The sequence below is a fragment of the Eschscholzia californica genome, unplaced genomic scaffold, assembly GCF_041429995.1.
Source record: "Eschscholzia californica isolate CP2 unplaced genomic scaffold, dmEscCali1.0.p SCAF_1, whole genome shotgun sequence".
NCBI classification, from domain to species: Eukaryota; Viridiplantae; Streptophyta; class Magnoliopsida; order Ranunculales; family Papaveraceae; genus Eschscholzia; species Eschscholzia californica.
The window spans coordinates 4,350,029-4,422,117 of record NW_028238198.1 but is presented as its reverse complement, the minus strand read 5'-3'; the positions used below and the strand labels follow the sequence as shown (position 1 = coordinate 4,422,117).

General features: G+C 34.5%; 6 protein-coding genes across 7 annotated transcripts in view; 3 read left to right on the top strand and 3 right to left on the bottom strand.

Moving 5' to 3' along the window:
- The window catches only part of LOC147563421 (cytochrome P450 71AU50-like), a 2,146-nt gene extending 1,929 nt beyond the window's left edge, over positions 1-217 (bottom strand). The window contains exon 1 of one of the 2 annotated variants that reach the window (XM_086637625.1): positions 1-217. This exon is cut by the window's left edge and continues 561 nt beyond it. In XM_086637625.1, coding sequence (XP_086493751.1) covers positions 1-150 — 150 coding nt within the window. In that variant the 5' untranslated portion in view covers positions 151-217. The other variant, XM_086637616.1, reaches the window with a different exon arrangement.
- Positions 218-36,200: 35,983 nt separating this feature from the next.
- LOC147563420 (peptidyl-tRNA hydrolase, mitochondrial-like) lies at positions 36,201-40,851 on the top strand. The gene is made up of 8 exons (XM_086637603.1): positions 36,201-36,582; positions 36,961-37,045; positions 39,585-39,652; positions 39,747-39,797; positions 39,882-39,955; positions 40,033-40,091; positions 40,230-40,306; positions 40,430-40,851. Exons 1-8 carry the CDS (start codon positions 36,319-36,321, stop codon positions 40,541-40,543), a joined length of 792 nt encoding a protein of 263 aa, XP_086493729.1. The 5' UTR covers positions 36,201-36,318; the 3' UTR covers positions 40,544-40,851.
- A 2,610-nt stretch (positions 40,852-43,461) lies between these two features.
- Positions 43,462-44,783, top strand: LOC147563419 (peptidyl-tRNA hydrolase, chloroplastic-like). The gene is made up of 6 exons (XM_086637573.1): positions 43,462-43,584; positions 43,679-43,729; positions 43,814-43,887; positions 43,965-44,023; positions 44,162-44,238; positions 44,362-44,783. Exons 1-6 carry the CDS (start codon positions 43,540-43,542, stop codon positions 44,473-44,475), a joined length of 420 nt encoding a protein of 139 aa, XP_086493699.1. The 5' UTR covers positions 43,462-43,539; the 3' UTR covers positions 44,476-44,783.
- A 2,610-nt stretch (positions 44,784-47,393) lies between these two features.
- On the top strand, positions 47,394-48,713 carry LOC147563418 (peptidyl-tRNA hydrolase, chloroplastic-like). Its single transcript, XM_086637561.1, has 6 exons — positions 47,394-47,516; positions 47,611-47,661; positions 47,746-47,819; positions 47,897-47,955; positions 48,092-48,168; positions 48,292-48,713. Exons 1-6 carry the CDS (start codon positions 47,472-47,474, stop codon positions 48,403-48,405), a joined length of 420 nt encoding a protein of 139 aa, XP_086493687.1. The 5' UTR covers positions 47,394-47,471; the 3' UTR covers positions 48,406-48,713.
- Positions 48,714-49,116: 403 nt separating this feature from the next.
- LOC147563417 (protein ASPARTIC PROTEASE IN GUARD CELL 1-like) lies at positions 49,117-51,732 on the bottom strand. Its single transcript, XM_086637580.1, has one exon. It carries the CDS (start codon positions 50,939-50,941, stop codon positions 49,448-49,450), a length of 1,494 nt encoding a protein of 497 aa, XP_086493706.1. The 5' UTR covers positions 50,942-51,732; the 3' UTR covers positions 49,117-49,447.
- A 2,928-nt stretch (positions 51,733-54,660) lies between these two features.
- LOC147563416 (Transmembrane amino acid transporter family protein) lies at positions 54,661-58,023 on the bottom strand. The gene is made up of 8 exons (XM_086637591.1): positions 57,870-58,023; positions 57,614-57,783; positions 56,795-57,181; positions 55,915-56,308; positions 55,673-55,778; positions 55,452-55,543; positions 55,289-55,357; positions 54,661-54,953 (listed from the first exon to the last, which is right to left on the bottom strand). Exons 1-8 carry the CDS (start codon positions 57,900-57,902, stop codon positions 54,855-54,857), a joined length of 1,350 nt encoding a protein of 449 aa, XP_086493717.1. The 5' UTR covers positions 57,903-58,023; the 3' UTR covers positions 54,661-54,854.
- Between the last annotated feature and the right edge of the window lie 14,066 nt (positions 58,024-72,089).

The following is a 72,089-nucleotide window of genomic DNA, read 5'->3' as shown; positions in this document are numbered from 1 at the left end:
TATGGGTAGCCCGGGTGGTCCGGGTGGTAGTCTGTTCCGAGAATAGTTGGGTTGGTTGTTCTTCCCATTGAAAGAAGTTAGGAGGTAAGAGAATGAGAGTACACATACAAGAAGTAAAAAGAAGAGAGTAGCAATCCAAGGAAGACTCATATTTTGAATAAAACTTGAGAGTTTGAGTTGATAATCATATGGTTTTATATGTTCACTAAATTTATGGTACATGCATTATTGGAATATTGGTAGGGCACTATTTGAAATATCATTGAATACCTTTACTTAATGATAAGAACTTTAATTGGTGGAGATTTGAAGTCTTGAAAATTAAGGAAGAAGCACTAAAAGGACCAGTCCTCTGAAATTGATGTAACATATACTGGAAAGAGGGAGAGAGAGAGAGCCGTGGCTCGTAGGGCACAACACGTAAAATGTCTTAAAAAAACATGAAAAATTTCTTCACTAACTACATAAATTACATAGGAGTTCCTTTTTCAACTCAAATTATTGAGGTAGAACACGTGTCTAGAAAAGTGAAACCTCAGTAGAACTTTACCAGAGAATAAGAGAGGCATTTTTCAAAAGAACTTATTACTCCAATAGTTTTATGATATCTTTTTTTTTTTTGACAATTTTGTGAACTTATTAGTCCTTTCTCTCTTGCCTACTGTTTGTGGCAAAGTATATAAAATCAGCTTGTGAAGTCGATAAAAAAACTCCATTATCGTGAAAAATTTGTAACACAAACCCTGGCTTCCTTCTAAAACTTTTTCCAAACTATTAAAGGAGGTGCTCATAGAATCCTTCTTTCTTTTCTCTTCTTTGGGCACTTGCCTTTGGGTTTCGGTTTTCATTTAAAAATCATGGGAGTGCCTCCATCCTTGTCTCTACATCTTCAATTTTCACAAAAGACTAGAATACCTCCGGACTTCTTTCTTTCATAAATTCTCCGTCCGAATTTCGATTCGTCTTCCCTTTTCACCGTCGGGCTCGTCATTGACTCCACTTGTCGTTTGATTCATTTGATATCCTTTTCTCCCGTTTTGGCCGCATGAGATAGAAGTGATAGTTTGTTCTTTTTATTCCGACTTACGTGACTACCTCCATGTAAGCCACCTAACACGAAAACACACATAAAATATTATAAATAACACCCGAAACGGACTAATTAGTCTAAGTTAGGCGCTCCAAATGTGATATTTTCATGTCACATCAATCGTGAAAAATTTATAACACTTATATGATAACATTGTACCTCCCATAGTTACAACTAACAAGTTTTCAGATTTTCAGATTTTAAGATCTAGTCTATGTTTCGTCTGGAAATCAGAGCTCTAGCGAAGAGGCTCCTCTCCAGAAAAGATGATGAGGTGGCTAGAGACATGAAGTGGAAGAGAGAGGCGATGAAATTGAGGAGAGAGAGAGAGTGACAGATGATGTGTCTTTAATATTCTTAAATTTTTTTAAATGAATTTCATTTTGGCCCTCAAGTTGTTTCTAAAAAATTGGAATTATTTTAGAATCAACCCATATTTCAAAAGGGGACCAATTTTGAATTTACAAAATGATTTTTTATAAGAAGGGTAACTGTGGCAATAAAAAAAATAACCATTAAAATTAATTGCGCAGAGTTAACAAACTCAATTTTGAATTTACGAAAAACAGTAGGCTAAAAAAAAAGTTGATCACAAACTCGAGGCCGAAAAAGAAATAACTCAAAAAGTATATTGGGTTCTAAGAAAACTACGAATACATGGGGACTTCCCGAGTATCTAGGGAAAAAACAGTATTTGATGGAAGGAAAGAGATATTTAATCCTGAACCTATACAAATAAGCAATAAATCTATTTTTTTGAGTTCTTTCTTTTCCTATGCAAATACATACTTAATGTGTCAATTGTGGTGGAAATTATGTTTTTATAATTTGCACCACAACCAATACATCTCTCTCTATCTCTTTCTCCCTCCTTAAGAATATTAAAGACACATCATCTGTCACTCTCTCTCCTCCATTTCATCGCCTCTCTCCTCTACTTCATTTTGGCCTTCAAGTTAGTTCTAAAAAATTGAAATTATTTCAAAAATAACCCATATTTCAAAAGGTGACCAATTTTGGATTTACAAAATGATTTTTTATAAGAAGAGTAATTGTGGCAATACAAAAAATTAACCATTAAAGTTAATTGCGCGGAGTTAACAAAACAAAGTTAATTTTGAATTTACGAAAAACAGGAGGCTAAAAAAAAGTTGATCACAAACTCGAGGCCAAAAAAGAAATAACTCAAAAAGTTTCCCGAGTATCTAGGGAAAAAACAGAATATTTGATAGAAGGAAGGAGATATTTAATCCTGAACTTAAACAAATAAGCAATCAATCGTTTTTTTGAGTTGTTTCTTTTCCCCATGCAAATACATACTTAATGTGTCAATTGTTCAGTGAAGGTGTAGATATGTGTAGGATTACGTTTGTTTTTTACGCAACTTAAATTAAGTTGCGTGAAGTTAAACAATAAAATGCAAAGGTTTATTTACGTTTTGTTTAATATAGTGAAAATGGTATTATGCAAGAAGATTTGTTTGGTGAATCCCAAATAACGGTGTCAAGCAAAAACTGATTTGTTTTGTAAATCTCTACAAAAAGTCTAAAAAATACCAAACTACACGAGTGTAGTAGACAATCAGACATGTCCACCATTGTTTGGTGCAGTGGTTAGAAGCTAACTTTGAAAATCTTGAGGTCAGAGGTTCGATTCTCATGAAGGTGAAAATTTGTAAGGATATTGAGAATCGAATCTATGACCTCAAGTTTGCATTGTGGTCCTCCAACCACTATAACAAAAGGTGATGGACTGTAGCGCCCCAAATCCCAAATCTGAAGCTAAGCACCTTGAAATCGAAAATTTGAGACCTTCAAACTGGATCCACGAGCAACGCTTACCAGAGTGTACAATCAATACCTGAAAAACAAAATAGCTGGGTTAAAACCCAACTGCAGTAGATTTTTTCAAACCTAAGTCTCGGGTAGGCAAGCTCAATCCCCAATCAAGGAAACATTGCATTCATATTCATTATTGACGTTATCTGAAATTTCACGTGACAACTAACATAATACAGCGAGATTTACCTCATACATGTAGAAACTAACAATTTATATTCTTGATTATTAGGCTTTCAATGTCCTCGCATTCTAATCCAATACTAACTCTCATAATACAACAATCTTTCTCCTTTTCAAAAGATATAAAGAGATCACGCTTTTAACCAAGATACACCTTTATAGAATCCAAACTTGACAATTTAGTCGACAAAACATTATGCCAAAAGACACAATCATCGAACCCTCGTCGAATGGTATGGCAAGTTGGTGTCCACGTTGTATAAGAGTGTGGTCCACAAGGCGTCCCTTGTGTTAGCGTCGACCCCATACGCTACATACCTAGATCGCATCCGGTAGAGAGGGTCGAACCAACCATCAAAACTCATACAATCCTCCACCAACACCATCACATCACACACACAATATCATCATACAACAAACATAGGTTGAATGAGAGTGTGGTCCACAAGGTCATCCATTGTGTTAGCGCCGACCCCATACGCTCCATACCTAGATCGCATTCGGTAGAGAGGACCGAACCAACCACATAAACTCATACAACCCTCCATCAACTCCATCACATCACACACATAATAGAATCATACAACAAGCATAAGTTGAATGAGAGTGTGGTCCACAAGGTCATCCATTGTGTTAGCGCCGATCCCATACGCTCCATACCTAGATCGCATCCGGTAGAGAGGGCCGAACCAACCACATAAACTCATACAACCCTCCATCAACTCCATCACATCACACACATAATAGAATCATACAATAAACATAAGTTGAATGAAAGTGTGGTCCACAAGGTCATCCATTGTGTTAACGCCGACCTCATACGCTCCAAACCTAGATCGCATCCAGTAGAGAGGGTCGAACCAACCACATAAACTCTCCATCAACCCCATCACATCGCACACCCATAATAGCATCACACCACAAATATTGGATCTAATAAAGAATTACAAACAAGTTCACCAAACCATTCAAGCCAACAACACATGACAAGTCAAAATGGATGATACTCATAATAGATCCTCGCATGGATCACAACCTCAAACAAACAAATAACAATAATAGTTAACAAAAATAGACTCACCAATATAAGGTATCATATACCTAAGAAGTACATTGCTTAAAGAATAGAAACCATGTGAATTATCTCAATAAATTTGCTCATTAGAGATTATCTCGACACCTAGTACGAAAGCTATTATAACTCCTCACTCGGAACTCCAATTAATGCACCGTTTGAACCACTAGAAAGTAGAAAAATAGACCTTTCCAACCATACAAGATACACACCGAGATTCATTATCAATCAATACCAGATTTAATTTTAATCTAGACCGAAATACAGTAGGGACTATTCTGCCACCTCGTACAAAAACTATTATAACTCTTCGCTCGGAACTCCAAGTAACTCACATTTTGAACCACTAGAAAGTAGACAAACAGAAATTTCCAACCATATAAGATACACACCGAGATTCATTATCAATCAATACCAGATTTAATTTTAATCTAGACCAAAAAAACAGTAGAAACTGTTCTGACACCTCGTACGAAAACTACTATAACTCCTAACTCGGAACTCCAATTAACTCACCGTTTGGACCACTAAAAAGTAGACAAACAGACCTTTCTAACCATATAAGATACACACCGAGATTCATTATCAATCAATACCAGATTTAATTTTAATCTACACCGAAATATTACCCTCTATAGATGTTTTATTGAATTCAAGATAGAACTAATATCTAAATCATTCAATCATTCTTTATAGAAGTTATGTGATTAATAGTACTAAACCTATCATGGAATAAATTGAAAAAGCCTACAAAAGAATTAGGAGATAGGAAATCTACCTTTTTTTGTCTTAGATGACATAAAGACCACAATCATGACTCTTTCTCTCTCTAAAGAATTCCATCTCTACCTCTTTTCTTCTTTATTCGTTCTTCCTTCATGATGTGACGCGAAAATGTCACATTTGGAGAGCCTAACTTAGACTAATTAGTCCTTTTCGAGTATTATCAATAATATTTTATGTGTTTTTCTTGTTAGGTATCATTTTTGGAGTTAAACATGTAATTTGGAATAAAGATAACGAATTATCACTATCATTTCATGTGCCGAAAACGAGAGAAAAAGATTTCAAGCAAATCAAATGTCAAGTGGAGTTAATGATGAGTCCGACGGTAAAAACGAAAGTTGAATCGGAGTTCGGACAGGGAAGTTATGAAAGAAAGAAGCCAATGTCTTTTCTTGACGGCACTCCCCTTGGTTCTAAATGTAGAGACAAGGGGAGGCACCTCTTGATTTCTAAACCAAGCCCAAAGCCCACAAAAACCAAAGAAGAAGAAAATATTAGAAAATATATGGGCACCCTTCTTTATGGTCCAAGTCAAAATAGTCAAGAGTCAAAGTCAAGATGGACCTAGGGTTTGAGTAGTAAAAGAAGTAGGCTACTATTCATCTTCTTCTTCATTCATTCAACAACCAAGCAAGAAGTTAGAGAGAGAAAAAAGAGGCTAGGGTTTGGGGGTTGGAAGTTCTTGGAGTTGGCAGCTTGATAGAGAGAGAAAAAGAAGAGAGAGGAGGAGCCGGCCAAGTCGCGGCAGCAAGGTGGAAGCTTCCACCGATGGCCATGGAGCTCGGGAGTTGCTGTGACGGGGAGAAGCTGCGCTCGGTACGTGTCCACAGAGTACGACAGCTGCTCGGGCATCAAAGGACGAGTGACAGCAGCTCGGCTGCACTCAACAGCAGTTCGGTTGTAAGAGTAGCTGCTCGGGTTCTCTCCTTCTTGCTCGGGATACGGCACAACAGCATCCAAGGGCACTGGATGGCAGCACGGGAGGAGCAACAACTCGGGCTGAAATGCTTGAGCTCGGGTGCATCTTCATTTGGCCGGATCTAGGGTTTTGGCCGGATTTTGTCACTTTCTTTGGCCGGAATTTTCTGAGTTTTCCGACAATCTTTTTGGTCCGAAATCTTGGGGCTTTTGTTCCCCTCATCCTTGGCTAGCTCCCCATGTGATTTGATTTGATTTTGGTTGAAGATTGCTAGAGAGAGAAAGCTAAGATTTAGCTTTGATGGAGTTTAAGTAAAAATGAAGAAAATGATGATGGTCGCTATGGGGAACCTAAAATTTGCTAAGGGGAGATCGGCTGCACCTTAAAGACTCATATTTTTCGACGATCTTAGCCTCGAACCACATCGAAAAAGGGGGATTCTCTCATCATCTTCTTTCTATTTCTTATTTAATCACCATGTTTAGCTAACTTTAGTGAGTCGATTATATGAGATGAAATCTGATGAATTCGTGATTATGTTTAATATGATTTGATGTTCATTTATTTCGATTCTCGTTTTGATCGTATTTTCATGTGTCTTGTCAAGCACTTCGCATAGTTAATAGACGAAACGAAGTATTCGATATCGATTGTAGTCTAAGTCACAATTTCATGTGTCTTGTCATGCACTTCACATAGTTAGGGGACTAGACAACACTTTCATTGACTCGGGATTAAACGATTATGACGTTTGTTTGACTAAGTATGATTCCTGATATACGTAGTGCTTATAGACATCACCTTAGGAGTCGAACATCGATTATACTTTGGAACATTAGATCGGACTATACATAGTTGTAGATTTATCATCATGGATTCTCGGACATCGACACATTACTCTTGTATTCAAATACTCTTGAAGCATGATTTGAATGTGATGAATGACTTATTATTTGTTTACATGTGAGTTTAATTGACTTCGTCTAGTTTTATAAACTAGAAACCTTGATCTTAATCGTCTATTGACACAAAGTTTGATAATGCGTACTTAGTTTGATAATCGATCCTTACTAACCTTTGATCGATTATACTTAGTTGACGTATTATACTTATTAGTGTCATACTTGTTCATTTTCAATTCATTAGATAGTGTGTGTGAGTTTGATAGTCGATGCTTAGTGACGTTTGATCGATTATGCTTAGTTAGACACATGATGCTTATGATTGTCAATGTGGGTGAAGTTAATTACATTTTCATGCATAGATACTTAGTATTCGTCATTATCGATCTTGTGGAATTATTTCAGAATCAACCTATATTTCAAAAGGGGACTAATTTTGAATTTACAAAATGATTTTTTATAAGAAGGGTATTTGTGGCAATAAAAAAATTAACAATTAAAGTTTATTGCGCGGAGTTAACAAAATAAAGTCAATTTTGAATTTACGAAAAACAAAAGGCTAAAAAAAGGATGATCACAAACTCGAGGCCGAAAAAGAAATAACTCAAGAGGTATATTGGGTTGTAAGCAAACTACGAATACATGGGCACTTCCCTAGTATATAGGAAAAAAGATAATATTTCATGGAAGGAAGGAGATATTTAATCCTGGACTTATAAAAATAAACAATAAATCAAATTTTTTAAGTTCTGTCTTTTCCCCACGCAAGTACATACTTAATGTGTCAATTGTTCAGTGAAGGTGTAGATATGTGTAGGACTACCTTTGTTTTTTACGCAACTTAGTTTAAGTTGCCTTAAGTTAAACAACAAAATGCAAAGATTTATTTACGTTTTGTTTAATGTAGTGAGAATTGTATTATGCAAAATGATTTGTTTGGTGAATCCGAAATAACGGTGTCATGCAAAAACAGACTTGTTCGGTAAATCTCTACAAAAAGTCCAAAAAAAAAATACAAAACTACACGAGAGTTGTAGACAAACAGACATGTCCACCATTGTTTGGTGCGGTGGTTAGAAGCTAACTCTGACAATCAGGAGGTCACGTGGTCGATTCTCATGAAAGTTAAAATTTGTAAGGATATTGAGAATTAAATCTGTGACCTCAAGTTTGCAGAGTGATCCTCCAACCACTATAACAAAAGGTGATTTGTCTTTTTAAAATATTAATTTACTAGTTTATTTGCTTTGGTTCAATGGATTATGTTTTTATAATTTTCACCACAACCAATATCATCTCTCTCTCTCTCTCCCTCTCACTCCTTAAGAATATTAAAGACGCATCTTCTGTCACTCTCTCTCTCCTCAATTTCATCGCCTCTTCCCTCTACTTCATTTTGGCCCTCAAGTTAGTTCTAAAAAACTGGAATTATTTCAAAATTAACCTATATTTCAAAAGGGGACTAATTTTGAATTTACAAAATGATTTTTTATAAGAAGGATAATTGTGGCAATAAAAAAAATTAACCATTAAAGTTAATTGCGCGGAGTTAACAAAACAGGTCAATTTAGAATTTACGAAAAACAGGAGGCTAAAAAAAAAGTTGATCACAAACTCGAGGCCAAAAAAGAATTAACTCAAAAAGTATATTGGGTTGTCAGCAAACACGAATACATGGACACTTCCCGAGTATCTAGGGAAAAAACATAATATTTGATTGAAGGAAGGAGATATTTAATCTTAGACTTATAAAAATAAGCAAAAAATCAATTTTTTTGAGTTCTCTCTTTTCCACATGCAAGTACATACTTAATGTGTCAATTGTTCAGTGAAGGTGTAGATATGTGTAGGACTACCTTTGTTTTTGACGCAACTTAGTTTAAGTTGCGTTAAGTTAAACAATAAAATGCAAAGATTTATTTAGGTTTTGTTTCAAGTAAGGAGAATGGTATTATGCAACAAGATTTCTTTGGTGAATCCCAAATAACGGTGTCATGCAAAAGCTGACTTGTTAAGTAAATCTCTACAAAAAGTCCAAAAAAATACAAAACTACACGAGAGTTGTAGACAATCAGATATGTCCACCATTGTTTGGTGCGGTGGTTAGAAGCTAACTTTGACAACCTGGAGGTCCCGGGTTCGATTCTGATGAAGGTGAAAATTTGTAAGGATATTAAGAATCGGATCTTTGACCTTAAGTTTGCAGAGTGATCCTCCAACCACTATAACAAATGGTGATGGACTTTTTAAAATTTTAATTTACTAGTTTATTTCTTCGGTTCAATGGATTATTTTTTTTATAATTTCCACCACAGCCAATATCATCTCTCTCTCTCTCTCCCTCTCCCTCCTTAAGAATATTAAAGACACATCATCTGTCACTCTCTCTCCTTAATCATCGCCTCTCCCCTCTACTTCATTTTGGCCCTCAAGTTAGTTCTAAAAAACTGGAATTACTTCAGAATCAACCTATATTTCAAAAGGGGACTAATTTTGAATTTACAAAATGATATTTTATAAGAAGGGTAATTGTGGCAATAAAAAAAATTAACCATTAAAGTTAATTGTGCGGAGTTAACAAAACAAAGTCAATTTAGAATTTACGAAAAACAGGAGGCTAAAAAAAAAGTTGATCACAAACTCGAGGCCAAAAAAGAATTAACTCAAAAAGTATATTTGGTTGTCCGCAAAACGCGAATACATGAGCACTTCCCGAGTATCTAGTGAAAAAACAGAATATTTGATTGAAGGAAGGAGATATGTAATCCTGGACTTATAAAAATAAGCAATAAATCAATTTTTTTGAGTTATGTCTTTTCCCCATGCAAGTACATACTTAATGTGTCAATTGTTCAGTGAAGGTGTAGCTATGTGTAGGACTGCCTTTGTTTTTTACGCAACTTAGTTTAAGTTGCGTTAAGTTAAACAATAAAATGCAAAGATTTATTTACGTTTTGTTTAATGTAGTGAGAATTGTATTATGCAAAAATAGTTGTTTGGTGAATCCGATATAACGGTGTCATGCAAAAACAGACTTGTTTGGTAAATCTCTACAAAAAGTCCAAAAAAATACAAAACTACACGAGAGTTGTAGACAATCAGACATGTCCACCATTGTTTGGTGCGGTGGTTAGAAGCTAACTTTGACAACCTGGAGGTCCCGGGTTCGATTCTGATGAAGGTGAAAATTTGTAAGGATATTAAGAATCGGATCTTTGACCTTAAGTTTGCAGAGTGATCCTCCAACCACTATAACAAATGGTGATGGACTTTTTAAAATTTTAATTTACTAGTTTATTTACTTTGGTTCAATGGATTATTTTTTTTATAATTTCCACCACAACCAATATCATCTCTCTCTCTCCCTCTCCCTCCTTAAGAATAATAAAGACACATCATCTGTCACTCTCTCTCCTCAATCATCGCCTCTCCCCTCTACTTCATTTTGGCCCTCAAGTTAGTTCTAGAAAACTGGAATTATTTTAGAATCAACTTATATTTCAAAAGGAGACTAATTTTGAATTTACAAAATGATTTTTTATAAGAAGGGTAATTGTGGCAATAAAAAAATTAACCATTAAAATTAATTGCGCGGAGTTAACAAAACAAAGTCAATTTAGAATTTACGAAAAATAGGAGGCTAAAAAGAAAGTTGATCACAAACTCGAGTCCTAAAATGAATAAACTCAAAAAGTATATTGGGTTGTCAGCAAACACGAATACATGGACACTTCCCGACTATCTAGGGAAAAAACATAATATTTGATTGAAGGAAGGAGATATTTAATCTTGGACTTATAATAATAAGCATTAAAACTACTCTTTTGAGTTCTCTCTTTTCCCCCATGCAAGTACATACTTAGTGTGTCAATTGTTCAGTGAAGGTGTAGATATGTGTAGGACTACCTTTGTTTTTGACGCAACTTAGTTTAAGTTACGTTAAGTTAAACAATAAAATGCAAAGATTTATTTAGGTTTTGTTTAAAGTAAGGAGAATGGTATTATGCAAAAAGATTTGTTTGGTGAATCCCAAATAACGGTGTCATGCAAAAGCTAACTTATTGGTAAATCTCTACAAAAAGTCCAGAAAAACACAAAACTACACGAGTGTAGTAGACAATCAGACATGTCCACCATTGTTTGGTGCGGTAGTTAGAAGCTAACTTTGACAAACTGGAGGTCACGGGTTCGATTCTCATGAAGGTGAAAATTTGTAAGGATATTGAGAATCAGATCTTTGACCTTAAGTTTGCAGAGTGATCCACCAACCACTATAACAAATGGTGATGGACTTTTTAAAATTTTAATTTACTAGTTTATTTCTTTGGTTCAATGGATTATTTTTTTTATAATTTCCACCACAACCAATATCATCTCTCTCTCTCCCTCTCCCTCCTTAAGAATAATAAAGACACATCATCTGTCACTCTCTCTCCTCAATCATCGCCTCTCCCCTCTACTTCATTTTGGCCCTCAAGTTAGTTCTAGAAAACTGGAATTATTTTAGAATCAACTTATATTTCAAAAGGAGACTAATTTTGAATTTACAAAATGATTTTTTATAAGAAGGGTAATTGTGGCAATAAAAAAATTAACCATTAAAATTAATTGCGCGGAGTTAACAAAACAAAGTCAATTTAGAATTTACGAAAAATAGGAGGCTAAAAAGAAAGTTGATCACAAACTCGAGTCCTAAAATGAATAAACTCAAAAAGTATATTGGGTTGTCAGCAAACACGAATACATGGACACTTCCCGACTATCTAGGGAAAAAACATAATATTTGATTGAAGGAAGGAGATATTTAATCTTGGACTTATAATAATAAGCATTAAAACTACTCTTTTGAGTTCTCTCTTTTCCCCCATGCAAGTACATACTTAGTGTGTCAATTGTTCAGTGAAGGTGTAGATATGTGTAGGACTACCTTTGTTTTTGACGCAACTTAGTTTAAGTTACGTTAAGTTAAACAATAAAATGCAAAGATTTATTTAGGTTTTGTTTAAAGTAAGGAGAATGGTATTATGCAAAAAGATTTGTTTGGTGAATCCCAAATAACGGTGTCATGCAAAAGCTAACTTATTGGTAAATCTCTACAAAAAGTCCAGAAAAACACAAAACTACACGAGTGTAGTAGACAATCAGACATGTCCACCATTGTTTGGTGCGGTAGTTAGAAGCTAACTTTGACAAACTGGAGGTCACGGGTTCGATTCTCATGAAGGTGAAAATTTGTAAGGATATTGAGAATCAGATCTTTGACCTTAAGTTTGCAGAGTGATCCACCAACCACTATAACAAATGGTGATGGACTTTTTAAAATTTTAATTTACTAGTTTATTTCTTTGGTTCAATGGATTATTTTTTTTATAATTTCCACCACAACCAATATCATCTCTCTCTCCCTCATCTGTCACTCTCTCTCCTCAATCATCGCCTCTCCCCTCTACTTCATTTTGGCCCTCAAGTAAGTTCTAAAAAACTGGAATTATTTCAGAATCAACTAATATTTCAAAAGGGGACTAATTTTGAATTTACAAAATGATTTTTTATAAGAAGGGTAATTGTGGCAATAAAAAAATTAACCATTAAAATTAATTGCGCGGAGTTAACAAAACAAAGTCAATTTAGAATTTACGAAAAACAGGAGGCCAAAAAAAAAGTTGATCACAAACTCGAGTCCAAAACTGAATTAACTCAAAAAGTATATTGGGTTGTCAGCAAACACGAATACATGGACTCTTCCCGAGTATCTAAGGAAAAAACATAATATTTGATTGAAGTAAGGAGATATTTAATCCTGGACTTATAAAAATAAGCAATAAAACTATTTTTTTGAGTTCTCTCTTTTCCCCATGCATGTACATACTTAATGTGTCAATTGTTCAGTGAAGGTGTAGATATGTGTAGGACTACCTTTGTTTTTGACGCAACTTAGTTTAAGTTACGTTAAAATAAACAATGAAATGCAAAGATTTATTTAGGTTTTGTTTAAAGTAAGGAGAATGATATTATGCAAAAAGATTTGTTTGGTGAATCCCAAATAACGGTGTCATGCAAAAGCTAACTTGTTTGGTAAATCTGTACAAAAAGTCCAAAAAAACACAAAACTACACGAGTGTAGTAGACAATCAGACATGTCCACCATTGTTTGGTGCGGTGGTTAGAAGCTAATATTCACAACCTGGAGGTCACGGGTTTGATTCTCATGAAGGTGAAAATTTGTAAGGATATTGAGAATCAGATCTTTGACCTTAAGTTTGCAGAGTGATCCTCCAACCACTATAACAAATGGTGATGGACTTTTTAAAATTTTAATCTACTAGTTTATTTCTTTGGTTCAATGGATTATTTTTTTTATAATTTCCACCACAACCAATATCATCTCTCTCTCTCCCTCATCTGTTACTCTCTCTCCTCAATCATCGCCTCTCTCCTCTACTTCATTTTGGCCCTCAAGTTAGTTCTAAAAAACTGGAATTAGTTCAGAATCAACCTATATTTCAAAAGGGGACTAATTTTGAATTTACAAAATGATTATTTATAAGAAGGGTAACCATTAAAGTTAATTGCGCGGAGTTAACAAAACAAAGTCAATTTAGAATTTACGAAAAACAGGAGGCTAAAAAAAAAGCTGATCACAAACTCGAGGCCAAAAAATAATTAACTCAAAAAGTATATTGGGTTGTCCGCAAACACGAATACATGGGCACTTCCCGAGTATCTAGAGAAAAAACAAAATATTTGATTGAAGGAAGGAGATATTTAATCCTGGACTTATAAAAATAAGCAATAAATCAAATTTTTTGAGTTATGTCTTTTCCCCATGCAAGTACATTCCTAATGTGTCAATTGTTCAGTGAAGGTGTAGATATGTGTAGGACTACCTTTGGTTTTTACGCAACTTAGTTTAAGTTCCGTTAAGTTAAACAATATAATGCAAAGATTTATTTACTTTTTGTTTAATGTAGTGAGAATTGTATTATGCAAAAACATTTGTTTGGTGAATCCCAAATAACGGTGTCATGCAAAAACAGACTTGTTTGGTAGATCTCTAGAAAAATTCAAAAAAAATACAAAACTACACGAGGGTTGTAGACAATCAAACATGTCCACCATTGTTTGGTGCGGTGGTTAGAAGCTAACTCTGACAATCTAGAGGTCACGGGTTCGATTCTCATGAAGGTTTAAATTTGTAAGGATATTGAGAATTGAATCTGTGACCTCAAGTTTGCAGAGTGATCCTCCAACCACTATAACAAATGGTGGTGGACTTTTTAAAATTTTAATTTACTAGTTATTTTCTTTGGTTCAATGGATTATGTTTTTATAATTTCCACCGCAACCAATATCATCTCGATCTCTCTCTCCCTCTCCCTCCTTAAGAATATTAAAGACACATCATCTGTCACTCTCTCTCTCCTCAATTTCATCGCCTCTCCATTCTACTTCATTTTGGCCCTCAAGTTAGTTCTAAAAACTGGAATTATTTCAGAATCAACCTATATTTCAAAAGGGGACAAATTCTGAATTTACAAAATGATTTTTTGTAAGAAGGATAATTGTGGCAATAAAAAAAATTAACCATTAAAGTTAATTGCGCGGAGTTAACAAAACAAAGTCAATTTAGAATTTACGAAAAACAGGAGGCTAAAAAAAGTTGATCACAAACTCGAGGCCAAAAAAGAATTAACTCAAAAAGTATATTGGGTTGTCAGCAAACACGAATACATGGGCACTTCCCGAGTACCTAGGGAAAAAACAGAATATTTGATTGAAGGAAGGAGATATTTAATCCTGCACTTATAAAAATAAGCAAAAGCTGACTTGTATGGTAAATCTCTACAAAAAGTCCAAAAATTACAAAACTACACGAGTGTAGTTGACAATCAGACATGTCCACCATTGTTTGGTGCGGTAGCTAGAAGCTAAATCTGACAATCTGGAGGTCACGGGTTCGATTCTCATGAAGGTTAAAATTTGTAAGGATACTGAGAATTGAATCTGTGACCTCAAGTTGCAGTGTGATCCTCCAACCACTATAACAAAAGGTGATGGTCTTTTTAAAATTTTAATTTACCAGTTTATTTGCTTTGGTTCAATGGATTATGTTTTTATAATTTCCACCACAACCAATATCGTCTCTCTCGCTCTCTCCCTCCTTAAGAATATTAAAGACACATCATCTATCACTCTCTCTCTCCTTCATTTCATCGCCTCTCTCCTCTACTTCATTTTGGCCATCAAGTTAGTTCTAAAAAATTTGAATTATTTTAGAATCAACCTATATTTCAAAAGGGGACTAGTTTTGAATTTACAAGATGATTTTTTTATAAGTAGGGTAATTGTGGCAATAAAAAAAATTAACCATTAAAGTTTATTGCGCGTAGTTAGCAAAACAAAGTCAATGTTGAACTTACGAAAACAGAAGGCTAAAAAAAAAAGATGATCACAAACTCGAGGCCGACAAAGATATAACTCAAAAAGTATATTAGGTTGTAAGCAAACTACGAATACATGGGCACTTCCCGAGTATATAGGAACAAAGATATTATTTGATGGAAGGAAGGAGATATTTCATCCTGAACTTGTACAAATAAGCAATAAATCCATTTTTTTGAGTTCTGTCTTTTCCCCATGCAAATACATCCTTAACATGTCAATTGTTCAGTGAAGGTGTAGATATGTATAGGACTACGTTTGTTTTTGACATAACTTAAACTAAATGGGGTAAAGTTAAACAATAAAATGCAAAGATTTATTAAGGTTTTGTTTAAAGTAAGGAGAATGGTATTATGCAAAATGATTTATTTGGTGAATCCCAAATAACGGTGTCATGCAAAAGCTGACTTGTTTGGTAAATCTCTACAAAAAGTCCAAAAATTACAAAACTACACGAGTGTAGTAGACAATCAGACATGTCCACCATTGTTTGGTGCGGTGGTTAGAAGCTAACTTTGACAACCTGGAGGTCACGGGTTCGATTCTCATGAAGGCAAAAATTTATAAGGATATTGCGAATCGGATCTCTGACCTCAAATTTGCAAAGTGATCCTCCTACCACTATAACAAATGGTGATGGACTTTTTAAAATTTTAACTTACTAGTTATTTTCTTTACTTCAATGGATTATGTTTTTATAATTTCCACCGCAACCAATATCATCTCTCTCTCTCCCTCTCCCTCCTTAAGAATATTAAAGACACATCATCTGTCACTCTCTCTCTCCTCAATTTCATCGCCTCTCCCCTCTACTTCATTTTGGCCCTCAAGTTATTTCTAAAAAACTGGAAGTATTTCAGAATCAACCTATATTTCAAAAGGGGACTAATTTTGAATTTACAAAATGATTTTTTATAAGAAGGGTAATTGTGGCAATAATAAAATTAACCATTAAAGTTTATTGCGCAAAATTAACAAAGCAAAGTCAATTATGACTTTACGAAAAACAGAAGGCTAACAAAAAGATCATCACAAACTCGAGGCCGAAAAAGAAATAACTCAAAGAGTAAATTGGGTTGTAAGCAAACTAGGAATACATGGGCATTTCCCGAGTATATAGGAACAAATATATTATTTGATGGAAGGAAAGAGATATTTCATCCTGAACTTGTACAAATAAGCAATAAATCCATTTTTTTGAGTTCTCTCTTTTTTCCCATGCAAATACATCCTTAACGTGTCAGTTGTTCAGTGAAGGATTAGATATGTATAGGGCTACGTTTGTTTTTGACATAACTTAAACTAAATGGCGTAAAGTTAAATAATAAAATGCAAAGTTTATTAAAGTTTTGTTTAAAGTAAGGAGAATGGTATTATGCAAAAAGATTTGTTTAGTGACCCAAATAACGGTGTCATGCAAAAGTTGACTTGTTTTGTAAATCTCTACAGAAAGTAAAAAAAAATTAGAAGCTACACGAGTGTGGTAGAGAATCAGACATGTCCACCATTGTTTGGTGCGGTGGTTAGAAGCTAACTTTGACAACCTGGAGGTCACGATTTCGATCCTCATGAAAGTGAAAATTTGTAAGGATATTGAGAATCGGATCTGTGACCTTAAGTTTGCAGAGTGATCCTCGAACCACTATAACAAATGGTGATGGACTTTTTAAAATTTTAATTTACTAGTTTATTTTCTTTGGTTCAATGGATTATGTTTTTATAATTTCCACCACAACCAATATCATCTCTCTCTTCCTCCTTAAGAATATTAAAGACATCTGTCACTCTCTCCCTCCTCTATTTCATCGCCTCTCCCCTCTACTTCAATTTGGCCCTCAAGTTAGTTCTAAAAAACTGGAATTATTTTAGAATCAACCTATATTTCAAAAGGGGACTAATTTTTAATTTACAAAATGATTTTTATAAGAAGGGTAATTGTGGCAATTAAAAAAATTAACCATTAAAGTTTATTGCGCGGAGTTAACAAAACAAAGTCAATTTTGATTTTACGAAAAACAGAAGGCTAAAAAAAAAGATGATCACAAACTCGAGGCCGAAAAAGAAATAACTCAAAAAGTATATTGGTTGTAAGTAAACTACGAATACATGGGCACTTCCCGAGTATATAGGAAAAAAGATAATATCAGATGGAAGGAAGGAGATATTTAATCCTGAGCTTGTACAAATAAGCAATAAATCCATTTTCTTGAGTTCTGTCTTTTCCCCATGCAAATACATCCTTAACGTGTCAATTGTTCACTGAAGGTGTAGATATGTATAGGACGACGTTTGTTTTTTACATAACTTGAACTAAATGGCATAAAGTTAAACAATAAAATGCAAAGTTTATTAAGGGTTTGTTTAAAGTAAGGAGAATGGTATTATGCAAAAAGATTTGTTTGGTGAATCCCAAATAACGTGTCATGCAAAAGCTGACTTGTTTGGTAAATCTCTACAAAAAGTCCAAAAAAATACAAAACTACACGAGTGTAGTACACAATCAGACATGTCCACCATTGTTTGGTGCGGTGGTTAGAAGCTAACTTTGACAACCTGGAGGTCACGGGTTCGATTCTCATGAAGGTAAAAATTTATAAGGATATTGAGAACCGGATCTGTGACCTTAAGTTTGCAAAGTGATCCTCCAACCACTATAACAATTGGTGATCGACTTTTTAAATTTTAATTTACTAGTTTATTTTCTTTGGTTCAATTGATTATGTTTTTATAATTTCCACCACAACCAATATCATCTCTCCCGTCAACAGTTGGTAGCCCAAGTGGTTCCAAGGTGTTGACATAAACTCCAGAAATCCCTGGAGGTCTCAGGTTCGAATCCCAGAGAATGTGGAATCTTTGGTTATTTGATTTGTGATTATTAGGGTGTAAATAATGTAGTTGGGCTTTAGGCCATTGTCATGTTGGGCTATAGGCCCGGTTCTTGTTTCAATTTGAGTTTATTGAGCGTATCACATCTTTGATGATACAATGCAAACAGTGGCGGACCCAGAAATATTTCCTTGTGGGGGCACTTTAGTTATAATAAGTTGTAAATTATTCAAAAATCTTGGTATGACGTTCAGGCGAGGAACTTATATCTTATAATTACATTCTCAACTAACTCGACTACGGCTAACTTGTGTGTTGTATTGATTGTAGTCTCGATATAAATAATTAGTCATATACACACTCGAATTATATAAAAATATTGTGTAAATTTTATTTCAAAAAAATGAGAGGCCTTTATATCTTGAAAAATGGTCGTCACAATTTACGTTCTTAAAGAAGTTAATGAAAGAGAAAGAAAAGATACTGGTTTTAGAAAACTTAGTCAGCAAAAAGAATATATAACTGACTTGAGACGAAGAGAAATGTGTTTCTAGGGAAACATAACTCTAACAAGGTTAATGGGGGTCAACATCAAATTTACAAAAAAAGTTAAAAAAAGAATTGATTTTAAAACAAAAGAAGAAATATAGGACTAATACGATAGTCAATTGAAAAGTAAGGGGCAGAAAGAAATTAACCCACAGACAATCTTTCAAAAAAAAAAGGAATTGATTGGTGGAGTGGAACCCAGGACCTGTGATGCGTACAACACCATCCCTCTCCACCAAGCCAATACTAAATACATCTTAATTATTGTGTTGTATTAATTTTATACAAGAACACTGACTTCTATTCGAAATAAACACATCTTGGGGCCTGTGGCGGCACGTGACCCCATAGGCCCCTGCGTGGGTCCGCCCCTGAATGCAAATGTAACGACATACGTAGATCGTAGTCGACTTCCAAAAAAAAAAAAATCATCTCTCCCTCTCCCTCTTTAACAATATTAAAGACACATCATTTGTCACTCTCTCTCTCCTCAATTTCATCGCCTCTCCCCTCTACTTCATTTTGGCCCTCAAGTTAGTTCTAAAAAACTAGAATTATTTCAGAATCAACCAATATTTCAAAAGGGGACTAATTTTGAATTTACAAAATGATTTTTTATAAGAAGGGTAATTGTGGCAATAAAAAAAGTTAACCATTAAAGTTAATTGCGCGGAGTTAACAGAACAAAGTCAATTTAGAATTTACGAAAAACAAGAGGCTGAAAAAAAAAGTTGATCACAAACTCGAGGCCAAAAAAGAATTAATTCAAAAAGTATATTGGGTTGTCAACAAACACGAATACAAGGGCATTTCCCGAGTATCTAGGGAAAAAACAGATTTGATTGAAGGAAGGAGATATTTAATCCTGGACTTATAAAAATAAGCAATAAATCAATTTTTTTGAGTTCAGTCTTTTTCCCATGCAAGTACATACTTAATGTGTCAATTGTTCAGTGATGGTGTAGATATGTATAGGACTACCTTTGTTTTTTACGCAACTTAGTTTGAGTTGCGTTAAGTTAAACAATAAAATGCAAAGATTTATTTACGTTTTGTTTAATGTAGTGAGGATTGTATTATGCAAAAAGATTTGTTTGGTGAATCCCAAATAACGGTGTCATGCAAAAAAAAACTTGTTTGGTAAATCTCTACAAAAAGTCCAAAAAAAAATACAAAACTACACGAGAGTTGTAGACAAACAGACATGTCCACCATTCTTTGGTGTGGTGGTTAGAAGCTAACTCTGACAATCTAGAGGTCACGAGTTCGATTCTCATGAAGGTTAAAGTTTGTAAGGATATTGAGAATTGAATCTGTGACCTCAAGTTTGCAGAGTGATCCTCCGACCACTATAACAAATTTAAAATTTTAATTTACTAGTTTATTTGCTTTGGTTCAATGGATTATGTTTTTATAATTTCCACCACAACCAATATCGTCTTTCTCTCTCCCTCTTTAAGAATATTAAAGACACATCATCTGTCACTCTCTTTCTCCTCCATTTCATCGCCTCTCTCCTCTACTTCATTTTGGCCCTCAAGTTAGTTCTAAAAAATTGGAATTATTTCAGAATCAACCTATATTTCAAAAGGGGACTAGTTTTGAATTTACAAAATGATTTTTTTATAAGTAGGGTAATTGTGGCAATAAAAAAAATTAACCATTAAAGTTTATTGCGCGGAGTTAGCAAAACAAAGTCAATTTTGAACTTACGAAAACAGAAGGCTAAAAAAAAAGATGATCACAAACTCGAGGCCGAAAAAGATATAACTCAAAAAGTATATTAGGTTGTAAGCAAACTACGAATACATGGGCACTTCCCGAGTATATTGGAACAAAGATATTATTTGATGGAAGGAAGGAGATATTTCATCCTGAACTTGTACAAATAAGCAATAAATCCATTTTTTTGAGTTCTGTCTTTTCCCCATGCAAATACATCCTTAACATGTCAATTGTTCAGTGAAGGTGTAGATATGTATAGGACTACGTTTGTTTTTCACATAACTTAAACTAAATGGGGTAAAGTTAAACAATAAAATGCAAAGATTTATTAAGGTTTTGTTTAAAGTAAGGAGAATGGTCTTATGCAAAAAGATTTGTTTCGTGAATCCCAAATAACGGTGTCATGCAAAAGCTGACTTGTTGGGTAAATCTCTACAAAAAGTCCAAAAATTACAAAACTACACGAGTGTAGTAGACAATCAGACATGTCCACCATTGTTTGGTGCGGTGGTTAGAAGCTAACTTTGACAACCTGGAGGTCACGGGTTCGATTCTCATGAAGGCAAAAATTTATAAGGATATTGAGAATCGGATCTCTGACCTCAAATTTGCAAAGTGATCCTCCTACCACTATAACAAATGGTGATGGACTTTTTAAAATTTTAATTTACTAGTTATTTTCTTTACTTCAATGGATTATGTTTTTATAATTTCCACCGCAACCAATATCATCTCTCTCTCCCTCTCCCTCCTTAAGAATATTAAAGACACATCATCTGTCACTCTCTCTCTCCTCAATTTCATCGCCTCTCCCCTCTACTTCATTTTGGCCCTCAAGTTATTTCTAAAAAACTGGAAGTATTTCAGAATCAACCTATATTTCAAAAGGGGACTAATTCTGAATCAAAATGATTTTTTTTATAAGAAGGGTAATTGTGGCAATAAAAAAATAACCATTAAAGTTAATTGCGAGGAGTTAACAAAACAAAGTCAATTTAGAATTTACGAAAAACAGGAGGCTAAAAAAAAAGTTGATCACAAACTCGAGGCCAAAAAAGAATTAACTCAAAAAGTATATTTGGTTGTAAGCAAACTACGAATACATGGACACTTCCCGAGTATCTAGGAAAGAAACAGAATATTTGATAGAAGGAAGGAGATATTTAATCCTGAACTTATACAAATTAGCAATAAATCCATTTTTTTTAGTCTGTCTTTTCTCCATGCAAATACATACAGTACTTAATGTGTCAATTGCTCATTGAAGGTGTAGATATTAGTAGGGCTACGTTTGTTTTTTACGCAACTTAAACTAAGTTGCGTGAAGTTAAACAATCAAATACAAAGATTTATTTACGTTTTGTTTAATATAGTGAGAATGGTATTATGCATATTTGGTGAATCCCAAATAACGGTTTCATGCAAAAACTGACTTGTTTGGTAAATCTTTAAAAAAAGTCCAAAAAAATACAAAACTACACGAGTGTAGTAGACAATCAGACATGTCCACCATTGTTTGGTGCGGTGGTTAGAAGCTAACTTTGACAACCTGGAGGTCACGATTTCGATCCTCATGAAAGTGAAAATTTGTAAGGATATTGAGAATCGGATCTGTGACCTTAAGTTTGCAGAGTGATCCTCGAACCACTATAACAAATGGTGATGGACTTTTTAAAATTTTAGTTTACTAGTTTATTTTCTTTGGTTCAATGGATTATGTTTTTATAATTTCCACCACAACCAATATCATCTCTCTCTCCCTCCTTAAGAATATTAAAGACATCTGTCACTCTCTCTCTCCTCAATTTCATCGCCTCTCCCCTCTACTTCATTTTGGCCCTCAAGTTAGTTCTAAAAAACTAGAATTATTTCAGAATCAACCAATATTTCAAAAGGGGACTAATTTTGAATTTACAAAATGATTTTTTATAAGAAGGGTAATTGTGGCAATAAAAAAAGTTAACCATTAAAGTTAATTGCGCGGAGTTAACAGAACAAAGTCAATTTAGAATTTACGAAAAACAAGAGGCTGAAAAAAAAAGTTGATCACAAACTCGAGGCCAAAAAAGAATTAATTCAAAAAGTATATTGGGTTGTCAACAAACACGAATACAAGGGCATTTCCCGAGTATCTAGGGAAAAAACAGATTTGATTGAAGGAAGGAGATATTTAATCCTGGACTTATAAAAATAAGCAATAAATCAATTTTTTTGAGTTCAGTCTTTTTCCCATGCAAGTACATACTTAATGTGTCAATTGTTCAGTGATGGTGTAGATATGTATAGGACTACCTTTGTTTTTTACGCAACTTAGTTTGAGTTGCGTTAAGTTAAACAATAAAATGCAAAGATTTATTTACGTTTTGTTTAATGTAGTGAGGATTGTATTATGCAAAAACATGTGTTTGGTGAATCCCAAATAACGGTGTCATGCAAAAAAAACTTGTTTGGTAAATCTCTACAAAAAGTCAAAAAAAAATACAAAACTACACGAGAGTTGTAGACAAACAGACATGTCCACCATTCTTTGGTGCGGTGGTTAGAAGCTAACTCTGACAATCTAGAGGTCACGAGTTCGATTCTCATGAAGGTTAAAGTTTGTAAGGATATTGAGAATTGAATCTGTGACCTCAAGTTTGCAGAGTGATCCTCCGACCACTATAACAAATTTAAAATTTTAATTTACTAGTTTATTTGCTTTGGTTCAATGGATTATGTTTTTATAATTTCCACCACAACCAATATCGTCTTTCTCTCTCCCTCTTTAAGAATATTAAAGACACATCATCTGTCACTCTCTTTCTCCTCCATTTCATCGCCTCTCTCCTCTACTTCATTTTGGCCCTCAAGTTAGTTCTAAAAAATTGGAATTATTTCAGAATCAACCTATATTTCAAAAGGGGACTAGTTTTGAATTTACAAAATGATTTTTTTATAAGTAGGGTAATTGTGGCAATAAAAAAAATTAACCATTAAAGTTTATTGCGCGGAGTTAGCAAAACAAAGTCAATTTTGAACTTACGAAAACAGAAGGCTAAAAAAAAAGATGATCACAAACTCGAGGCCGAAAAAGATATAACTCAAAAAGTATATTAGGTTGTAAGCAAACTACGAATACATGGGCACTTCCCGAGTATATTGGAACAAAGATATTATTTGATGGAAGGAAGGAGATATTTCATCCTGAACTTGTACAAATAAGCAATAAATCCATTTTTTTGAGTTCTGTCTTTTCCCCATGCAAATACATCCTTAACATGTCAATTGTTCAGTGAAGGTGTAGATATGTATAGGACTACGTTTGTTTTTCACATAACTTAAACTAAATGGGGTAAAGTTAAACAATAAAATGCAAAGATTTATTAAGGTTTTGTTTAAAGTAAGGAGAATGGTATTATGCAAAAAGATTTGTTTGGTGAATCCCAAATAACGGTGTCATGCAAAAGCTGACTTGTTGGGTAAATCTCTTCAAAAAGTCCAAAAATTACAAAACTACACGAGTGTAGTAGACAATCAGACATGTCCACCATTGTTTGGTGCGGTGGTTAGAAGCTAACTTTGACAACCTGGAGGTCACGGGTTCGATTCTCATGAAGGCAAAAATTTATAAGGATATTGAGAATCGGATCTCTGACCTCAAATTTGCAAAGTGATCCTCCTACCACTATAACAAATGGTGATGGACTTTTTAAAATTTTAATTTACTAGTTATTTTCTTTACTTCAATGGATTATGTTTTTATAATTTCCACCGCAACCAATATCATCTCTCTCTCCCTCTCCCTCCTTAAGAATATTAAAGACACATCATCTGTCACTCTCTCTCTCTCCTCAATTTCATCGCCTCTCCCCTCTACTTCATTTTGGCCCTCAAGTTATTTCTAAAAAACTGGAAGTATTTCAGAATCAACCTATATTTCAAAAGGGGACTAATTCTGAATCAAAATGATTTTTTTTATAAGAAGGGTAATTGTGGCAATAAAAAAAATAACCATTAAAGTTAATTGCGAGGAGTTAACAAAACAAAGTCAATTTAGAATTTACGAAAAACAGGAGGCTAAAAAAAAAGTTGATCACAAACTCGAGGCCAAAAAAGAATTAACTCAAAAAGTATATTTGGTTGTAAGCAAACTACGAATACATGGACACTTCCCGAGTATCTAGGAAAGAAACAGAATATCTGATGGAAGGAAGGAGATATTTAATCCTGAACTTATACAAATTAGCAATAAATCCATTTTTTTTAGTCTGTCTTTTCTCCATGCAAATACATACAGTACTTAATGTGTCAATTGCTCATTGAAGGTGTAGATATTAGTAGGGCTACGTTTGTTTTTTACGCAACTTAAACTAAGTTGCGTGAAGTTAAACAATCAAATACAAAGATTTATTTACGTTTTGTTTAATATAGTGAGAATGGTATTATGCATATTTGGTGAATCCCAAATAACGGTTTCATGCAAAAACTGACTTGTTTGGTAAATCTTTAAAAAAAGTCCAAAAAAATACAAAACTACACGAGTGTTGTAGACAATCAGACATGTCCACCATTGTTTGGTGCGGTGGTTAGAAGCTAACTTTGACAACCTGGAGGTCACGATTTCGATCCTCATGAAAGTGAAAATTTGTAAGGATATTGAGAATCGGATCTGTGACCTTAAGTTTGCAGAGTGATCCTCGAACCACTATAACAAATGGTGATGGACTTTTTAAAATTTTAGTTTACTAGTTTATTTTCTTTGGTTCAATGGATTATGTTTTTATAATTTCCACCACAACCAATATCATCTCTCTCTCCCTCCTTAAGAATATTAAAGACATCTGTCACTCTCTCTCTCCTCTATTTCATCGCCTCTCCCCTCTACTTCAATTTGGCCCTCAAGTTAGTTCTAAAAAACTGGAATTATTTTAGAATCAACCTATATTTCAAAAGGGGACTAATTTTTAATTTACAAAATGATTTTTATAAGAAGGATAATTGTGGCAATTAAAAAAATTAACCATTAAAGTTTATTGCGCGGAGTAACAAAACAAAGTCAATTTTGATTTTACGAAAAACAGAAGGCTAAAAAAAAGATGATCACAAACTCGAGGCCGAAAAAGAAATAACTCAAAAAGTATATTGGGTTGTAAGTAAACTACGAATACATGGGCACTTCCCGAGTATATAGGAAAAAAGATAATATCAGATGGAAGGAAGGAGATATTTAATCCTGAGCTTGTACAAATAAGCAATAAATCCATTTTCTTGAGTTCTGTCTTTTCCCCATGCAAATACATCTTTAACGTGTCAATTGTTCACTGAAGGTGTAGATATGTATAGGACGACGTTTGTTTTTTACATAACTTAAACTAAATGGCGTAAAGTTAAACAATAAAATGCAAAGTTTATTAAGGGTTTGTTTAAAGTAAGGAGAATGGTATTATGCAAAAAGACTTGTTTGATGAATCCCAAATAACGTGTCATGCAAAAGCTGAGTTGTTTGGTAAATCTCCACAAAAAGTCCAAAAAAATACAAAACTACACGAGTGTAGTAGACAATTAGACATGTCCACCATTATTTGGTGCGGTGGTTAGAAGCTAACTTTGACAACCTGGAGGTCACGTGTTCGATTCTCATGAAGGTAAAATTTATAAGGATAATGAGAACCGGATTTGTGACCTTAAGTTTGCAAAGTGATCCTCCAACCACTATAACAAATGGTGATGGACTTTATAAATTTTAATTTACTAGTTTATTTTCTTTGCTTCAATGGATTATGTTTTTATAATTTCCACCATAACCAATATCATCTCTCCCTCTCCCTCTTTAAGAATATTAAAGACACATCATTTGTCACTCTCTCTCTCCTCAATTTCATCTCCTCTCTACTTCATTTTGGCCCTCAAGTTAGTTCAAAAAAATTGGAATTATTTCAGAATCAACCTATATTTCAAAAGGGGACTAATTTTGAATTTACAAAATGATTTTTTATAAAAATGGTAACTGTGGCAATAAAAAAAATTAACCGATAAAGTTAATTGCGCGGAGTTAACCGAACAAAGTCAATTTAGAATTTACGAAAAACAAGAGGCTGAAAAAAAAAGATGATCACAAACTCGAGGCCAAAAAAGAATTAACTCAAAAAGTATATTGGGTTGTCAACAAACACGAATACAAGGGTATTTCCCGAGTATGTAGGGAAAAAACAGAATATTTGATTGAAGGAAGGAGATATTTAATCCTGGACTTATAAAAATAAGCAATAAATCAATTTTTTTGAGTTCAGTCCTTTTCCCATGCAAGTACATATTTAATGTGTCAATTGTTCAGTGATGGTGTAGATATGTATTGGACTACCTTTGTTTTTTACGCAACTTAGTTTGAGTTGCGTTAAGTTAAACAATAAAATGCAAAGATTTATTTACCTTTTGTTTAATGTAGTGAGGATTGTATTATGCAAAAACATTTGTTTGGTGAATCCCAAATAACGGTGTCATGCAAAAAAAACTTGTTTGGTAAATCTCTACAAAAAGTCCAAAAAAAATACAAAACTACACGAGAGTTGTAGACAATCAGACATGTCCACCATTGTTTGGTGCGGTGGTTAGAAGCTAACTCTGACAATCTAGAGGTCACAGGTTCGATTATCATGAAGGTTAAAGTTTGTAAGGACATTGAGAATTGAATCTGTGACCTCAAGTTTGCAGAGTGATCCTCCAACCACTATAACAAAAGGTGATGGTCTTTTTAAAATTTTAATTTACTAGTTTATTTGCTTTGGTTCAATGGATTATGTTTTTATAATTTCCACCACAACCAATATCGTCTTTCTCTCTCCCTCCTTAAGAATATTAAAGACAGATCATCTGTCACTCTCTCTCTCCTCCATTTCATCGCCTCTCTCCTCTACTTCATTTTGGCCCTCAAGTTAGTTCTAAAAAATTGGAATTGTTTCAGAATCAACCTATATTTCAAAAGGGGACTAATTTTGAATTTACACAATGATTTTTTATAAGTAGGGTAATTGTGGCAATAAAAAAAATTAACCATTAAAGTTTATTGCGCGGAGTTAACAAAACAAAGTCAATTTTGAACTTACGAAAACAGAAGGCTAAAAAAAAGATGATCACAAACTCGAGGCCGAAAAAGATATAACTCAAAAAGTATATTGGGTTGTAAGCAAACTACGAATACATGGGCACTTCCCGAGTATATAGGAACAAAGATATTATTTGATGGAAGGAAGGAGATATTTCATCCTGAACTTGTACAAATAAGCAATAAATCCATTTTTTTGAGTTCTGTCTTTTCCCCATGCGAATACATCCTTAACGTGTCAATTGTTCAGTGAAGGTGTAGATATGTATAGGACTACGTTTTTTTTTTACATAACTTAAACTAAATGGGGTAAAGTTAAACAATAAAATGTAAAGATTTATTAAGGTTTTGTTTAGAGTAAGGAGAATCGTATTATGCAAAAAGATTTGTTTGGTGAATCCCAAATAACGGTGTCATGCAAAAGCTGACTTGTATGGTAAATCTCTACAAAAAGTCCAAAAATTACAAAACTACACGAGTGTAGTTGACAATCAGACATGTCCACCATTGTTTGGTGCGGTGGTTAGAAGCTAACTTTGACAACCTAGAGGTCACGGGTTCGATTCTCATGAAGGCAAAAATTTATAAGGATATTGAGAACCGGATCTGTGACCTCAAATTTGCAAAGTGATCCTCCTACCACTATAACAAATAGTGATGGACTTTTTAAAATTTTAATTTACTAGTTATTTTCTCTACTTCAATGGATTATGTTTTTATAATTTCCACCGCAACCAATATCATCTCTCTCTCTCTCTCTCCCTCTCCCTCCTTAAGAATATTAAAGACACATCATCTGTCACTCTCTCTCTCCTCAATTTCATTGCCTCTCCCCTCTACTTCATTTTGGCCCTCAAGTTAGTTCTAAAAAACTGGAATTATTTCAGAATCAACCTATATTTCAAAAGGGGACTAATTCTGAATTTACAAAATGATTTTTTTATAAGAAGGGTAATTGGGGTAATAAAAAAATTAACCATTAAAGTTAATTGCGAGGAGTTAACAAAACAAAGTCAATTTAGATTCGGGGGATGAGATTTAAGTCCAAAATCGCATGATCAACGAGTCTAGAGACCAAAGATAATCTGAAATAGAAAATAAATCCACTCAAAGTAAATTACATGTCTATCCTCTTATTCTCTTTTACTGCCTAACCTATCCTAAGTTAAAAAAAAACCCCAAAATAAAAGATACCATAATATATAGAGATTCATTACATTTATTTCTTCAAAAACAAACTTTCTTTCCCCGAAAAAATTTGCCTTTTTCATTTAGCATAACAAAAAAATTGCCTTTTCTGTTTCAAAAAAATAACTAAAAAAAAAATTGCCTTTTCCTCAAATATCAAACCAGAGAGAGGAAAACTCTTATCTTAAACACGCCCAAAATAAACCTAACAGAGAGAGAGCATCGAGTAGGAGAGAGAGAGAATCCATTATTGGTTTCGTTCATTATCATCAACAGTAAAGAGTAAGTTATTTTGGTTTTCATCATTTTTGTTGTTCCTTCAACTTTGTTTTTTGATTTAGATTGATTTCTACGACACAAAACGAATTAGGTTTTGATTTTTACAACTTTAACTATGATTTATTTTTCTGAAATTGATTAGTTAATAAGAAATTTCTAGGGTTTAGTTGTTTCGAAGTGGTTTAATGGAAGTTATTTTCAAAACCCTAAATCAGTTCAAAGTGAAGAGTATGTTTCTTTTTTGCATGCAACAAAAAAATTTTATTGTTACCTTGTCTCTGTTGTTGTGTAATTTGTTTGAAGAAATGGTTTCTGCTTAAATTTTTTATTTTAGACCGACAATTTAGGGTTCTATCTAATTTAGGATTTTGTATTGTAGACTTTCAAGCATAGTTTTAGATCCAGAATATAGTTACTTTCAATAAAAACTTAATATTTTGTCTAGCATTATTAAGTTTCTTATAAAACTTTATCAATGGTTACCTGTCAAACCTGATTTTTTGACAACCATAGAACATTACATGGTGTAATATGGGAAAAAATTAGAGAATAAATTGGATTGTAAAAACAATGTCATTTTTTTGTCTAGCATTTTTAAAGTTTATCATAAGACCTTGAAATGGTTACTGTTCAAAACTGATTTCATAAGAAAAATGACTTGTTTGACTAGCATTTTTTAGTTTCTTATAGAAACGCATAAATGGTTACAATCCAAAGATGTTGAATTGGTTAGTTGTTTGAACTTTGACAGGCCTGATTGTAGGTTGTATGTGATTTTGCACATGGAAGAACTTTATATCGAATCGAACTATAATCATTTTCCTAACGAGATGTCAAAAGATGATTGGACAAAACTAGCGCAAAGGAAGAGGGGTGAACTAACTTGGTTGTTGCTGAATGAATCGAAGGATATATGGAGAAAAAATGTTTAAGTACTTTAACTTGTATTTTGTAAAGGACTATGTGATAAAACGTAGCAAACATGTTTATGTTTTAAGTTTGAATAACATCTTGAGCAGTTATGAGATTATTTATCAATGTTCTATAATACCACAATTATATTATATTTTAGATGTCGTTCAACAGGTTTATAGATACGATAAAGATGTTACTCAAATTTCTTGGACACTACTGAAACTATACAATTATAATACGTGGGAGGGCAAAGGCATGATGAACTCAAACACTTAATGTTGAATCCATTGATAACATATATAACTAAGGAAACAAATAGTTCGTACAAAAATATATCAAAAATCTGGACATTTTGATTAAAATATAACAAAGGCTAAAACCAACCTGCTTTGATTGTATTGAAAATTGCTAAATTGCTAGAAACATCAAACAAATTTTTCTAGCATGGTCCAATGGGTATAAAGATATCAGTAAGATGTTGACAAAATTTCTCCAACACTACCAACATTTTTCAGTTTTTCGACATTTTGTAACTTACTCTAGCCAAATACATATGAGTATAACTACGATAATATCGTAACCATTGATAAAATTTAATAGGAAATAGGAAAATCCTCTTGTTTAAATACGATAATCTGGTAACATTGATCAAATTCTCTAAACATATAAAAGACATAAGTAGAATATTTATGTTTCTAACAGAATAAGTAAACCTGCATAATTAAAATTTAAGTTAGTTATTATATAGCTGCCGTGCATGAGGCACTATTGTGATAAGCCGGTTTTTTACACCGACCGCAAACCCTCATTTTTTTGGATATGTTTCATGAGCTCTCTCTTCTTACTGTCCTTGGTCTTTCCGGTTTTCTCTTTGTTAACGGAGGTAGTGTTCTTGTTTCATCGATGTACTCCATTGACTTATCATAATTTGGTATTGGGTAGACATAACATTGATAAGTGTTGACGAACGCTTGTTTGGTGACAATGGTCAAAAAAAACTTGTCGTATCACCATCATAATTCTTGATGCACAACATGGCATGTTGACAAGGGATACCATCTATCGACCACCTACCGCAACTACATGTGAGATGAATGAGATTGACAGAGTAGAATACGAATGTAGAAAATGCTAGTAGATGTCACTAGAATCGATAAAATGCTAGTCGAATACGGAAAATGTAACAAAAACAATTTCACCTTATACATTTTAATTACTAAAAAGTATTTGTTAACCTACTGTAACAAATTCATTCAACAGATACTGATAGAATGTAGAATATGCTAGTAGAATCAATAAGATGCTAGAAAAATAGTATTTGCATTTTAACCTACTGCAATAAATACATTCAGCAGATGCTAATGGAATGTAAAAAATGTTATTAGAATCAATAAGATGCTAACAAAATAGTATTTGTTTTTAACCTATCGTAACAAATTCATAACAGATGCTAATAGAATGTAGAAAATGCTAGTAGAATACCGAAAATGTAGCAAACACAATTTCACTTTATAAAAAAAAAATTAAAAAAAAATATTGAATTATTAAAGATTTCAACATTCACTTTTTACCAAAAAGTGATAAAAAAATGTTACATATAAGGTTTTTGTTAGAATAAATAATTTTGTAAGAAGATTGTAGTAATAGAGATTTATAGATTCTGACGATCAATTTAAGTTGGACATACCTCACAAACGAATTTGTAGATGTCTAATTAGATCGAGGTAGAGATAAAACGCAAATCACAACTTCATACTTTCTTGAAGTTCAAAGAACAAAGAGTTACAGAGAGAGAAATTCGTTTTTGGGATTGAGCATCTCGTTTTAGGTAAATATCCATTGATTTGGTAGGTTACTTTAATCAAATACAACGGATTTAGAAATAATATACTTTCTTGAACTCAAAGAATATAGAGTTATATAGATAGAAACTCGTTTTTTTAGAGTGCAACTCATTTTTCTTAAATATCCACTGATTTGGTTAGATATTTATAGAGTTTATGGAAATAAAGATTGGTATTAAATATCCAACATAAATATTATTTCATAAAATATATGGAAAGAGTTATTAACTTAACCAGTATAAACTTTTGGTTTACCAATGGTTAAAAAATAATAATGAAAGGGCAAAAATGAGAGATAATTAAAGGATTGCTGCATGGGACCCACCAAATAGTTAATTTTTGGACTTATTTTACATTTTCGGTTTATTTTGGTTTTATTTTATTTATTAATTTATGAGTGGATATATGACTCATTACCCCCTATTTCTGGACCTTAAACTCAAAAATCTTTTAGAATTTACGAAAAACAGGAGGCTAAAAAAAAAAGTTGATCACAAACTCGAGGCCAAAAAAGGATTAACTCAAAAAGTATATTTGGTTGTAAGCAAACTACGAATACATGGACACTTCCCGAGTATCTAGGAAAGAAACATAATATTTGATGGAAGGAAGGAGATATTTAATCCTGAACTTATACAAATTAGCAATAAATCCATTTTTTTGAGTTCTGTCTTTTCTCTATGCAAATACATACAGTACTTAATGTGTCAATTGCTCATTGAAGGTGTAGATATTAGTAGGGCTACGTTTGTTTTTTACGCAACTTAAACTAAGTTGCGTGAAGTTAAACAATAAAATACAAAGATTTATTTACGTTATGTTTAATGTAGTGAGAATGCTATTATGCATATTTGGTGAATCCCAAATAACGGTGTCATGCAAAAACTGACTTGTTTGGCAAATCTTTACAAAAAGTCCAAAAAAATACAAAACTACACGAGTGTAGTAGACAATCAGACATGTTCACCATTGTTTGGTGCAGTGGTTAGAAGCTAATTTTGAAAATCTGGAGGGCACGGGGAGTGATCTTCCAACCACTATAACAAGAGGTGATGGACGTTTTAAAATTTTAATTTACTAGTTTATTTACTTTGGCTCAAAGGATTATGTTTTTATAGTTTCCACCATAACCAATATTATCTCTCTTTCCGCCACAACCAATATCATCTCTCTCTCTCTCTCTCTCTCTCTCTCTCTCTCCCTCCCTCCCTTTTTATAAGTGATAAGTTTAAAACGACGTTTACTCCCCATCACCCCAAAAGAACATCAAAATTATAATGTGAAAGTCATATCTGTTGATTGACAACTAGTTTTGTGTTGGATGACCACAAATTTAACCACCGAAATATTATACTCTGACGTTGGGTAGTACGTGACTACAACCTGCCTAGGGGAATTTTGTCCACGAACCCGCACCCGTCCACGGGCACCCGAGTCCAACGAGGACCATGGACGCTTGTGCCCGTCTCGGGTATAACCCGCCCAGCCCGCCAAGTTTAGGTGGACGGGCATGGGTTTAAACCTCTACCCGCGCACCCGCCTATGCCCGCACCCACTTAACTTCGCCCAATGATAACAAACCAAATTACATCAACTTTTTGGATTGATGAAGCCTAATATTTCATGTTGCTAGGCCTAGTTAAGATGGTAAACAATATATTTAAGGGCAACCATACGAACCAATGCATTGTTTTGCAATGACCCAAGAGAATTCCTAGTAGGTTACTAAAGTAGTGTTTGGCTTTGAAGGAGCAAAGAGAGGGATAAGTTTATATTATATCTCATGAAAATTCTTCATTAGTTATTAATGTGAGATTAAATTTCTAAAAAGAATAACACAAATAATATCAAATTTTAATCCCAAATTGCCTCTTTAGAATTAGGGTGGTAGTGGATTGGGACTTTCACAGACTTTCATAGACAAAATGTCCCGTAGACATTTCAAGACATTTCAGATGACTTATTATAGACAGCATGTGTTCATAAACATTTTCAAGAGATTGAGTTTGTAGACAATATGTCTTTATAGACATTTCAAGACATTTGATCCATAGACAAAATGTCCTGGGGACATTTCAAGATCTTGAGTCCATTGACAAAATGTGTAATGCATATTATATTTGTACTAATCAAAAATATATTTTTCAACTTTCATAGACATCTGTGAAAATTTGTGGACATTTGGTAGAAATTTATTATTTTAATATTATTATTATTGTTTAATCACATGAAATAATATATTTATACTAACATTTCAAAAATATATTTTTCGACTTTCGTAGACATCTGTGAATATTTGTGGACATTGGTGGACATTTCGTAGACATTTATTATTTTAACAATATTATTATTGTTTAATCACATGAAATAATATATTTATACTGACATTTCAAAAATATATTTTTCGACTATCGTAGACATCTGTGAATATTAGTGGACATTGGTGGACATTTCGTAGACATTTATTATTTCAATAATATGATTATAGTTTAATCACATGAAATAATATATTTATACTAACATTTCAAAAATATATTTTTCGACTTTCGTAGAGATCTGTGAATATTTGTGGACATTGGTGGACATTTCGTAGACATTTATTATTTTAATAATATTATTATTGTTTAATCACATGAAATAATATATTTATAATGACATTTCAAATATATATTTTTCGACTTTCGTAGACATCATGAATATTTGTGGACATTGATGGACATTTGGTAGACATTTATTATTTTAATATTTTTATTGTTTAATCACATGAAATAATATATTTGTATGAACATTTCAAAAAAAAAAAATTCGACTTTCGTAGACATCTGTGAATATTTGTGGACATTGATGGACATTTGGTGGTCATTTATTATTTAATATTTATTATTGTTGTTTAATCACTTGATGGACTCCAAATGTCTCTTGTTTTTTTAAAGACATTTTGGGCTCCAAATTTGTCTCAAATCATTCACAAAATCCATCAAACTGTGAAGTCTACCAAAGTCTAGGACATTTTGTCTATAATCGAATGCCTCAGACTTTCATAGACTCTCAAATGTCGGGATTTGAATGCCTCAGACTTTCGAGGACTTTCAAATGTTTGGATTTAAATGCCTCGGACTTTCGTAGACTCTCAAATGTCCGGATTTGAATGTCTCGGACTTTCACGGACACTCAAATGTCCACGAAAGTCCCAATCCACTACCCCTCTCTTAGGAAAGGTGTTTGGGGACTTTACAAAAGGAGATGAAAAAGTGGATTTTTTCAAGTAATGAGCTTACCCACTACCCCCCCGCCCATACCCGAATTACCCGAACTTCTTAATGGGCTTGGGCGGGTAATGAGCAAGGCGAATTTCAAAATTCGCCCGCCAAATTAACCCGCTTACCCTAATAGTCATTGAAATTTCGTGCCTGACCCGCCCGACCCGATGCTTCAAGTGTCCATGGACGCCCGTACCCTCCCAATTCCCACCCCTAAATTTACCTGCCTAATCGATTATAATAAATGGGCCGAACTCGGGTACGAAAGCTAACCCGAGCCTCCAGCTCGTATGATCATCCCAAAGCCGACCCTAAAACTGATTTTCCAGAAAAGAGTAGTGATGCTTAAAAGGTCGGCTCGGCCCGGGCCTGTCCAGGCCGGGCCAGTAACCGGGTCGGGCCTAGCCAAACCGGGTTGAAAGTGTCCCGGGCCGGGCTCAACCCGGGTTGGCTATACAAGGTTGGCCGGGTTGAATCCGGGCCGGGTCGGGCCAGCCCGGATTTTCTATAATATATATATTTGTTTTTTAATTTGAAAAACCAAAATTTAAATTAAAAAAAATACAAATCTATTGTTTATTTTGAATATAAAAAATTAAAACTTTAGAAAGGATTTTCTATAAATAATGACATGATTTAGAAATGACTTTTGGAAAGATTTTAGGAATAGTTATTAGTTAATAGGATATAATTTTCATAAATAAGTATAGAAAAGATTTTTAGAAAGAGTTTTTTGAATTGGTTTTAGAAATTACTTTGTGGAAATAATTAATAGAGGGTGACTTACATAAATAAATTAATAAGTTTAGGAAAGATTCTATGAAAAGATTTTTGGGAAATGATTTTAGAAATTATATTTTGAAACTAATGATGATTTATATAAATAGAAGATGATTTACATAAATAGGTTAACAAGTTTAAGAAAGATTCTTGAAAAGATTTCGTGAAAGTGATTTTAGAAATTACGTTTTGGAAATAATATAGAGGATGATTTGAATAGATAAATTAACAAGTTAGGAAAGATTTTTCGAAAATATTTTATGGAAATGAATCTTTTAGGAACAATTTTGTTGGATAGATCTTTTCGAAAAGGAATGTTTTCAAATTCTCTTTTAAAATAAGACATGAAAAAAAAAAAAAAAAAAAAAAAACAGGTTTTGATGGGCCGGGCCTGGCCCGTCGGGCCCAAACCGTAGGCCCAGCCCGGGCCCGGAATAGAACCCGGGTTGGCCAGGCCCGTTTTCCGTACGGGCCGGTCCCGGGCCGGCCTGGCCTTCATAACGAACACTAGGAAAGAGTCATCAATTTCGGCTATCTAGAAAGAGAAATTTGATTGAAAATCGAAGTCTTGAGCAACAAGGAAACCTTTCTTCTTCTTCTTCCTCGCCATACAAGAATAGAAAGGAGACAGCCATGCTTAAACAGGCAGCAATTACTTCTACAAAAGTGAGAATAGCTACAATTGCAGTAAACCCTAGTTGTTGTTGTAGTTGCTCTTCTTCTACTTTTCTTATCACCTCCCCAAGGGGAAGAAGAAGAATGCCTCACTTTTCATCTTCAGCTTCCCCAACTCCACTCTCAACCACCACCACCACCACCACCGATGCCAAACCCAAACCATGGCTTCTCGTCGGTCTCGGCAATCCCGGCAAGATTTATAAAGGAACCAGGCACAATGTAATACTCTCTCAATCTGTAAATTCGTTACCCTAATTCAACCCTGTTGTTTAATAGTTTGGTGGGTATTGCTCTATCTGCCAATTGGGGAAATCTGATTAAACCCTGATTTCTCATTTACTGAGTAAATAAAAGTTCTTGCTTTTTATTTCAATTTCACATTATAATTATCAGAAGTTAATCGATACACATGTACTTATCAGTAATGACAATGGGGATATTTGATTTTAACTGTTAACCTAATAGAAAGTTTAGTTAGAATTGTCAAAATCAAACACCTATACTATCATAGAGTTGGTATTATATTACCAATTCACATGGATGCTATTCAATTTGACTAACTATTCAGTGATATCTTATAATGGACTTATTTCTTAGGTGGGTTTTCAAATGTTGGATGCTATAGCTGAAGCCGAAGGGATATCAATGAACACTGTCTCCTTCAAAGCTCTCTTTGGAAAAGGTGCACATGTTTTCCAAGTTTTAAACCTATTTTACGTTGCTATATCCGAACACATGAAATGAGAATCACAGTCTTAAAGTAATGATGGGAGTGTCGAAACTAATATCACTGATTCAGGGTGTATATACCTATCTAATGGTCAAATTTCATATTGTTCTTGTTCAATATATTTTTATTTTTATTTTGAAACTTGATTGAATATGTAGGGGAAAAAATATTTACAAGAGGAAAAAAAAGAAAAAGAATAATGAAGGGGGAATATAAACGTTACAAGTCACCTAATGATATCCCCCCAACGTGATATGAAATCATAATAAGAATAGATCTTAGCCCAACCAATATGCCTGCTCCAAGAAAACAAAAGTCCTAGAACGTCTTCCTTCTCCACTACCGGCCTCTTGAGTAGGTCATTGAAAATCCCATCATTCCTGGCCTTCCATATAGACCAACACAAAGCGTATGGGATAAGGCGCCACAACTCCCTTTTCTCTTTCTTAATAGGGATCACGCCCCACTTCTCAAGGACTAGGTCGATGGATCTAGGAAAACACCACGAGAAACCTAGAGCTTCGGTAAAGAAAATCCACAGATTATATGCTTCCCCACAATGGATGAAAAGGTGGCTGATGGACTCCTCATTTTGATTGCATCTGCTACATCTGTTGGGAATAATCATCCCTCTCTTCCGAAGATTGTCCATAGTAGGCAGCTACCCTAGCACAGCAGCCCACACCACAAAGCTGACTTTTGGAGGAATAAACTTTGACCACAAATTTGTAGTTCAATATTGAGATGAAAAAATTTGGTGTTGATGTTAATTGAACATGCTTACAGCTCTGAGAAAACATTGGGCCTCTTTGAAACTTGTACGAGTATAATATTTTTGTTCTTCCCCCACTATAGGATTAGACGCTCGGAAATGGTTATTTATAAGCCATTACTATGAGATCATAACACCAAAAATATGCCCCTTGAACCATCCCAATGTTGTCTAACGAGCTTGTGCACATATCTTTTTGTGGTTATTCTCCATAATAATGTATTGTATATATCGAACACGTACACTTATCACATTCAGGCAGCAGAAGAACTGAAACGAAAACAAGATATTTACACAACATAAACTAAGTTAACGTGAAGTTAAACAGTAAAATGTAAAGGTTTATTTACGCTTTGTTTGATACAGTGAGAATGATGTTATGCCAAAAATGATTTGTTTGGCGAATCCTAAATAACTGTGTCATGCAAAAACTGACTTGTTTGGTGAATCTCAAAATTTTCATCTTTTTGGATTTTTTGTAAATTTTCCGTTAATATTGAAACTTTTGATATTATTAAATGTCCATTCTTGAACTAAAAGTTCCTTTATATTTCATTTTCATTTATTCTAAATAACGTAACTACACGAGCGCGATAGACAATCATGCATGTCCACCACTGTTTGGTGCAGTGGTTAGATGGTAACTTTGAAAACCGGGGGTCACGGGTTCGATTCTCATTACTGAGAATCGAACCGGTGACCTCATTTCTTCAAAGTGAGCATCCAACCACTATAACAAGAGGTGGTGGACTTTTTAAAGTTTAATTTTCTAGTTTGTTACTTTATTTGCATTGGCCCAATTGATTATGTTATTTTACCACAATAATCGAGGCAGCACAAACCCATCCACAATTGGCTCACACTAATATAATTTCCTTCACTAAAAGCACCACCATCCTCACCAGCACAACCATTATCATCTTCCTCCCCCCTCTCTGAAGACAACCAGAACCCTTGTCGGGGGTGAGACGTGGTGATAAGTTTAAAACTACATTTACTTTACATCATCCAAAAAAACATCAAAATTGTAATGTGGAAGGCATCCTTTGTCGATAATTAGTTTTGAGTTGGATGACGACAATGATGGGAGTGTCGAAACTAATATCACTGATTCAGGGTGTATACTATAATGGTCAAATTTCATATTGTTCTTGTTCAATATGCTCAACTTCGTTAGTTTACCGCAAGTTTGTAGTTCAATATTGAGATGAAGAATTTGGTGTTGATCAGTTGATGTTAATTGAACATGCTTACCGCTCTGAGAGAACGTTGGGCCTCTTTCAAACTTGTATAATATTTTGTTCTTCCCCCACTAGGCCACTATAGGATTAGACGCTCGGAAATGGTTATTTATAAGCCATTACTATGAGATCATAACACCGCAAATATGCCGCTTGAACCATCCCAATGTTGGCTAACGAGCTTGTGCACATATCTTTTTGTGGTTATTCTCCATAATAATGTATTGTACATATCGAACACGTACACTTATCACATTCAGGCAGCAGAAGAACTGAAACGAAAACAAGAGCCTACTTATCCTGATGACGATTATATTGAACCCTGAAGTTGGTCTAAATTTGAATTATACAATGGTATCATATAATTTGATCTGCACGTTTTAGACCCTTTACTGCCACTTTACTGACATTGGCAAACTATCTTAAGGACTTTTACCACTTACATGGGTCTTGATTGGACTTGATCCATTTGGTGCAGGTCGTATAGGCAATGTGCCAGTTATGCTTGCGAAACCACAAACTTTCATGAATGAAAGTGGTCAATCTGTAAGTAGCAAACTCTGTGAACTTCTGTTATCTTCACAGTGAACGTTAGTAAACAAAGTTGTGCTTATGGGTTATGATCATTTGATTTTTTTAGGTTGGTTCTCTTGTCTCGTACTACAAGATACCTCTAAAACAAGTAGTCGTGGTAAGAAAGTTTTGCCTGTGTGAGGTTATTTAATGTTTCAATTTCCCAATCTAATTTATGAAACCGTGTTCGCCTTCTCTATAGATATTTGATGACTTGGATTTGCCGTTTGCATCACTACGTCTACTTCCAAAAGGCGGACATGGAGGACATAATGGGTAATCTTTTCATTTTGGTTGCACTTTTCTTAGTTATATTTGTTTTGATGTTTAAGCAACCAGTCCTTCACTTGCAGAATGAGAAGTATCATTGACCACTTCAAAGGAAGTCGTGACTTTCCTCGGCTGAGAATAGGTAGGAAATTGAATATATAAATATATATATATGTGTGTGTGTGTGTGTGTGTGTGTGTGCGTGCGTGCGTGTGTGTGTTTAGTGTGTGTGCCCCCACTTATGTCATTCTTTTCTAACAATTTTTGTTGGTTATTGAAGGAATTGGACGACCTCCTGGGAAAATGAATCCTGCCAGCTTTGTTCTTCGACCCTTTGATAGAAAAGAGAGGGAAGAGGTACGTTATACCCATTCCTTAAAAATAGACAACACCGACCCAAGAAAATGTAAGATTTTAGAAAAGCAAAAAAGAAAGGAAGTAAGAAACTTTAGTTGATGATTCTAATGTTTGATGTTTCAGTTGGATTTCACCTTCCAACATGGATTGGAAGCAATGAGAATTCTTTTGGTAGAGGGATTTGAGAAAAGTGCAACATTTGTTAACTCTGCAAAATCAATGAAGCAGCTCGGCTGAGTGATGAAGTACAAGAACATCATGTTCAGATAATCAAGATTCAAGAACCAACTGATTTTGAATGGACAGAATACTCGAAGAGGGCCAAGCTAGTGATTCAAGCTTCTCAATTCGTGTAAGCAAATCTGTAAGAGTTAATTTATCAAATAAGAGTTAATTTATCAATTCTTTTACTAAAAGTTTTACTCTGGTAATTATCGATGAATATTCTTGGTTTGATAATAATTTCAAGATTATTCAAGAAAATCAAAGAACGATGTACATTAGATTAGCTGTGACATAATTAATCTATACATTTTAGACTGAAATCGACTGCCTTATATAATAGTACTTCTTTACTGGGGCAAATGTTTGAAAATCCATAAAGTTGAGACCTAAAAAGTGGTAAATTTCTCTCAACAAAAAAAAAGTGGTAAATTTCATCATTAACTTGTGATGTAAATTAGGGTTTAAACTATATAATGGTGATCCCCATGTGATTCTTTTGATGCAGTCAAACACAAGTTACTAAGGAGGTAAAAGTATTTGGCCCAAACACCTAACTTCTCAAAGGGTGAGTCGAATAATTGAACACAAAGATAAAGGCCTTGTTAACCTCACTCTTTTTGTTCATCCACTTTTGATCAATTCTGATTTTGATAATCTTTGCAGTTAATTGAGTGAAGAGACAGTTACCATAATAAATATAGATCTTTTCACTTGGTCAAAGTCTCATGGTAAAATTTAGTGATATTACTTCATCTTGGAATGTCTAAAAAGGAAAAATCTACAATTTCAGTTGATTAGACGTACAGGATTAGAAATTTCTAATTGGATACAAAGGTGATGGTGGGAGTCTTTGTACATTCTCCGGGGTCCTCTTTCGGCGTACTCCGGGGTGCACTCTCCTTCACAGGATAAGGGTATTTTAATTTTTTCACAATTTTTGTAAGACTGAAAAAACTAAGATACCATTGTCCTGTGACGGGGGTACACAAAGAAGTATGTCTAGGGAGTTCCCAAGTCATTTTTGAATTGGATATTGGATACAGTTTGGCAGGAAAATGTAAGAGAAATAAAGGTACTGTACCCATTAGGCCACAAGTGATAGGATATAATATAATACATGTAAATAATAATGCAAGGGAACCCCTTTTATGGCTTGAAATGGCATATATTATTTGTATATTATAAATATCAAATTTAGGCATATGAGATTTAATCAAGTGGAGAATCAAATCATTATATGTGTAGGTTGTCCAACCAGTTAAGATATTTTTATTCATATATTCATTTCTAAAGATGATTTAAAATAAAGTCAATTGGACCCAAAAGTTTAGTTATTAGAGAAAGAGAAATATAATAAAGTCCTTATTTTTGTAAGGAAGGGTTAAATTCGGGTAGATTTCGTCCTATGCCAGTACTTCTTGAATACGATAGGCTTCTTTCAAATTGTGAAACGTTGAGATCTTGTGTATAAGAAACTTATATCTTTCTTGGGGTAAAAGTGAATTTCTAAATAATTATGCAACTTTATAAACTAATCTATTGATAACCCAATCTATATTTGTTTATATTAATAACTACATTTCAGTAAATAATTGATGAAAATACGTAGTTACAAGAATCTATATTTGTTTATATTAATAACTACATTTCAGTAAATAATTATACAAACTTTTGTTTGGCGAATCCTAAATAACTGTGTCATGCAAAAACTGACTTGTTTGGTGAATCTCAAAATTTTCATCTTTTTGGATTTTTTGTAAATTTTCCGTTAATATTGAAACTTTTGATATTATTAAATGTCCATTCTTGAACTAAAAGTTCCTTTATATTTCATTTTCATTTATTCTAAATAACGTAACTACACGAGCGCGATAGACAATCATGCATGTCCACCACTGTTTGGTGCAGTGGTTAGATGGTAACTTTGAAAACCGGGGATCACGGGTACTGAGAATCGAACCGGTGACCTCATTTCTTCAAAGTGAGCATCCAACCACTATAACAAGAGGTGGTGGACTTTTTAAAGTTTAATTTTCTAGTTTGTTACTTTATTTGCATTGGCCCAATTGATTATGTTATTTTACCACAATAATCGAGGCAGCACAAACCCATCCACAATTGGCTCACACTAATATAATTTCCTTCACTAAAAGCACCACCATCCTCACCAGCACAACCATTATCATCTTCCTCCCCCCTCTCTGAAGACAACCAGAACCCTTGTCGGGGGTGAGACGTGGTGATAAGTTTAAAACTACATTTACTTTACATCATCCAAAAAAACATCAAAATTGTAATGTGGAAGGCATCCTTTGTCGATAATTAGTTTTGAGTTGGATGACGACAATGATGGGAGTGTCGAAACTAATATCACTGATTCAGGGTGTATACTATAATGGTCAAATTTCATATTGTTCTTGTTCAATATGCTCAACTTCGTTAGTTTACCGCAAGTTTGTAGTTCAATATTGAGATGAAGAATTTGGTGTTGATCAGTTGATGTTAATTGAACATGCTTACCGCTCTGAGAGAACGTTGGGCCTCTTTCAAACTTGTATAATATTTTGTTCTTCCCCCACTAGGCCACTATAGGATTAGACGCTCGGAAATGGTTATTTATAAGCCATTACTATGAGATCATAACACCGCAAATATGCCGCTTGAACCATCCCAATGTTGGCTAACGAGCTTGTGCACATATCTTTTTGTGGTTATTCTCCATAATAATGTATTGTACATATCGAACACGTACACTTATCACATTCAGGCAGCAGAAGAACTGAAACGAAAACAAGAGCCTACTTATCCTGATGACGATTATATTGAACCCTGAAGTTGGTCTAAATTTGAATTATACAATGGTATCATATAATTTGATCTGCACGTTTTAGACCCTTTACTGCCACTTTACTGACATTGGCAAACTATCTTAAGGACTTTTACCACTTACATGGGTCTTGATTGGACTTGATCCATTTGGTGCAGGTCGTATAGGCAATGTGCCAGTTATGCTTGCGAAACCACAAACTTTCATGAATGAAAGTGGTCAATCTGTAAGTAGCAAACTCTGTGAACTTCTGTTATCTTCACAGTGAACGTTAGTAAACAAAGTTGTGCTTATGGGTTATGATCATTTGATTTTTTTAGGTTGGTTCTCTTGTCTCGTACTACAAGATACCTCTAAAACAAGTAGTCGTGGTAAGAAAGTTTTGCCTGTGTGAGGTTATTTAATGTTTCAATTTCCCAATCTAATTTATGAAACCGTGTTCGCCTTCTCTATAGATATTTGATGACTTGGATTTGCCGTTTGCATCACTACGTCTACTTCCAAAAGGCGGACATGGAGGACATAATGGGTAATCTTTTCATTTTGGTTGCACTTTTCTTAGTTATATTTGTTTTGATGTTTAAGCAACCAGTCCTTCACTTGCAGAATGAGAAGTATCATTGACCACTTCAAAGGAAGTCGTGACTTTCCTCGGCTGAGAATAGGTAGGAAATTGAATATATAAATATATATATATGTGTGTGTGTGTGTGTGTGTGTGTGTGCGTGCGTGCGTGTGTGTGTTTAGTGTGTGTGCCCCCACTTATGTCATTCTTTTCTAACAATTTTTGTTGGTTATTGAAGGAATTGGACGACCTCCTGGGAAAATGAATCCTGCCAGCTTTGTTCTTCGACCCTTTGATAGAAAAGAGAGGGAAGAGGTACGTTATACCCATTCCTTAAAAATAGACAACACCGACCCAAGAAAATGTAAGATTTTAGAAAAGCAAAAAAGAAAGGAAGTAAGAAACTTTAGTTGATGATTCTAATGTTTGATGTTTCAGTTGGATTTCACCTTCCAACATGGATTGGAAGCAATGAGAATTCTTTTGGTAGAGGGATTTGAGAAAAGTGCAACATTTGTTAACTCTGCAAAATCAATGAAGCAGCTCGGCTGAGTGATGAAGTACAAGAACATCATGTTCAGATAATCAAGATTCAAGAACCAACTGATTTTGAATGGACAGAATACTCGAAGAGGGCCAAGCTAGTGATTCAAGCTTCTCAATTCGTGTAAGCAAATCTGTAAGAGTTAATTTATCAAATAAGAGTTAATTTATCAATTCTTTTACTAAAAGTTTTACTCTGGTAATTATCGATGAATATTCTTGGTTTGATAATAATTTCAAGATTATTCAAGAAAATCAAAGAACGATGTACATTAGATTAGCTGTGACATAATTAATCTATACATTTTAGACTGAAATCGACTGCCTTATATAATAGTACTTCTTTACTGGGGCAAATGTTTGAAAATCCATAAAGTTGAGACCTAAAAAGTGGTAAATTTCTCTCAACAAAAAAAAAGTGGTAAATTTCATCATTAACTTGTGATGTAAATTAGGGTTTAAACTATATAATGGTGATCCCCATGTGATTCTTTTGATGCAGTCAAACACAAGTTACTAAGGAGGTAAAAGTATTTGGCCCAAACACCTAACTTCTCAAAGGGTGAGTCGAATAATTGAACACAAAGATAAAGGCCTTGTTAACCTCACTCTTTTTGTTCATCCACTTTTGATCAATTCTGATTTTGATAATCTTTGCAGTTAATTGAGTGAAGAGACAGTTACCATAATAAATATAGATCTTTTCACTTGGTCAAAGTCTCATGGTAAAATTTAGTGATATTACTTCATCTTGGAATGTCTAAAAAGGAAAAATCTACAATTTCAGTTGATTAGACGTACAGGATTAGAAATTTCTAATTGGATACAAAGGTGATGGTGGGAGTCTTTGTACATTCTCCGGGGTCCTCTTTCGGCGTACTCCGGGGTGCACTCTCCTTCACAGGATAAGGGTATTTTAATTTTTTCACAATTTTTGTAAGACTGAAAAAACTAAGATACCATTGTCCTGTGACGGGGGTACACAAAGAAGTATGTCTAGGGAGTTCCCAAGTCATTTTTGAATTGGATATTGGATACAGTTTGGCAGGAAAATGTAAGAGAAATAAAGGTACTGTACCCATTAGGCCACAAGTGATAGGATATAATATAATACATGTAAATAATAATGCAAGGGAACCCCTTTTATGGCTTGAAATGGCATATATTATTTGTATATTATAAATATCAAATTTAGGCATATGAGATTTAATCAAGTGGAGAATCAAATCATTATATGTGTAGGTTGTCCAACCAGTTAAGATATTTTTATTCATATATTCATTTCTAAAGATGATTTAAAATAAAGTCAATTGGACCCAAAAGTTTAGTTATTAGAGAAAGAGAAATATAATAAAGTCCTTATTTTTGTAAGGAAGGGTTAAATTCGGGTAGATTTCGTCCTATGCCAGTACTTCTTGAATACGATAGGCTTCTTTCAAATTGTGAAACGTTGAGATCTTGTGTATAAGAAACTTATATCTTTCTTGGGGTAAAAGTGAATTTCTAAATAATTATGCAACTTTATAAACTAATCTATTGATAACCCAATCTATATTTGTTTATATTAATAACTACATTTCAGTAAATAATTGATGAAAATACGTAGTTACAAGAATCTATATTTGTTTATATTAATAACTACATTTCAGTAAATAATTATACAAACTTTTGTTTGGCGAATCCTAAATAACTGTGTCATGCAAAAACTGACTTGTTTGGTGAATCTCAAAATTTTCATCTTTTTGGATTTTTTGTAAATTTTCCGTTAATATTGAAACTTTTGATATTATTAAATGTCCATTCTTGAACTAAAAGTTCCTTTATATTTCATTTTCATTTATTCTAAATAACGTAACTACACGAGCGCGATAGACAATCATGCATGTCCACCACTGTTTGGTGCAGTGGTTAGATGGTAACTTTGAAAACCGGGGATCACGGGTACTGAGAATCGAACCGGTGACCTCATTTCTTCAAAGTGAGCATCCAACCACTATAACAAGAGGTGGTGGACTTTTTAAAGTTTAATTTTCTAGTTTGTTACTTTATTTGCATTGGCCCAATTGATTATGTTATTTTACCACAATAATCGAGGCAGCACAAACCCATCCACAATTGGCTCACACTAATATAATTTCCTTCACTAAAAGCACCACCATCCTCACCAGCACAACCATTATCATCTTCCTCCCCCCTCTCTGAAGACAACCAGAACCCTTGTCGGGGGTGAGACGTGGTGATAAGTTTAAAACTACATTTACTTTACATCATCCAAAAAAACATCAAAATTGTAATGTGGAAGGCATCCTTTGTCGATAATTAGTTTTGAGTTGGATGACGACAATGATGGGAGTGTCGAAACTAATATCACTGATTCAGGGTGTATACTATAATGGTCAAATTTCATATTGTTCTTGTTCAATATGCTCAACTTCGTTAGTTTACCGCAAGTTTGTAGTTCAATATTGAGATGAAGAATTTGGTGTTGATCAGTTGATGTTAATTGAACATGCTTACCGCTCTGAGAGAACGTTGGGCCTCTTTCAAACTTGTATAATATTTTGTTCTTCCCCCACTAGGCCACTATAGGATTAGACGCTCGGAAATGGTTATTTATAAGCCATTACTATGAGATCATAACACCGCAAATATGCCGCTTGAACCATCCCAATGTTGGCTAACGAGCTTGTGCACATATCTTTTTGTGGTTATTCTCCATAATAATGTATTGTACATATCGAACACGTACACTTATCACATTCAGGCAGCAGAAGAACTGAAACGAAAACAAGAGCCTACTTATCCTGATGACGATTATATTGAACCCTGAAGTTGGTCTAAATTTGAATTATACAATGGTATCATATAATTTGATCTGCACGTTTTAGACCCTTTACTGCCACTTTACTGACATTGGCAAACTATCTTAAGGACTTTTACCACTTACATGGGTCTTGATTGGACTTGATCCATTTGGTGCAGGTCGTATAGGCAATGTGCCAGTTATGCTTGCGAAACCACAAACTTTCATGAATGAAAGTGGTCAATCTGTAAGTAGCAAACTCTGTGAACTTCTGTTATCTTCACAGTGAACGTTAGTAAACAAAGTTGTGCTTATGGGTTATGATCATTTGATTTTTTTAGGTTGGTTCTCTTGTCTCGTACTACAAGATACCTCTAAAACAAGTAGTCGTGGTAAGAAAGTTTTGCCTGTGTGAGGTTATTTAATGTTTCAATTTCCCAATCTAATTTATGAAACCGTGTTCGCCTTCTCTATAGATATTTGATGACTTGGATTTGCCGTTTGCATCACTACGTCTACTTCCAAAAGGCGGACATGGAGGACATAATGGGTAATCTTTTCATTTTGGTTGCACTTTTCTTAGTTATATTTGTTTTGATGTTTAAGCAACCAGTCCTTCACTTGCAGAATGAGAAGTATCATTGACCACTTCAAAGGAAGTCGTGACTTTCCTCGGCTGAGAATAGGTAGGAAATTGAATATATAAATATATATATATGTGTGTGTGTGTGTGTGTGTGTGTGCGTGCGTGCGTGTGTGTGTTTAGTGTGTGTGCCCCCACTTATGTCATTCTTTTCTAACAATTTTTGTTGGTTATTGAAGGAATTGGACGACCTCCTGGGAAAATGAATCCTGCCAGCTTTGTTCTTCGACCCTTTGATAGAAAAGAGAGGGAAGAGGTACGTTATACCCATTCCTTAAAAATAGACAACACCGACCCAAGAAAATGTAAGATTTTAGAAAAGCAAAAAAGAAAGGAAGTAAGAAACTTTAGTTGATGATTCTAATGTTTGATGTTTCAGTTGGATTTCACCTTCCAACATGGATTGGAAGCAATGAGAATTCTTTTGGTAGAGGGATTTGAGAAAAGTGCAACATTTGTTAACTCTGCAAAATCAATGAAGCAGCTCGGCTGAGTGATGAAGTACAAGAACATCATGTTCAGATAATCAAGATTCAAGAACCAACTGATTTTGAATGGACAGAATACTCGAAGAGGGCCAAGCTAGTGATTCAAGCTTCTCAATTCGTGTAAGCAAATCTGTAAGAGTTAATTTATCAAATAAGAGTTAATTTATCAATTCTTTTACTAAAAGTTTTACTCTGGTAATTATCGATGAATATTCTTGGTTTGATAATAATTTCAAGATTATTCAAGAAAATCAAAGAACGATGTACATTAGATTAGCTGTGACATAATTAATCTATACATTTTAGACTGAAATCGACTGCCTTATATAATAGTACTTCTTTACTGGGGCAAATGTTTGAAAATCCATAAAGTTGAGACCTAAAAAGTGGTAAATTTCTCTCAACAAAAAAAAAGTGGTAAATTTCATCATTAACTTGTGATGTAAATTAGGGTTTAAACTATATAATGGTGATCCCCATGTGATTCTTTTGATGCAGTCAAACACAAGTTACTAAGGAGGTAAAAGTATTTTGGGTATAGAGTGTGTGGATGAAACATTTTTTGTACATCTTTATGGTCCACATAGTTACAAAAAAGAGGACAGCTGCACCATAAATATCACAGACCAACAACAACAACAACCTCTCACTGTCTCACATCATAATACCCTCCTTCCTCACATGCATGCATTTATATAAGTTCACACTTCCTCTAATTTGACTTAAATTTTCTATTAATTGTTCCATAAATAAGAATAAATAACTCTTTTCTTACACAAATCACAATTTGCCCCCTCATCTACCTCTTAATTTACTATACATGCCACTGTTCCCATTACAATATTCCCTTGCTTTCTTCCTTGTCACTTATTGAAGTTCCCACACCCTAATAACCTAATTCCCATCCCAACCCTATTTCTCTCCCCCGAATCCCATCAACCAACTCTCTTGAATTCCCCAAGGCGTGGCAATATCGTTAAATTACCACAACATCAAGGGCAAACCTGTCAATTAAAATACATTACTAAAAATCTTACTCACAATTTTCTAGCATTTCTCGGAAGAGAAACCAACAAGAGACTTATCAAGATCGAAACTGACACGTGTTCCTTGCTGTTGAATATTCCCAATTATCGATAAAGAAGATGACGTTGGTGCAAACGCTAAACAAAAAGTACCCACCGAATCAACCGGTATCAAATAATTCTTAGCCGGTAAAGCCAACGATTTTCCACCTGGAAAATGAAAAGCAACGGTCGGAACTACCACACTATTCATCTTTGATAGATCGTAACAAGTATCAAATAACGATACACCGTCAGTAGACGGTAAATTCTTAGTTGATTTAACGAACGAGTCACGAAGTGAGTTATATGCATCGGTTTGTAACCGAGTCACTGACGTTCCCGAGTCAATAATGATTCCACCGTTACCACTTTCATCCATCTCAAAAGATGACGGAGGTATCGTTAACATCTCTCCCGCTACACTTAACCCTGTTAACCCCAAGTAATAATAAGTATCGAATTGACGGTTTTTAAGTAACGGTGTTGTAACGGTGGGGTTGGCTTTAGCGGAGCCGAACTCAAGTGTTGATGCCGAAGTCGAATCACGGTCAACTAAACAATAAGAGAAAGAAGAAGCATTGACTTGTGAAGGGAAAGAGAGTGAACCACCACCAAGACCGAGTAAGCCGTCCGAGCCGACAAATAAGCCTTCGTTATCGTGGCCACAGCCGAGAGCGATATTATCAACGGAAGCCGAGTCATTAAACGTAACAGTTTCTGATACGAAATCACCAACAGTGTAAGAACCGTCACCGTAAGAAACCTGATACAAACAAGAACCGCTACGACAGGCCGATACGTCAAGAGATTGGCATTGTTGACTGTTACAAGAAAGGGGAGAGTAAGTAGAAGAAGATGAAGGTTGATAAATCGGGTCGTGTTCATCGTAACAGTCCGTACAAGGTGCGCATTGTAACCAGGTGACGTCACTACCTGTATCAAGAACCATATAGAATTGTTTTGGTGGATGACCGATTCCGATTTGAGAGAAGTACTCACCGCTTCCAAGACTCGTTCCTGAAATAATCGGACCTTCTAAATCGTTCGAGTCAACTTCGATTTGACTATCAGTTGTTGTTATCAACGGTTTAAGATCAGATCCTTTTATGCCTTTAATGGCTAGATCTAGTTTGGTGTTAAGAGATCTAACTCGGGCTGAGTCTCGTTTGAATCGAGCTAGAGCTAGGGTTTTATAATCCTGGTGAGATGATTTACGGAGAGTATCACGAGAATGTAATTGCAGAGTGAAGGATGAAGAAGAAGATGAAATGGAAGCTTTAGTTTCTTCGTATCGGAAGGGGGTTTTAGTGGTTTCTTGAGGATTGAAAGAGAGAATATGGAGTGTTTTCTTAAGTGAATCGGAGACATCAAGGACTGAAGTTTTGGGGATTTTTGATAAGCCTCGAGAAAGGGCAGAAGAAGAAAAGGATAAGCTAAAGAGAAAAAAGCAAAGGCAAAACCTAAGTTTCGCCATTGTTGTTGCAGACAAGAGGCTGGGTTAGGGCTAGTGAGGGAGTTGGGGTTATTTAAGAGTGAGAGGGAGGGAGTGTTTACTGTTTTAGAGAGAGAGAGAAAGAGAGTGATGGGGAGTGGGACCATTGGTGGGACAAATGAGAGTCACGGTAAATTGATAAGAAAACAGAAAGCATTTATAGCGTGAAATGCGGAAGTAAGATTTCCGGAGAGGGAAAGTGTGAAGCTCATAACATATAAAATGTTGGCATATATAGGGACGCCTTGTTTGGTATAAAGGGGTACCCTAATTTTTTTTAGCTAGGGAAGTGTGAATCTCCATAATCACACTTTCCATAATCACCCCTTATTTCGCTCTCTTTCAAAAACACTCCTTCCTTCAGCTTTATTCACCATTCTTTTCCTCAATTTGTTCTTCAGCTTAAGTCTCCTTCAGCATTATCTTTTTCCAATCTAATTTCTTTCTTTGTTCTGATCACAAATTTTTTTCTCAACCGTCGATAATATTTGGAGGAAAGAGACTGAGCATTAAAAGTAGTCGAAAAAATTATTGTTAGCACTCGGAGGAAGAGAACGACGAAGGTCAATTTCCTTTGACCCCAAACATCTATTGGCATCCGGGCAAGGATTCAAGCTCGGACCAGTCCGAGGGGTTTCAAACTGGCATGTTCAAGTTGTTATTTTTCTTGTTTTGGGGTTGCTACCATATTCAAAGCTAAATTTGCTTCATAAAAAATTCTAACTTCATTTGATTTTTCAATATTAGATCTAATTTGAGTTTTTAATGTTACATGAATATGATTTGTGTTTTAGGGTTTGATACTTTGGAATTACTTGTGTTTAGGACTTTTAATTTCAGATCTTTATCGATGTATCATGGTATGTTTTGTCGTGATGATGATGACGACTAGGATAAGAAGAAGACATGAAGAAAAAGGATAAGAAGAAACAAAATATGAGAGCGAGAGTAAAAAAGGGGCACCAAGTTCCTATCCAAGAGCGTACCCGGCATGAACAACAATTTCGCTGGGTGCCTTTAGCGTCTCCCAAGAGACTTTAAAGTTTTAGTGGTGTTGCTATCTTGGGTGACAAATGTTAAATCACTTATACACAAGTCCTTAAATGTATGGGTTAATTCCGTTTTGGCCTCCAATTTGTGACCAACTGGCCGGTTTGGCCCCTAATTGTGTCCGGCAGTTCGTTTTGACCTCCATATATGTCCGGGAGTTCGTTTTGGCACCCGATATTTATCAAACGTACCAATTTTGCCCTTATGGCATTTTTGTAAATTCTTTTTCTTTTTCTGATTCTTTTCATTTTCTTATTCTTCTTTGTTTTTGTCTTTAATGTGTATACACTTTCACTCTTCTCTCTCTTTAACTTTTGCATACAAAGAAATCCTCAATCCACCACTATCTTCTCTCTTATTATCTTCATGTTCTAAATCATCTTCCCACCATCATTGTCTTCTTCAGAAAAAGAATTTCATAGAAATTTTGCAAAAAAAATTAAGAAAAGTTATAAGTGCTTGAAGGAGAACACATTTGAGCATTTGAGATAAACATGAAGAACTGATCTGAGAAATAAACATGAAGAATAGATCTGAAAAATAAATCTGAAGAATAGAACGAGTTTTGAAGATTTTCAATTTCTCTTTTGACTGCCCTAATTTCGATCTTCACCTTCAAACACGAATTAGCTGCACATAAAACAATTCCTGAGATGAAGAATACTTAGAAAGGATAAAATGATAGAAATCACCTAATCCCTTTTCCCATCCATCAAACAATTCAGAAAAGAAAATTGTCGAAAGGAAGAAATCACCTAAAATCGTGGAAATCACTTAAAACTAGAAGAAGAGAGTAAGCTGGGTTCTTGACTTTTGATACTATAAATTACAGAGAAGAAATTAAAGAAGGGAGACGGAAGAGAGTAAAACAATGAATCATATTAAAAGTGGAAATCTTGTTCCAATCTCCCTTATTATTTCCATCAGATTTCAAATAAAGAAAGATATAGACATAGGTGAGTGAATCTTGAAAAAAAAAATCCAAAATCCATAACAGTAGAGAGAGAAATATAATGCCTTTTAGAGAGAGAAAATGAAAATTTTATGGGTTAATCCATGTATCCCAAACCTTCCATTTGAGATTTTCTATTTCAAATAGATATTGTGAATCTATGATTCTGTCTCTGAAACTCTTTGGTGAATGATTTAGTTTTGAAGTTCTTAAGTTTTTCCTCTTTGATGAAGAGAGAGGATGGAGAAAGACTCTGCAAATTAAACGAGAGAGACAAAAAAATTGAAATGAAAAAAAGAACTTGAAAAAAGAATTTACAAAAATGCCATAAGGACAAAATTGGGATATTTGACAAAAATTGGAGGCCAAAACGAATTGCCAGACACATATGGGGGCCAAAATGAACTGCCGCACATACGGGAGCCAAAATGGCCAGTTCGTCACAAATTGGGGGCCAACACGGAATTAACCTAAATGTATTATAGAAAGTTATTGACATTTAAAAGTCCATGCACTTAACCAAACATGAGCTCCCGATAGAGTTGGTCTCCCTGTACACTAGCCAGGGTCCCTAAACAACCCAACTAAAAGAATCTATGAACTTACTAGTTCAATTGTTGTGAATTTGTCCTCTCTTTCTTGTTACTTTATCTTTAACCAGTACTTTTTAGTAAACTAGTAAAAATGTTGAATTAAAAAGTCAAAATAAGTCAAAACTTGCACATAAATATTTGTGGAGTGGAATTCCATCCTCTTCGCTCATGAAACACACTAAAACCGAGTCCATCCCGGCTCAATCTCAGGCCCTCAGCATAACCTAACATGCTTGAAGCATGATATAGGTTACAAAGATCACAAAAATCAATTTAATTTTCGTTCCTCTTGAGGGGACAAATGCCTCAGAATGCATATAGTGCTTTCGACGATATTTCCCCATCTTCCGGGGCGATTGCAACAAAATATGATCTAAAGTGCTATCTCAAGATCATGGATGGTCTAACACTTATAGAAGGTTGGGGTCAAAAGAAATTGACCATAGTCAATGTTCCAAAACGATATAACAAAGAAAAATCGACACGCCTATAGAACGACCCCATTAATTATTTTATGTCACAAAAAGGAGAAAAAAAAGTCATTATTGACTTAAAGTAAAGTAGTAATCGAGTTGTTTTAGAAAGGGAAAGTTGTTAATTTTTTCATTGGTCAAATTAGGTCTATCTTTACTTTACTTTCTTTTTTCATTAGAATCCGTCTTGAGTTCTTGGTATGATTGCAAGACAATATACAAACTTTATTTCTCTTGAGTTTTGAATCTCAAGTCTCAACTACCCAAAAAGCAACCACCCTCTCATTTATTTCATATCTACTTATTGTTTTCAATGGGACAAAAGATCAGTAAAACCTATTTGTTATTAATTGGTCAAATCTTACTTTTTTAGAAAAAAAAAATTTGTGGTATGTTACAATATAAAAAATGATTCCAGAGTTTGGAGTACCATGGTTTTTTTTTTTTTTTTAAACAACATAACTTCTATTGACGATACGAAATAGTTACATTTGAGTTATGATGGGAAGAGTACCATGGGTTTCATGAAAGGACTCCACGATCAGCTCATAAGGAAATCCTATAGGCTGAAAGCTCTGCTAAAGGTCAATAAGTCTCGGAATTGGGGGGGTTGCATTTTGGACCCGAGGCGCCTTAACAACATGAACAAGTCGTTTGATTTGAATTCATTACTACAAAGAGAGTCACTTAACTAAATAGTTATTACATTAAATAGCTTATTAACTATTAGAGATCATGATCATTAACTATCTCAAATTATACATCTCCTTCCAACAAAAACATATATAAGCATAGGAAATCTCTACTAATATAATTAGATAAAGGACTTAAGTATAGAAGCTATATGTGGATGAATCCATGATAATATTTCGCAACCCGCCGATTGTTGAAGCGAACATGATAAATGTACCCACCACTATGCAAGCCTGCATTCGAAACAAATCGAAAAAAGGAAGCCGATTAGTAAGTTTTCTAGCTACTTCCATATTACCTTGTTGCAGTTAGAGGTATCAATCTGTCCGGGCTGTACAGTTGCTTGGTGGGCCCACATTTTGGTCCTTTATAAAGGCCCAATATAATCAGGTGGGGCCTTATAAAGGCTGACAAAGTGGGTGCATCGGCCCAGTTTGAACCTCTTGATGTTCAGGCTAGGCCCTTCTTAAGCAGGCCTGGGCTGGGCTCAGATAGGCTCAGCCAGATTGACACTTCAAGTTGCAGTTATTCGAAAGAACCGAGTTGAATGACGGGCTGTGCTAATTACCCAGTTTATGAACCATGATAGACTGAATCTTCTCGGTTTCTTTATTGCTAGCCACATTATACAGGGGAGCTGCAACCATTTTAGAAACTCAAACAATTAGTTCAATAGTTCATCAGTATATGTGTCAAAATACTATATTATAAGTATGTTGATTAAAACTTACGAAAAAAGAGGTTGGAGCGAAACCGAATCCTCCGAAGAATCCAAGAAGATCCCCGAAAAATGGAAACGTTACACCAACGAACAACGTAAGAGCTACATTAAGAATGAAACTAAATTATATCTCAAGAACTTGAATTGTGAACTAGTTATCTCACGAACGTATTACTTTACTGACTTTGAAATATGAAAATGGATGATAATAAATGCATAAATTTTACCCACCAACATAAGTAGATCGAGTGACAAGTCGAAGTGGAAATCCCCGGGAGACTTTGAACAATTTCACCATTAAATTCTCAAGCATATCGAACACTGGTATCGCATATATCTGAACAAGATTATTAGTTATAAGACGTGACGATAATAAAAGACTAACATTAGTGTTACATAGACCAGATTATCTGACCACTGGCCTGGTATCTGGTGTGTGACAGTGGACATACCACACTATAGAAGTTTCTTACCTGATAGCTACCGATGACGTGGACAACAACCATCAAATTAGCTGCTGCGATAAGCCACTCGGGCCGTTTGAGGGCCAAAAGAAGATTGTCTTCGACGTCTTGACCGAAGGCCCAATAACCGATCATGGCAACAGGGAAGTAGCAAATTGCAGTAATAAAATAGGCTAACCTTACACCTCTCCACATTGGAACTTTGGAAGGCTTCTCAGGGGTGGAAGGAATGGTGGCCTGAATCTCAAGGACCACAGCATGCCCGGCGAAAGCAAAAGAAATCTCACCCAAAGCGTTGAACACCCGAAACATGTAGTCAGTAGATGTAGTTTTCTTGTACGCGTAGCTCACGTTGTCGATTGGTCCCCGGCTCAGACAGCCCACCCATGATATTGTCGAATAACTGCATCAAGAATCGACATATCCAAATTAAGTCATAGGGGTGGCCACGCCCAAAGCAGCTAAAACAATTAAAGTGACTGTTTTGGGCCTCAAAGTCAGACAGGCCCACACAAACTAAATCAAGTAAGCTTTACTGTAAGCTTTGGGCCGAGGCCTTAAACATCCAAAATGGCTGCTTTGGGCCGAGGTTAAGAGGCCCATATTAACATTAAGTAAGCTTTACTGTCAGGGTGACCTAGGTTAAAAGAGGCCCTTGCAGACAAACTTAAATAAAGTTTACTGCTATAAAGATGAGAACCACCCAGTCCCAAAACAGCGAAAGTGGCTGCTTTGGGCCGCCAAGGTCAAAAGAGACCTATATATATATATATATATATATATATATATATATATATATATATATAAAGTTATATATACATGTTCAATCTTGACTAATTTATGAGTTTGTAAGTAGAACCTAGTGACATATGAGCAGTATTATTGTTACCTGAGAGACATGATGGCGGCGGCTAAGGAAATACCAGCAACAGAATTGAAGTTAGGAAGCTGAGAGAGGAAGAAATGAATGGAACCAAAGATGCAAATCCAGTAAGACTGTTTAAGTCTGGTGCAATCAGAGCAAGCAATCTCCATAAACTTCTTTAGACACTTCCCTCCTGTTACCATGTAAACTATGTCACACCCAACTTGAACTATGAGTTGCTGAGGAACAACTACCCATGGCCCAAGTTTCGGTCCGAAAGCATGCCGCCCCAGTTCATAATATCGGTCGAATCGAGTCCCACCAGGAACAAGTTCATGAAGTTGTATCATTTGCCATATTGTAAACAAGGTTATGCACCATGATAACACTAGTACAAATGTTCCTGGACCCCTGCACGGGGAGAGAGAGTGGAGAGAGAACGAAAACAATTATTAGCAAATGGGGAGAAAATATGCTCAAGTTATACGTCGCCACATTAGCTGGAGGGCTAGGGGAGGGAGAAATAAATTTTTTTGAATAAAAAATCACAGTTTGATGAAATTGTAGCTTATTGTAGGGAAATATATGGCGAAAACTTCCTCAGTTCCTAATTTTTTTTTATAAGCAAAGAAATCAATTAGGTTTTTAGGTTTCATCTCTCTATAAGGCTTCCGAATAAGATGCACGTATTTTGCACAGGTTTGTCCAATTTGTATGCATGGTTTGCTTAGGGAACTCAAGTCCAAATAAAATAAAACATTAACATATTCTTTTAAGCAAGATCCACAAGAAAGGAGGCCTTCGCGTTTAAAGATATATGAATAAAAATCGAAAGTTATGTACCATCCCAAGTAGGACATAGCATAAGGCAAGCTGAGGACCCCAGCACCAACCATGGCAGTAACACAGTGAAAAGCTGAGTACCACCATTTTGCATGTCTAGGAGGACCTATCTCTTGCTCTTTATCATTGTTCATCCATTGATTTTTTTCTTCTTTACCCTTACAAACTTCCTGCATATTAATTTCAACCCCATTAGTCTAAGTATTTGGAGATGATGAACAAAACAAAATCTCTTTCGCTTTCTCTGATCTCTTACCTGAGGATGGAGTACTGGAGACTCTGAGACCATCTCTGCAAGTATGCAAATGAAATGTGGGATATGAAGAAACAAAGAGAGAGATATATAGTGAAAGAGAAGAAGCTAACTAGAGTGGTATTTATTGTGAAAGATGATGATTTAAGTAATGCTTGAATCATCATTAAAAGCAACTAAAGGAAATATATCCACGTTTGCACTTTGAATGAATTGATGTGAATCTGCCCTACCACTTACTAGTGCACTAGCAACTACTCCCCAATTTCTTGAAAAAATGTCAAAGTAACAACTATAAAGTAATAAAGTTGCAACATTTTTTTTAGTAACATGTAATAATCTCTATGATCCCTAACACATGTGGAAAATTTAGTTCCACTTTATCGCTTTTTTGGGCGAATTATTTCTTTTCGAAAGACACTAGACAACTTTTTTTTGTTTTTACCTTATAATGTTGGGCGAAATATATATGTAAATCTTTACTAACATTTTATTTTGTCTAAATGACAAACTCAAAACAGGAAATAGGTCAAATAAGAAAACTAGTACATGACGCATTACGAATGCTTACTAATAGGTAAGCTTGAGGTCATGAGGATAGAAAATATGTTGGTTGGTATGTTAAATCTATGTAATTTCATATGATTAGTGGAATTACAGTTGGTGTGTGATATATAATCTAGATGAGTTGCAGAGTTTAGGTTGGTACTCCATCTCTTTTTAGGGTTTGTGGGGTAATTTTCATCAAAGTAGCTTTGAATAATATAGACAAGAAAGGTGTGAAGATACAATTAACTGAAGTTGATTTAGAGCCACTAATCCCTTTTTATGATCTGACATAAGTAAGAGTATATTAATTCTCTCAACTTGCTTAATTACAAAGAATCTTTGAGATAAATAATAGTAAATGAAAATGAACACATATCTAAACTTTAATTAGTTTGGAGTATTGTCTTAAGAAACAAATGCTACTTTCAGTTTTTTTTTTTCTTTTTTATAAATATTCTTTCTAAACCCATAAGCTCCAACTTGTAACTTTTTCTTTTTCCATTGATTTAGCTAGTACCACTTTACTTAAAAGAACCTTCCGTCTTCCCCGTTTTACCTTACAAGATTACGTGATGTCTTTTTCGTTGAATTGTTCAGCGTGTGCCTCGAACCCTTACCTCTAGGTAGAAGATTATACCTCTTACCACTCCAATCAAGGGTTGTTGGCAAGATTACGTGATGTCCTTCTGTGCCATACACACATGCGGGTAATCAAAGAAATATGCTATCTTGCTGGTGGCTTAGAAAATATAGAGCAAGTACTGATTACATGCTACACACACTGACATACATATATGTATACCGGACGATCTTTTAATTAATTTTCATGCATGATGATGTTTTAAATTAGGAGTATAATTTGTGGAGCATTTGGAAAGAGAGGAACAAAATTAAGAATGTTCTGAGAGAGTTAATATAACATTTTAAAAACTCTATTTCTCCCTCCATTTTGGTCCCTCCCCCAGCCCTCCGCCGATGTGGCGACATATCACTGGAGTATATTTTCACAATTCTCTCTCCAATTGCTCCACACTCAAGTGATATGTTGTCACATCAGCGGAGGGCTGGGGCAGGGACCAAAATGGAAGAATGAATAGAACTTATCGTAACATTTTGAGCATATACATACAAGCCTTTTAAAATTCATTGTTGTTTGTTCAGTGCATTTGAGAGGGAAGAAAGTAGGATGCTAGTCTATGGAATTTGACCTAATTGACTTTAGCTTTCTCTTAAAAAGAAAAAAAGGTAGGACCAAGTTCAACTTTATGTCTCCAATATGGTTGAAACCTCAAAGGCGTGTTGAAAAGAAAGAACTTGTCCAATAGAAGAGAAAAAGAAACAAGAAGAAAAATAATCTGAAAAACGGATGCCCTCTAGAAATGAAGAATCTTTTCTTTTGTATATGGAAAAGAAAGCTAAAATAATTATAATCAAATTTTAAAGAAAATAAAGTTAGGAGTACCCCTGTCTCAAGGACAGACAACCCATGGGATGAGAATGAATAGACAAGGATTTATTTTTTATTAGAGCTTAGGGGTGTGCACATATTCAAACACATTCCATGTATTGAAATTTTTAAATCATCGTGCGGAATGAAATCCATTTTCGTTTATTATTTTTTGTCATCCAAATATCTAAAAACACAAGCAGTTCCTCGATGGAGTAGGTACTATAATTGCAACCCTTCTTTCCTAGAGAGGTCTAATTAGCCATTGAGAGAAAACAGACTAAGTTTTCAGACTTCTTGAACAATTGAGATGGCATTATGAATTTGCAATCTTGTTACTTGTAACCACTTTGTTTAGCCTTAGTTTTGTTTTTGTTGTTTTTTTTCATTTTTGTTTGCGTTTCAGGTGCTCTGTTTTTCGAGAATGATTTTGAACGCAATCACCTTGGTTGCTTGTTATTCGACCTTGGACTTTTTTTCCTTATTCCAAAAGAGCACTTATAATGTAAAACTTTAGGCCTACATCTAATCTAAGCTTGGTTTAATAGGGCTCTTAATATCATTCTTGTAAGGGATATTGTCAGAGAGGTGAATCAGGTAAACAAAATATGTGTTACTAACGTCTAATGGAAGAGAAGATGAAAAATAGAAAAATGGGGCAAAATAGAAGCAGGTCATCTTTACGGGGCAAAATGGAATTATTATTTGTTGTAACATTCTACTAGATTATGTTTATATTTTCGGATTAATCCAAGACCTCAAATTAAACTAGATTATGCTAGATATGGATTTCTACTTTAAGATACACTATTGATGTCCCATCATTAGAAACCAGGCACCAAAATACAAGGCCATGCACCATTTACAATTCTTTTGGAGCCCTTATGAGAAGAATCATTTCGAAGATATGTAGTTATTTTTGGACACTTTTTTTTTCTTGAAGTCATTCAGTCTATCCAACTTCATAATTAAATAGACAAGACATTAAAAGTCTATATTCATATAGAGATTAGTTACAACTAATCCCAACCATTTCTCTTTCATTTCTTTACCTTTATTCTTCTCTTGTTTGCTTTTTTATTTTTTTTCTAGTGGCATTTAAAACTTTTGGATAAATAAAAGTATATTTTTCATTAAAACTTTAGAGAAAGATATACTATGGTTTTGATATACCCAAATCTATAATATTTATCTTCCCTTTTCTTTTTTAAATCTTTTCTTAAGATTTACATCAACATATAAAATATAATTACTTGAAAATTGTTAAAAGTAAATAGGATTTGCAAGAAGTAATAGAAAAGGAAGTAGTATAGAAATGGAAAAATTGATTGGTATTCGTGTAGAAACTATCACTCAAAGAAAGATGGTGTATGTTGATATACTAAGGTATATAAAAAAACACTTTTCATTTCATCGCAACCAGTAACTCTAAATCCTATCAGAATGGCCCGTAAAAAAACATACGCTTGTTATATAGAACAAATTAATGAAGTTTCTCTCTTTAATTGCTTTCAAAATAATATCCAAATCCTGGACATGTCCTCATATCCTTAAGATTTCATTTCTATGACCAAAGTTGTTGAGTGGTATTATACATGGAAATCAAAATTAGGGTGAATTTACTATGTTTAAACCGATATGTAGTACTCATTTCCCAAGATTTCCACGATATATTTCAAACATGTAAAATTTAGACAATATATACATGGTATGTATATTAAAACTTGTAAAATTTCTCTTGTTGATTTCAACTTGGATTCCATGGAAAATTTGTAATCTTTACCCTAAAATTTGATTTCCATGATTTATTTCAAAGGAAATCTTGTAACTAAATCTTTACTTTAAGCGGACAGATTTGGTCAAAATTTACCCTAAAACAACCTCATTTTGTAGAGAAGTAATAGCGAATGGGTGCTATAAATACCCTAAGAACCATGCATATTTCATCACTTCAAATTCTTATAATCTATTCTCTTTCCTTCTCCCTTTTCTCCATAAGGTTCAGTAATGGAGTTCTAATGCTTCTTGCCCCCTGATATGGCCTATGGCCTTAGTTGTGGGTTTGGCAGATGCTGGGATTTGTGCCAATGGCAAATCGAATCCATATTTTCTTTATTTTGAAGTTTTGTTTTGAAAAATGCTAGTAAACAAGAAAAACTAGACAGATTTTAGGTAAACATCTTATATTTGTCTTGTTGTGCTTTGTACTTCGAATTATTCTAATATTTTACTAAACTACGAAACACGACAAGCCACATATGAACCTTTCCTGAATCTGCCTAGGTTCTCTTGATCTCTAGCATTTTTCTTTTGTTTTTCTTTTATATTGCTTTGTTTGTTTGTTTGTTTGTTTGTCATTTTCCACTTATTTTATCTCTTTGGTCTAAAAGCTTTTACTATTTCGCGCTAAACTTTAAACTTAGATATCTTTCCAGAAAGTTGATCAGAATTTGATATTCATTTGGCTAGTAATTAAATGTTTCAAAAACTAGTATAACAAAAAGAATCATAACTTTTGTTAGTTTCTGATTACCTTCTTTTAAGTCGAATCTACTTCTTCTGATTTCGGGTTTATATCCTATATATACGTCTTTTTAGATATTTAAAAAATAAAAAAATGTGTCGAAGCGAGGATTACTTGAAACAATTGAAATCACTTCTAGACAACTTAATTAGATGTAAGTGTTCTTGGTATGCGATTTGATCTTGAAAAGTATGATTGAATTGTCTAGTACTTCATGTCGATATTGCATCCGAACTAGAAGATGTTCACTGCATATGAAATGGAGCATGATGGGAGATGAAGTATTTGAACAATTCATGAACCATGAGTAACCAACCAGGAGCAGTTATACTCTATGTGAAGTGTTGATAATTAACTCTTGAACAATACGATTAAAAGTGATCATGAGTTCTCATGAGGTATATATAACTGAGCCTGATTATTCATGTTTCATTATTTGTTCGAACACTTCGTCTTCCCCATGATGTTGCATTTTATATGTAGTAACATCTATGGTTAGTATGCAGTAACTTCATTATTACTATGGCAGATACTTATCAAGACTATATAACTTAATTATTTATAACAAGATATATAGTTGAAAATAAATTGGTAACCAGTGCCTTCATGAGTTTTAGATTATTTTCGCGACATTTTGGTACCTTCCTAATTGCTAAGAGACCTAGATCACTAATCATATTTTACTGTCTAGTGAAGTTACCAGACAGGCTTGGTTCTATTTTTCAATTTTGACACATTCCACCGGGTCTATACCAAGGATGATGTCTGCGTGTTTGCAAGTGGTGGGCGATTTGGCTGGAAAGGAACAATAGAAACTTCAACAATAAGTAAAATTCTCTTGGTAGAATCATTATTATTCCGTCAAGTATTTGAAGTTCCTAAGGGGCTCTCCAACGGCTCACTTCGGATCTTTAACTTGGGATTGGGAGAATGTAATGTCTAAAATGTAATTTTTTGTATTTTGCTGAAATTTTCTATTTCCAATTGTAATGTTTATTTGTGCCATGCATCTTGTCACCCAGATAATATATTACGCATCTTGTAATTTTTTGTATTTTGCTGAAATTTTCTAAAACTTAGAAAAGTTCATGTATAAGTATTTGAATTGTGATGCTTTGCTAAGGCAGCTTTAAGCCTCTTTGCAATTTCTTCCTGGATGTCTTGTTGCAAAGTTTCTCGACTAAACTGTCTATTCTTATATTGTTTGTTTCTCTTTTTTATGAATTGATTTAATCTTCTCCGAAACGATAAAAATTTAATCAATGTGCTTCAAACGGTCAGTCTGCGCTATCCAAAGTATTGAATGAGAAATAAGCTAGTTAGAGGTATACCGTATGTTCTTGCTTCATTTCTTTGACTTGCTTCATCTCTTACTTGGAAGGTGCACTCTTCTTCCAAGTAAGAGGAAACTCCAAAAATAAACTAAGCTTTTGATATAGATTACCTATTGCTCTGTTTTTCTAAACTTTTCATTGAGCTTTTGATATAAATTAAGCTTTTGCTTCATCTCGTTTCTTTCTAACCATAGAGTACAAATAATAGCATAAGGTGTGCAACATGACTGAAAATATTTTGTACTCGTTTTCTTGACTCTTCTGGAGGTCTACCATCATAAATGAACAATAATGGTTACGTTATAAACGGTGAATACTACCTGAAGTAGGTACGTGAAAAGTATGTCGGAAGTAAAAATGCCATTTATTAACGATACTGAATCCCCAAATGGCGAAAGCTACCTAAAGTACCAAATGAAAACTGTGCTAGTTGACGTTGCAAGTCGTTAAATGAACCACAACGGGTATTTTTCAATCACTCAACTAAAAATAGCTCAAAAGATGAGAGAAAGCCTCACCTCATGAGTCAGTTTTTTTGGGCGAGATAGGCACAAGACCACTTGAGAGCAAGTAAATCCCACGGACCACACCTAAAAAAGGTACAGAGGCAACCAAGGTGGTTGCACTCAGACCACCAAAAACCTAGCCTATCATAGATTAGTCTTCACGTCCTTATTTGCATCTTTAGATATATATATATATATATATATAGATTTGTCAAAGAAAATAAACTGGGCATAGGTAAAAAGCTCCTTTTATTCTTAGTACTATCTTTCTGATCTTGTATCGAATTCTTGCATTTCTGTCAAGTTGATTTGAATTTCTACAAATGTAGGATCGAGCCACTGAGACTGTTAATGATGGGCAGTTGCATGCCGAAAGCGCAATAAAATTGAAGGACTTAATGTTAATCCCCTCCACCCATTTTGTTGAATAACCAATTTGTTTGAATCTGAAAGAAATGAGAAGTATTTTATTAATCTCTCACATGTAAAATTAGTACAAGCTCTCTTCTTCTTGTAGAGTATAAAGAGAGAGTGAAAACTATATAGAGAAAGAAGTAGTTAGAGTAACATATTAACTAACAATAACCTAATCTGTTACTAACTAACATTAACTAACAATATCTCCTAATCAGTACACGTGCAATCCACACACTTGAAGGAGTGCCTATAAAACTGATAATACCAAACACTTTCACATTGAGTCCTTTCTTCATTTCTAATATTGCTGAAGACCCTTGTGCTTCTTTTCTTGTGATAGACCTTCTCTCTTACAACCCCCCCTCAAACATCTGTTTCAAATGGGGTGAAACATAAGTTTGTTCCTTATAAACTCGAAAGACAGGAGGAGAAGTCCCTTGGTAAACACATCAGCCAGATTTTGATCAGATGTGACAAATTGTACCTCCAACTGACTTTGTTGAACCAAATCTCCGATAAAATGGAATCTCCACATGCTTAGTGCGAGCATGAAACACAGGGTTAGATGCTAAGTATTTGGCTTCGTGTTATCACAAAACAACACCATCGGCAACCTCACAGAAATATGAAGCTCCTTAAGCAGATAAGAGGTCCAAAGCAACTCAGAAGTGGCTAAAGACATGGCCCTATATTCTGCTTCAGTGGATGACCTTGACACTGTGTGTTGCTTCTTGGAAGACCAGCAAATCAATGTAGAAACCAAAAAGATGCAGTAGCCACTAGTTGACCTTCTTGAGTCAGGACAACTACCCCAGTCTGAGTCTGAATACCCACTTAATAGAGAGCAATCACCTGATTGGATTGTAATTCCAACTTCTAAAGTACCTTTAAGATACCTTAGCACCTTTTTAAGGAGAGTAAGATGCACTGATGTTGGCTGATGCATAAATTGGGACAGATAATTCACAGAATAGGGGATATCAGGTCTTGTCATAGTAGCATATTGCAACCCACCAACCATGCTTCTATAAAATAGTGGTTTAACCAATAGAGAGCCATCTAATTTGGATACCCTTCTGCCACAGGACACAGGTACAACACTTGGTATGAGTTAATTGAAGAGAATCATTTACCTTGACCACTTCAATGCCTAAGGAAAAAATGGAGATCTCCTAACTCCTTCATGGAAAATACCTTCTTCAAGTCAGAAACAAGTCTTTGAAGTAGATGTAGGCTGGACCCAGTTAGAATTATGTCATCCACATATAGAAGAAAGATCAAAATTTGATCTTGAGCAGTGTATACAAAAATGGATGAGTCAGAAGAGCTCTTGAGGAAGCCCCAATCCAGCAAGTAGGTAGCAATTCTTGTGAACCAGGCTTTAGGTGCTTGTTTGAGTCCATAGAGAGACTTGTGCAAGTGACAGACATAGTCAGGACACTTGTCATCTATAAATCCCTGAGGCTGCTTCATATATACATTCTCATGTAAGTCTCCATGCAAAAAAACATTGGACACATCCAACTGAAGGATTGTCTAAGCATTTGAGACTGTTAAGGTAAGCACCACCCTGATTGTTTGCATCTTGACCACAGGGTTGAATGTCCCTTGATAATTAACCCCCTTCTGCTGATTATAGCCTTGAGCCACTAACCTGGTTTTATACCTTTCCAAAGAGCTATCTGACTTATACTTCACTTTAAACACCCATTTACTGCCTAAGACATTCATAGAACGCAGCTTGGGAATCAAACACCATGTCTAATTTTGAATGAGGGCTTGATATTCAGTTTTCATTGCTACCCATGAAAGAAATGAGAAGTATTTTATTAATCTCTCACATGTAAAATTAGTACAAGCTCTCTTCTTCTTATAGAGTCTAGAGAGAGAGAGAGTGAAAACTAGATAGAGAAAGAGGAGGTTAGAGTAACAGATTAACTAACAATAACCTAATCTGTTACTAACTAACATTAACTAACAATATCTCCTAATCAGTACACGTGCAGGCCACACACTTGAAGGAGTGCCTATAAAACCGATAATACCAAACACTTTCACATTGAGTTCTTTCTTCATTTCTAATATTGTTGAAGATCCTTGTGCTTCTTTATTCTTCTTGTAATAGTCCTTCTCTCTTACAGAATCATTTACATAAGATGAATGGGCTAGACGTGTTCCTACACCGTTAATGAAAGGCCAAAGTACAAAACTAGAATATAATTTGGTCCCAACTGCACAATTTCTCTGTAACTAAAGAGCAACATGTCCCCTAGGATTCATAAGTATATAACAACCGGTAACTCTGAATTCAGCCGGTCAAGATGTTAAGACAACAAAATATACACTAGTTATATCGAACAAATGGAGATTCTCTCTTTAATTGCTTATAATATCAAAATACGGGACATCTCCTTAGATCTTTAGGATTTCATTTTTGTGAAAATAATAGTGGCAAAGAAAGCAATAAGAATAAAGCTATGACCTAAGTCGTTTAGTGGTAGCATGCGACGTGTTAACTCTTAAGCATACTGAAACGTAATTTCAAACTACTACTAACCGTTGTTCGTACGTACTATTAAAATTTAACCATAAACTTACTTTGTTTACATATGGGGTATTTTCTAAGTTACATAGATATATACCCGATTACCCAATATTTAATGATTCAATTACAATATCTTAACTTCGTTTATACATGTAGTAAGCTTGTAATCTTGTTGAGAATTTTTGGCAGAAAAAAATGACAATATTTAAACATATATACATGGTATGGTGTTAATTTAAAACTTGTAAATTTTTTGTGTCGTATCCCCTCCCTTTGGAATACAATCAAAAAAAAATTCTATTAAAAAGTTAACTTATATAGTCAAATAGTATTCATGAAGAGAGAGGTATCTGTGAAGAAAATAAAAGCAGATCATCAAATTCTTTTTTATTTCCATTATTTAAGAAAGAAATCTTCTCCACCAAATCTATTCCATAAATATAGATTTGGTCCAAATTTGGACTGATGAAATGTGTTTGGTTCTCTTGAATCCATAATGATGTATATATAGTCACCCTTTCTCTTGTTTATTAACAACTCATTAATTATATAACAGCTTTTGACCACCCATGCTCACAATTAATTGGTCCAAATTCCTCATTTTGCCTTTATATTCCATTGTATATGTGCTATATCTATTGTTAGCCTGCAGTATCTCTATTACTAGATGACTAATACTTATCTAGACTAACTTGTGTAACAAGATAGATGCATCTAAGTTGGTGTAGTAAGAGTAAGGCGCTAGGACTTGGTTTGAGTTCAACAGAAGGAGGAATCGTGTGATATTCATACGGTTTGTACTTGTGTGGGACTCTAAACGAATTTCACCGGTTCGCCATTATTACGGTGACAAGGGCTTTCAAGAGTTTTAAATTATTCTTGTGAGGCTCTACACAGTTTTTTATACCTTCCCAATATCTAACAGACGTACATGATCCTAAACCTTCATTGTAGAGTTAAAAGAGGGTTACCTCAACTTTGTATGGTCAAATTTTTTTGTGCTATTTCGCCCAATTTGAAAGAAAATGATTAACGGTATCGAAGTAATACAGAAAGAATAAATAAAGGCTGACAAATATATTATATTCTCATCTAATTAGAATAGTTTATGTATCGGGGAATTTGGCCAAAACTCCCTAAGAAATTATGACTTTGGTTAAAAAAGATTCATCAAAGTTTTTTAGGCTTCACCTCCCTGATGGCAATTATGTAATTTTCAATTCAGTCTAAAGACCAACCTAACCCTAGTCTAAGAAAATACCTTGCAAACACCTTGCACTGCCTTGCAAAGCCTTGCAAACACCTTGCAGAGCCTTGCAAACACCTTACATGGTTTTTGCAAACACCTTGGATAGCCTTGCAAACAAATTGCAGAGCCTTGCGAACACCTTGCAGAGCCTTGCAAAAACTTTGCAGAGCCTTGCGAACACCTTGCATGACTTTTGCAAATACCTTGCACAACCTTGCGAACACCTTGCAGAGCCTTGCAAAGCTTTGCAAATACCTTGCAGAGCCTTGCAAATACCTTGCAGAGCCTTGCAAACACCTTGCAGAGCCTTGCAAAGCTTTGCAAATACCTTGCAGAGCCTTGCAAACACCTTGCAGAGCCATGCAAATGGTTTGCAAATTGGTTTTTGAATTGATTTAACATGAAATTTGTTACAAATTATTATATTTTGTCTAATAGAATGTTGTATCGAAAAACTAGCTAAAACCCCTACAAATTCATAATAGTCATTTTATAAGCTCTAGCACCATCATTTTACATTTCTTCGAAAAACTTCCAAAGCTTTCATGAAATTCTCAATTTGAACACAAATACCAATTATGATTGTCCAAGAAAAAATATTTCTCATAAGCATTTCATCTAACAACTTTATAGCTATTTCAACAAATCTAAGTCTTGTATAACCAACTAACGTCGCATTCCAAGCAACAACATCTCTTTCAAGCATTTTATCAAACACATTGCTTGCATCAACCATACTTTCACAACTTCCATATAAATCCAACAAATAAGTTTGAACATAAACATCAAAACTAACAAATTGTCATTCATCATTCATAACTCAATGAAAATAAAGCAATGAAGAAGTTGAATTATACCTTGAAACACTATCAATTTCTCCTTCCATTGAAAGTATATAAAACTTTCTCTCTCTAGAATTTAGAACCAAAAACTAAATCAAACCCCTTAAAAGCCTCTTCAAACAACAAACAAATAGATTAAATCACCAAAACCTAAAAACATCAACCTATCTTATAACCAAAATCGATTCAAACCCCAGAAATTTTAATCGGCGTCGACAATCCAACTCGGTTCAGTCATGAGAAAAACTCAAATTCCTGATTTATTAGTTAGATTATTACTAGGTATTTCTAATTGAATGAAGGGTATTTTTGACTCTTAAAAAGTTGGTGCCTTTAAAAATGTCCTTCAAGCCTATTTTTATAACTTACTTGGGGCCTAGCTAGTTAAAAAGATGGGTTGTCTTTTTAACAAAAAAATACTAGAAATTGGGCCTCCGGCCCAATTTCCTGTTATGTATCTCAAAATTATTTTCCATTTTTGCAATTAGGGCTATCGTTTTCTATCTTTTAAGTTATGTCAGTTTCTCCCATTGTAATAGTCTATAAATACTTTTATATCTATCAATTTTCATCGATAGATGTACAAGTATTTATAGACTTTTACAATGGGAGAGCTGACTTAATAGTAAAGATGGAAAATGATAACTCTAATTACAGGAACTATTTTAATTAGATGAGAAGACAATATATTTGCCAAACTTCGTTTATTCTTTCTATATTACTTCAATATACGGTCTCTCTTCACAAATGACGTCTGGTTTCGATTAACAGATATATATACTGTGTATGTTCGAGGAAAAATCTTAGGGTTATTTCCCTAATGGCCCCCAACTTTGTGACCAGCTTCCCGTTTGACCCCTACTTTACGAGAAATACCCATATAACACAATTATAACACCGTCACTCTCTCTCCTCCATCATGTTTTCTCTCTCTGCCTACTCACGCCACATCATCTGTTACGCCACCTCATCACCTTCTCCGGCAGAGGTCGTCGGCCAAATTTCCGGCCGGCGTAACAGATGATGTGGCGTGAGTTGGCAGAGAGAGAAAACATGATGGAGGAGAGAGAGTGACGGTGTTATAACGGATGGGGGCCATATGGGTATTTCTCGTAAAGTAGGGGGCCAAGCGGAAAGCTGGTCACAAAGTTGGGGGCCATTAGGGAAATAACCCAAAATCTTACAACCATTTGTTCCTAGACTGCCTATACGCAAAGAAAATGTGGTTCAATTTTTGTGGTAATCTGTCACAAAATTTTCTTTTGTAATCTCCAGATAATAACAAGTCTGATTAACTTTCGCACAAATATATGCACATGAAAGTAAAGGTTTGGAAAAAGATAACAATTTTATTCTCGGTCAAACTAAACATTCAAGTTAGGAACTGCTTTTGTTAGGAATCACATAAGAGAAATATTTCCAAATGGCCGGTGCTACCTAAAGTATTGAATGAAAAATATGTCTACCAAGATTGAGGATCATTAATGAACACAAATGTATATGTTCATGACAATCTACCAAAAACAGCTGATGAGAAATAATGGAGGTAGAGAGAGTCCACATTATTCGTGACACAAAAATAGATTACCGGGGTAGTATGGTCTCAGTGGTCAGTTTCTGACTAAAATATATATCGAAAATATGATCTTCATGTATGAGCACGATTCATGATGAACGTGATAAATAGGTTTTCGTCAGAAAAAGATGACAAGGAGTCATCTCGAAGATTACAAAAGAAATTATTGCAAATGAAGAAAACAATTACATAGAAATTAAAGTCTGCCAATTAAAAACTAAATTTGAAAACTCAGTAGTGTTCTTCCAATCCAATGTTGAACTCTTCAAGAAAATTAGTCCTTAAATGAAAGCTATTAGTTGCTCGGGAGATCTGTACTTCTCATTGAAGATCCTATCGTTCCTCTTTGACCAAAGAGCTCACAAGATAGCAAATAGAGAACGATCAGCCAAGAGTGATATTTCGAACACTTTTTTAACTTTTTGGCAGCAACTATTACCTTCAAAACACAAGAACTAAAATTTTGTGAGAAATTACCACAAAGACTGAACCAAATTCTCTTAGCGCATGGGCATTACATAAACAAATAGTTGCAAGATTTTTCTTTACACATATAAAGTATACATTTATTAATCAAAATCGTCTCTCCAAGTTTCTATCAAGGGGAATGAGCCATGGCGGCAACTTCGAAATTTAAATGAAATATCTAGTAACATTTTACTAAGTAGGAGATTTTTCGAGATCGCTTGGTTAATGTGAAGAGGTAAATCACCTCTTGAATATGATTAGTATAATCAAATAGAAAAGAGCGAGGGAGAGAGCTAGAACCGTGAGAGAGAGAGAGAGAGAGTTTGAGAAATATTTCTCTTGTATCTTATTCATTGATTCTATGGCTATTTATAGATTTACATTGAGTATTAGATTACATAAGATCATGACTAAATCTTTAACTATTTTTATCATATAAGATACGACATGAAATCATAACCTATTTAGGTTAGATGGGATTCTCGGCTGGTGAGGAGTTGCCGCCCTAGTGTAAGTCGATCGGCCTTTGCATGGCTTGCATGGGTGTTGGTCGGTGGTGCCCTTAATAGTTAACTTTTAGCAAGAGCTTTGGACTTGTAACAAATCTCTAAAATTACTCTTTCAAACAATTTGGAAAATTGCCCCGTCAAAGAAGGCATCCGTGCAAGATCGAGGTAGCAACTACATCCGTTGATATCTTTATAATCTCCAACTTGGTAGAGGTTAGGGAGATTCTAGAATCTGCTAAACTTCTAGAACTCGGCAA

Coding starts and splice junctions, on each gene's coding strand:
- LOC147563419 (XM_086637573.1), top strand. CDS start 43,540: ATGCTTGCGAAACCACAAACTTTCATGAATGAAAGTGGTCAATCT. Junction 43,888..43,964: donor GGACATGGAGGACATAATGG/GTAATCTTTTCA, acceptor CTTCACTTGCAG/AATGAGAAGTATCATTGACC. Junction 44,239..44,361: donor ATAGAAAAGAGAGGGAAGAG/GTACGTTATACC, acceptor TTGATGTTTCAG/TTGGATTTCACCTTCCAACA.
- LOC147563417 (XM_086637580.1), bottom strand. CDS start 50,941: ATGGCGAAACTTAGGTTTTGCCTTTGCTTTTTTCTCTTTAGCTTATCC.
- LOC147563416 (XM_086637591.1), bottom strand. CDS start 57,902: ATGGTCTCAGAGTCTCCAGTACTCCATCCTCAG. Junction 57,182..57,613: donor GCTATGTCCTACTTGGGATG/GTACATAACTTT, acceptor CTCCCCGTGCAG/GGGTCCAGGAACATTTGTAC. Junction 55,779..55,914: donor ACGTCATCGGTAGCTATCAG/GTAAGAAACTTC, acceptor AATCTTGTTCAG/ATATATGCGATACCAGTGTT.
- LOC147563420 (XM_086637603.1), top strand. CDS start 36,319: ATGCTTAAACAGGCAGCAATTACTTCTACAAAAGTGAGAATAGCTACA. Junction 37,046..39,584: donor CAAAGCTCTCTTTGGAAAAG/GTGCACATGTTT, acceptor CATTTGGTGCAG/GTCGTATAGGCAATGTGCCA. Junction 39,956..40,032: donor GGACATGGAGGACATAATGG/GTAATCTTTTCA, acceptor CTTCACTTGCAG/AATGAGAAGTATCATTGACC.
- LOC147563418 (XM_086637561.1), top strand. CDS start 47,472: ATGCTTGCGAAACCACAAACTTTCATGAATGAAAGTGGTCAATCT. Junction 47,517..47,610: donor TGAATGAAAGTGGTCAATCT/GTAAGTAGCAAA, acceptor TGATTTTTTTAG/GTTGGTTCTCTTGTCTCGTA. Junction 47,956..48,091: donor CTTTCCTCGGCTGAGAATAG/GTAGGAAATTGA, acceptor TGGTTATTGAAG/GAATTGGACGACCTCCTGGG.